Below are 71,054 nucleotides of genomic sequence, written 5' to 3'. Positions count from 1 at the left end.
TGGGTCAGGTTTCGGGTGTGTTATGTAGTTTATGGATTGGGTGACAAGTGGGTTGGGATGGTGAGGGGCGGTGTCAAAATAATGTCGGGAGGCATTTCTTAAAAATTGGTAGACTGTAGGGATTTGGGCTTGATAATGGTTGTCCGTATTCCTGACGTACCAGGGGACGTCAAGGATACGTCTTAGTAGTTTATTCTGTAACGTCTGTAGCGGTTTTAATCTTTGTTCGCCCGTGAAGGTGAACATAGGGCAGGCATAGGAGAAAATCGGTCTAATTACTGTTTTATAAAGGTGAATTTTATTCCTAATGGACAACTTGCTATTTTTGTTGAGCATGGGACCCAATCTACCCGCTACGAATAGGTCCTTTGACTTTACTTTGTTTATATGAGGTCGGAAAGTTAATCTTTGATCCAGTGTGACACCTAGGTATTTATCTTTGTGTCAAAAGGGATTGGTTTATCGTGTAGGGTGACTGGGGCCATGTTGGGTAAGTTGGAAGCGGTGGGGTGAAAGACTATTGCTGCACTCTTCTCCGGATTCACCTCGATCCTCCAGAGCTTGCACCAATCCCCTAGGGAATCGATGGCGCTCTGAAGGTTCTTACGAATTACGGAGAGTGGTATGCGTGTAGAAAATGGCAGTGTCATCTGCGAAGAGGGCTAACTGTACTGGTGGAGTTTTTGGGATATCATTCGTGTAGAGCGAATAGAGAAGTGGAGAGAGGGCTGAGCCCTGAGGAACCCCCGCTCGGATGGGGTGAGGGGCCGATAGCGATTCCTCTATTCGGTAGCGGAATTGGCGCCCCGACAGAAAGTCTCCCACTAGGTGTAGGAGACGGTCCGGCATGCCTAGTCGGTGTAGCTTGTACACCAGGCCAGGGTGCCAGACCCTGTCGAACGCCTTCGCCACGTCAAGAAAAATCGCTCCGGTCCTGAGACCCCCCAACCGAGAAAAACCGTCCAGGACGTGTTCAGTGATCCTGTGGACCTGGTGTACGCAGGAGTGTTTAATCCGGAAACCAAACTGCTCCTGAATGAGGATGTCATTCTCATGGCACCAGGTCCGGATCCGCGTCAGGATGATCTTCTCATAGAGTTTCCCCAGGGTACTCAGAAGGCTTATGGGTCTGTATGAGGATGGTTCTGTTTTCGGCTTCCCCGGTTTGGGTATACCGATCACAGTGGCAAGTTTCCATGCTGAGGGGAAGTGGCTATTAGCTAGTGCCGAGTTGAATATGTTACTTAGTAGGATGACGTGTGGCTCAGGCAGCATTTTGAGTAGTCTGTTAGGGATACCGTCAGGGCCAGGCGCTTTCCTGGGCCTCAGTTGCCTTAAGTAGAAGAGCAAGTCGTCAGGTTCGATATGTCGTATAGGGGGGTCTATTAGGAGTGGGCAGGTTAGCAGTTCGTTCACCATTCCTTCTACGAACTCAATGTGGACTTTGTCTACTAGGTTGGAGTTGGGAGTGCATTGATCGGCTAGGCTTTCTGCTAGGCACTCAGCCTTTTCTTCGTCCCCCCAACGACCCCCCAACCCAGAAAAACCGTCCAGGACGACACACACACGTTTTTTTTTTTAACATAGAAATTAGAGTCGGCCGGACAATTTCCCGACCCTATTGCTCTTTACCCTAATAATTTTTAATTAGCTTCCCTAAAACTTATTATAAACTAATTTGACAGATTACACCTAATTAATTATATATACATTAAAAGAGAACCAAAAACCTTATACTACTCGCTATGTTTACAGATTTGCAAACTTTATCAAACTGCGCAACAGAATGACAACAAATATGACCTTGAGCGTCGCACATGGCGAGCACGTGGCGTAGGTCGCGCCCCATTCGCTATCGCTGTGAGGGACACGCCCATTCCCCGCCCTCGGCACGGCGACATAGACTATTAACAACAGTGTGGCCATATGAATTCATTTTAAAATTTATCCAATGAAAATAAAAATATTTAGTATTTATTACATTATTCATTTGCTATTGGACCACAATTGGACGGAGGCCTGGTGAAGTGGTACACCTGTGAATCGTCTATCACAGGGGGAAGGTATATTCTGCCTTCGTCAAATGACTTATTCTGATGTGCGAGTGATTTTAGTTCCTTGTCACATTCTCTTTCTATATTAAGCGTGATAGTGAATATGTCGTCCTCGTCTAGCAGCACGTGTCTTGGTCTGCGCTTTTGTTGTTTAACATTTGGGCGCGGCTCGTATTTAGCGGCCTTTTCAATAAACGGATTTGAGTTATGCGCCGCTTTATCGAAATATTTTCTGGAAATCCCCTTAAAATGTTTACTTACAGACTGCATGTCCAGGTCAGCATGCAGTCGGATGTTCCTGACATAGAAGGGGGCGTTAGTAGCTCTCCTCAGGAATTTATTTTGCAGGGTTTGTAGGGTTTTAATCTTAGCCCGCGTGGCATGAGCAAATGCCACGCTGGCATAAGAGAATACCGGCCTAATACAAGTTTTATATATAGTCAACTTATTCCTTAAGGAGAGCTTACTTTTAGCCCCCACCAGACATGTCAACCTGGACATGTAGAAAGCGGCTTTATTCTTGGTTTTTTTGAACGTGCTCACCGAAGTTGAGCCTTCTGTCCAGAGTCACTCCCAGGTATTTTGTAGATTCAACCCATGGTATCCTCTGGCCAAAAAGCTCAACGTGGCCATGCTTGCGTACTTGGTCATAATAGTTAAGTCTCCTGCTGAAAAGCATAGCAGCGCTTTTTTCGGGGTTGACCTCTATCCTCCACTTACGGCACCAATACCCGAGGGAATTGAAGGCTCGTTGGAGGAGAGAGGCCAGCCTGCTCGGGCATGTTGATGAAGCAAAGATCGCCGTGTCATCCGCGAAAAGAGCGTAATTGACCTCGGCGATCTTTGGCAGATCATTTACAAACAGCGAGAAAAGTATCGGCGAGAGCACAGAGCCCTGAGAGACTCCGGAATGAATAAGGTGAAGGGGAGACAGGGTCCCCTCCACCCTATACCTAAACCCGGGGGGGAAAGAATGAGATGCCTGTGTCCTGAAGGGACACAGGTCTTTACCTCAGTGGAGGGTGTTAGTCGTTTGTATGTCGGTAAGTTGTTTTAATTGTAGTTGGTAAATTATTAATTTGTCTGTCTGTCTGTTAGTTTGTGACTCTAGGGGAGAGGGGGTGAGCGAGAGTGTGTGGCTCGTTGTAATAGGAGTCATGGACGGCGCGTTAGATGTTATCCTGAGCTGCCGCCCTCGCAGCCATTTCCTGTGATGACGTGACCTGCGGATCAGTAAAGGTTAGGGGTACACCCACTTGCGGATTCGTTTTTTGCTGTTTAGCTAGGTTATTTATACGTTGTATGGCCAGTATGGCGTCCTCGTCTGTCAGGTTAGTCAGGTAGATTTTTACTAAGCAGTCCGGTGGGAAGGTTTCTTTAAGGGGAGGGTAGTCTTTCAGTCTCGTCGTTATTGCGTCATCAGGGTCTGTCAGTACGTGCTTTGGTCTGCGTTTGCCCCTTTTCGGGTCTTGTCTTGGGGTGTATGTTACTGAATTTACTATTAGTGGGTTGATGTGATGAGGAGCACGGTCGAAGTATCTCCTAGAAGCAAATTGAAAAAAGTTTTGGACGGATTGGATATTTAAGTCGTGGTGTAGGTCATCGTTCCTCACATACCAAGGTGCACCTACTGCCCTTCTCAAGAAAGAGTTTTGAAGGATCTGGAATGATTTTAATTTGTATTTAGAAGCGTTTAGAAGGCGAAAACTACACTGGCGTATGATAGAATTGGACGTACACAGGTTTTGTATAGAGTTATTTTCCCTCTGATACTCATGTTACTCTTGCTGTTCAAGAGAGGGTGCAATCGACCCATAATAAACGCGGAGCTTCCCGCGTGTGTATGTTGCATCTCGATACCCTTTTGGGAGGGTGTGAGGGGTCTCGAACGCATTCCTGCTGCGGAGACTGTTTCCATTCGCGCCCCATCTTTGTGGGGCGGTCTTCCATCGTCATTTTGGGGACGACTGTGTAATCTGGTGCAGGCCAGCTTTTTCGCTACCGGCCGTTATCCAACCCCGCGACCCCTAGCCTGGTGATACCGTTTGAGCGGGGCCAGGTTTCGGGGCCGCAGTGAAGGCGACCGGCAGCTTAGGCTGGCGTGTGCTTCGTGCCTGTGTAGGCGTCATCCGAGTGTTGTGTCGTCGACGTCTTCTTCTTCCTCTTCGTCGATGTCTTCGTTATGTAGGAGGGCTCGGGGGAGATGCCGAGCCCCGTGTAGGTCCGGCTGTCGCGTGTAGTGTTTGAGGGAAGTCCACGCAGAGCCACCTTCATCTGCTTGTCCTTATATTATAGCTGGGTTGACTGGGGCTCCGCTGGTGGTGGCGGGGGCCTCGGGGTCGGTAGGGGCTCCTCGGTTTCCAGGACTTGTTGTTGTTGTTTGACCACCCTGGAGGTGGCAGTGTTCAGCGGGGCTTCTGCGACTGCGCGGGGCGGTGGCCCCTCTTCCAGCGGGGGGGGCCGTGGGGCCTGACGTCCAGCCTCCTCGCGACCACTCCTCTGAGCCCGCTCTGCGCCATTATGGTTGATGGCGACGGGGCCCTCCAGGGAGCGCTGAAGGGGGCCGGCTGGGGGCTGGGGCTTCAATTGGGGCTGCGCTTTCCGCTGACCTTGAGCGTCTGCGGCGCAGCCTGGGGTCTCTTGGCGGGGTAATCTTGTTGCAGGGCCTCTTTGTGGGTTCCTGTGATTCTTGGGGGCTCTCTCAGGGCCTTTTGGGGGGCCTGAGTGCTTCAGGGTGGTTCAGCAGGAACTCCAGAAAGTGGGTGTCCTCCGGGTGTAGCTCAGTCTCCCGAGCTGGTGGGACGTGAGTCGTACGTAGGCGGCCATCCACGCCTTCAGGCCCGCTGACCCCAAGTCGGTTTCCATCATATGGGCAACTACAATGGTATCATTTTGTAGCTGATCCATAGGGGTTTCGAACGGGGCAGCGAGCGACACGGGCGAGAAGGGCCGCGTTGTCGGTATCGGGAGTAGCTGGTCCGTTGCTTCCGTGGCTTCTTCGTGTACCGCGGGGCCCGTGGGTGCGGGGGAGGCGATGCGGGGGGCGGGGGCTTCGCCTGCGGTGTTTTCGGCGTCTTCATATTCCTCACTGCCCTCTATGGAACCGGGGGCGAAACCGGGGGGTAGATGGAAAAAATAGTTTTCCCAACTACCCCCCTCCTCCCTCGGCGGCAGCGGTGTTGCTCCCCGCCTCCTTGATGTCGATCTTGAAGTTGGGGGTAGACCGCGAGATCGCGATCTACCCACACGTGGTTCTCTGTCACCCTCCATAGGGGGGGGGGGGCTTTCCGGGATCCTGCGACGTTACGCGTCGCCGGCTGGGGCCAAACCCCGCATTTCCCTAACCCGGGGCTTCCGTTTTAGCGGGACCGGGGTCGGGTAACGCGGTGAGGGCTAAACCGGCGACGGTGCTGCAGTGGTGCGAGGTAATCCCCTCCGGCCTAAGCCGGGTCGCCGTATTCTGCAGATTGTTTCTCACGAAATAATTGTAGAATGTGCGTAGAGCGAGACGTCCAGTTGCAATCCTGAATGAAAATGAAGTGGACTCGTTCTTCTTTCGCACCTCCGTGGAGGGGCGAGTTGCCTTTCCATCCCTTACGTCCTCGGCCGTGGAAACGGGCCCAGTGAGTGGTTTCACTAGGGCTGCCGAGAATGCTGCCCAGTCCGTCTTCCGCCTCCTCTTCCTCCTCGGGCCGGAGCTTGGTGACGTATCCATGGTGAGTAGGATCGGCCGGTGGTCTGATGGGAGGTCGGGGAGAACCTCTTGGGCCATGGTTGCTGTCACATCCTTGTGGACTACAAAGTCGATGATGTCACAGGACGTGTGAGCATCGGGGAAGTGTGTGGGCTCTTCAGGTCCTGATGTATCGAAATTGTAGTCCACTGCTGCACTGTAAATGACCCGTCCAGGCTGGTCATTTTTGGAGGCGTTCCAAGCTGCGTGTTTGGCGTTCCAATCCCCTGCCAGGATCGTCGGAGTTGGGTTTTGGAACAGAGCACGCAGTTCTGCCTTCAGGTGAGTGGTAGCGTTGTTCGGTGGTCGGTAGATCGCATACAGCCGGAGGTCGCCATCTGCCACCCGGATGTCGACGCCGAGTGCCGTGAAGGAGTCACGGGGGACGAAGTCGACGGGCTGGTGGACGATGGTTCTTCGGACCATCACGGCCAGGCCGCGGAACGGGCGTCCCTGCTGGTTTATCTCGTTCCGCTGGTATACGATATAGCCTCACACTTTGATGTCCTGCTTCAGGTGGGTCTCGCTGGCTAGCAAGATATCTACATTCTGCTCGCGGAGGAAGTGGCGGAGCAGAGCTATCTTGCCGGTCAGCGTTCGGGCGTTCCAGTAGACTACCCTCAGCTTACGATTGAACGTCAGGCTTTGGCAGGTACATCTGTGTGAGGGCCCTTGAGACCGCTTCTGGTCCCTGGGTGGCCGCTGCCTGTAACAGGGCGGCTATCATGGCTTTAAGATCGCCTTGGTCCGCTGGAGCTGAAGTTGCGGTGGCTTTGGCTTCTTGGTTGGGAGCCGGGGTTGGGGCGACTGGAGCTGGTGCAGCCTTCCCTTGAGTTTTCTTCTTCTTCTTGTTTTTCTTCTTTGGTCTGGTTTCGGAGACTGGGGGCTGGTCGTTGACGCCCCTTTGTTTGGGGGCGTTGGCCGGCGCCATAAGGGTAGCGGGTGCCGACTCCTCCACTGTGGGCTTTGTGACACTAGCCCTTGTCTCGGGGCCTGGTTTCTTGGGCACGGTATGCGCCTTGGTGCCCGCCTTCCAGTTGCGGGCCTCTCGTATATATACCGCGCATTTCCGGTAGTTGGCTGGGTGAGGGCCGGCGCAGTTAGCGCATGTACAGGGATCCTCTCTCGGCCTGGGGCAATTGGCAGCTGGGTGTGGGCCAGCGCATCGGACGCACTTTTGCGGCCTGTGGCATCCTTTGGAATGGTGCCTGAATCCTTGGCAGTTGTGGCACTGCGGTGGACCAGTCTTTCCTCTCCATGCTTCGACTTTGACAGAGCTGAGGCACAGGAGCTCCTTGACCCCGTAGATTGCTGTGAACTCGCGGGGGGGGCCTTCGAGCTGCACGAAGTACACGCAGCCCGGCTTGCCCCCCCTGGCGTTGATCTGCTTCACATGAGCTACGGGCTACCCCAGCTCTATGCACGCTTTTCTGATTTCTTCTGTTGGTGTGTCTGAGGGAAGTCCACGCAGTGCCACCTTCATCTGCTTGTCCTTGTCAAGCTGGTAAACATGCCACTCAATTGTAGTGCCGAGGTTGTCCAGGTGGTCGTATACCACCCTGTACTCCTCGGCTGTCTCCGGTGTGAAGTGAATCCCCGACCTTGCAGGTTTGGTCGAGGCTGCCCTTCCCAGTTTGGTCTTGATTGACGCCATCTCTGCGAGCCAGTTGGGGAAAACCAGTACCCGGATGTTAGGGTACTTTTCCTTTTTTGGTTGCTGTTGTTGTTTGGCTTGGCCTGTGCCTTGTGAGGGCGCTGCCGCCTTAGCTGCGTATGTCTTCTTCTTCGCCTCCCCCTGGCCTGGCTGTGCAGGGGGGGGGGGGGTGGCTGGGTTGGCTGGGGCTCCGCTGGTGGTGGCGGAGGCCTCGGGATTGGTAGGGGCTCCTCGGTTGGGGGGCCCGGGGCTGCGGCCTTTTCCTTCTTCTTTTCTTTTGGCCTCTGCGGCTTTGGGGTGTCCGCGAAGGGGGCTTCTGGGAGGACCTGGGGCTCCTGTTGCTGTGGGGGCCTCGATGACTGGTCCTGATCCGGGGCGGTGGGGCCTGGGTTTATGCCCTCTTTTGGAGGGGTTTCCAGGCCTTGCTGGTGTTGTTTAACCACCCCGGGGGTGGCAGTGTTCTTCGGGGCTTCTATGACTGTGAGGGGCGGTGGCCCCTCTTCTTGCAAGGGGGCATGGGGCCTGACGTCTAGCCTCCTCGCTACCACTCTCCTGAGCCCGCTTTGCGCCATTATGGTAGATGGCGACGGGGCCCTCCAGGGAGCGATGTAAGGGGGCCGACTGGGGGCTGGGGCTTCACTAGGGGCTACGCTTTCCGCCGACCTGGAGCGTCTGCGGCGTAGTCTGGGATCGCTTGGTGGAGTAATCTTATTACAGGGCCTCTTTGGGGGCTCCTGTGCGTCTTGGGGGCTCTCTCGGGGCCTTTTGAGGGGCCTGAGGGCCTCGGGGTGGTTCCGCAGAAACTCCAGGAAGTGGGCGTCCTCCGGATGCAGCTCTGTCTCAATCCCGAGCTGGTGGGATGTGAGTCTGACGTAGGCGGCCATCCACGCCTTCAGGTCGGATTCCAACATATGGGCAACTACAATTTTGTCATTTTGTAGTTGGCCCATAGGGGTCTGGAACGGGGTGGCGAGCGACACGGGCGAGAAGGGGGGCCGCGTTGTCGGTGTCGGGAGTAGCTGTTCTGCTGCTTCCGAGGCTTCTTCTTGTACCGCGGGGCCCTCAGGTGCGGGGGAGGCGGTACGGGAGGCGGGGGCTTCGCCTGCGGTGTTCTCGGCGTCTTCGAATTCTTCGCTGCCCTCAATGGAATCGGGGGCGAAACCGGGGGGTAGGGGGAAAAAATCATATTCCCAACTACCCTCCTCCGCCCTCGATGGCAGCGGTGTTGTTCCCCGCCTTCTTGATGTCGATCTCGATGTTGAGGGTAGACCGCGAGATCGAGATCGCTATCTACCCACACGTGGCTCTCTGTTTCCCTCCATAAGAGGGCGACTCTCTGGACCTTGCGACGTTATACGTCGCCAGTTGGGGCCAAACCCCGCATTACCCTAACCCGGGGCTTCCGTTTTAGCGGGACCGGGGTCAGGCAACGCGGTGAGGGCTAAACCGGCGACGTTGCTTCTATGGTGCGTGTGATCCCCTCCGGCCTAGGCCGGGCCGCCGTATTCCGCTAATTTTTTCCTTACGAAATAATTGCAGAATGTGCGTTGTGAATATACGTCCGAGCTTGCTTGATCACAGATGCAATCCAAACACCCAAATGAAGTGCTTTTTTTTTTTTTGTTCTGTTCTCTTCAGCATTCTAGCGAATTTAGCTGGGTGTCCTGGCTGTGAATGGGAGGGCTCCTCTTGTGGGCCTCCCGATACACTTATTTTTTTTTTTTTATAATAAGCGCGGGCACTCGCAATGCACGGGCATTACGAGGCGGAGTAGTGGTGTCATAACTTTACCTACCTGTCAAAACTAATTGTGAAGTGTAGTGTCTTGTCCACTACTCGGTGCTTGCGCACCGGGTAGCGACGTGTCGTTGTGAAGTGTCTCTGGTATACGCGGTGGTCGTCCCCGACGGCGGCGCCGGGTCCGATTTTGTATGTCAACTGTCCTGTTGTCAGTCGTCTCTAGGGACGTCCATTCCTCAACAGTCTTTGTAATGTAGTCAGTCGTGTCATTTAAAACTTCTTTTGGTCGGCGGACGTCCCTACCTCTAGGTCGCTTTGGTCTTTTTGGTCTCTCTCTAGCAGCTATTTGGCTCGCGACGGGTGCGGTCACTATATTGTCAGTGTTTTGGGAGGGGGTGGTAGGGCTGTGCGCTACTACCTGGGAGATCAGATCTGGAGGGGGAGATTGGGTGCGGTTCTGTTTTGGGGTGTCTTTGGGTGGGTCAGGTTTTGGGTGCGTTGTGTAATTAACGGATTGGGTGACGAGTGGGTTGGGATGGTGAGGGGCATTGTCAAAGTAGTGTCGGGATGAATTTCTTAGGAATTGATATACTGTCGGTATTTTGGCTTGGTAGTGATTATCTGTGTTCCTGACGTACCAGGGGACGTTTAGGATGCGTCTTAATATTTTGTTTTGTAAAGTCTGTAATGGCTTGAGTCTTTGTTCACCCGTGAAGGTGAAAGAAGGGCATGCATAAGAAAAGATCGGCCTGACGACTGTTTTGTATAAGTGAATTTTATTTTTGATGGATAACTTGCTGTTTTTATTTAGCATGGGACCCAGTCTACCTGCTACAAAGAGGGCCTTAGCTTTGACTTGATTTATGTGAGGTCTAAAGGTTAACCTTTGATCCAGGGTGACACCCAGGTATTTTACCTTGGTGCCAACCGGGATCGGTTTGTCGTGCAGGGTGACTGGGGCCATGTTTGGTAGGTTTGTAGCTGAGGGGTGAAAGACTATTGCTGCACTCTTCTCCGGATTCACCTCGATCCTCCAGAGCTTGCACCAATCCCCTAGGGAATCGATGGCGCTCTGAAGGTTCTTACGAATTACGGAGAGAGTGGTATGCGTGTAGAAAATGGCAGTGTCATCTGCGAAGAGGGCTAACTGTACTGGTGGAGTTTTTGGGATATCATTCGTGTAGAGCGAATAGAGAAGTGGAGAGAGGGCTGAGCCCTGAGGAACCCCCGCTCGGATGGGGTGAGGGGCCCATAGCGATTCCTCTATTCGGTAGCGGAATTGGCGCCCCGACAGAAAGTCTCCCACTAGGTGTAGGAGACGGTCCGGCATGCCTAGTCGGTGTAGCTTGTACACCAGGCCAGGGTGCCAGACCCTGTCGAACGCCTTCGCCACGTCAAGAAAAATCGCTCCGGTCCTGAGACCCCCCAACCGAGAAAAACCGTCCAGGACGTGTTCAGTGATCCTGTGGACCTGGTGTACGCAGGAGTGTTTAGTCCGAAAACCAATCTGCTCCTGGATGAGGATGTCATTCTCATGGCACCAGGTCCGGATCCGCGTCAGGATGATCTTCTCATAGAGTTTCCCCAGGGTACTCAGAAGGCTTATGGGTCTGTATGAGGATGTTTCTGTTTTCGGCTTCCCCGGTTTGGGTATACCGATCACAGTGGCAAGTTTCCATGCTGAGGGGAAGTGGCTATTAGCTAGTGCCGAGTTGAATATGTTACTTAGTAGGATGACGTGTGGCTCAGGCAGCATTTTGAGTAGTCTGTTAGGGATACCGTCAGGGCCAGGCGCTTTCCTGGGCCTCAGTTGCCTTAAGTAGAAGAGCAAGTCGTCAGGTTCGATATGTCGTATAGGGGGGTCTATTAGGAGTGGGCAGGTTAGCAGTTCGTTCACCATTCCTTCTACGAACTCAATGTGGACTTTGTCTACTAGGTTGGAGTTGGGAGTGCATTGATCGGCTAGGCTTTCTGCTAGGCACTCAGCCTTTTCTTCGTCCCCCCAACGACCCCCCAACCAAGAAAAACCGTCCAGGACGACACACACACGTTTTTTTTTTAACATAGAAATTAGAGTCGGCCGGACAATTTCCCGACCCTATTGCTCTTTACCCTAATAATTTTTAATTAGCTTCCCTAAAACTTATTATAAACTAATTTGACAGATTACACCTAATTAATTATATATACATTAAAAGAGAACCAAAAACCTTATACTACTCGCTATGTTTACAGATTTGCAAACTTTATCAAACTGCGCAACAGAATGACAACAAATATGACCTTGAGCGTCGCACATGGCGAGCACGTGGCGTAGGTCGCGCCCCATTCGCTATCGCTGTGAGGGACACGCCCATTCCCCGCCCTCGGCACGGCGACATAGACTATTAACAACAGTGTGGCCATATGAATTCATTTTAAAATTTATCCAATGAAAATAAAAATATTTAGTATTTATTACATTATTCATTTGCTATTGGACCACAATTGGACGGAGGCCTGGTGAAGTGGTACACCTGTGAATCGTCTATCACAGGGGGAAGGTATATTCTGCCTTCGTCAAATGACTTATTCTGATGTGCGAGTGATTTTAGTTCCTTGTCACATTCTCTTTCTATATTAAGCGTGATAGTGAATATGTCGTCCTCGTCTAGCAGCACGTGTCTTGGTCTGCGCTTTTGTTGTTTAACATTTGGGCGCGGCTCGTATTTAGCGGCCTTTTCAATAAACGGATTTGAGTTATGCGCCGCTTTATCGAAATATTTTCTGGAAATCCCCTTAAAATGTTTACTTACAGACTGCATGTCCAGGTCAGCATGCAGTCGGATGTTCCTGACATAGAAGGGGGCGTTAGTAGCTCTTCTCAGGAATTTATTTTGCAGGGTTTGTAGGGTTTTAATCTTAGCCCGCGTGGCATGAGCAAATGCCACGCTGGCATAAGAGAATACCGGCCTAATACAAGTTTTATATATAGTCAACTTATTCCTTAAGGAGAGCTTACTTTTAGCCCCCACCAGACATGTCAACCTGGACATGTAGAAAGCGGCTTTATTCTTGGTTTTTTTGAATGTGCTCACCGAAGTTGAGCCTTCTGTCCAGAGTCACTCCCAGGTATTTGGTAGATTCAACCCATGGTATCCTCTGGCCAAAAAGCTCAACGTGGCCATGCTTGCGTACTTGGTCATAATAGTTAAGTCTCCTGCTGAAAAGCATAGCAGCGCTTTTTTCGGGGTTGACCTCTATCCTCCACTTACGGCACCAATCCCCGAGGGAATTGAAGGCTCGTTGGAGGAGAGAGGCCAGCCTGCTCGGGCATGTTGATGAAGCAAAGATCGCCGTGTCATCCGCGAAAAGAGCGTAATTGACCTCGGCGATCTTTGGCAGATCATTTACAAAAAGCGAGAAAAGTATCGGCGAGAGCACAGAGCCCTGAGAGACTCCGGCATGAATAAGGTGAAGGGGAGACAGGGTCCCCTCCACCCTATACCTAAACCCGGGGGGGAAAGAATGAGATGCCTGTGTCCTGAAGGGACACAGGTCTTTACCTCAGTGGAGGGTGTTAGTCGTTTGTATGTCGGTAAGTTGTTTTAATTGTAGTTGGTAAATTATTAATTTGTCTGTCTGTTAGTTTGTGACTCTAGGGGAGAGGGGGTGAGCGAGAGTGTGTGGCTCGTTGTAATAGGAGTCATGGACGGCGCGTTAGATGTTATCCTGAGCTGCCGCCCTCGCAGCCATTTCCTGTGATGACGTGACCTGCGGATCAGTAAAGGTTAGGGGTACACCCATTTGCGGATTCGTTTTCTGCTGTTTAGCTAGGTTATTTATACGTTGTATGGCCAGTATGGCGTCCTCGTCTGTCAGGTTAGTCAGGTAGATTTTTACTAAGCAGTCCGGTGGAAAGGTTTCTTTAAGGGGAGGGTCGTCTTTCAGTCTCGTCGTTATTGCGTCATCAGGGTCTGTCAGTACGTGCTTTTGGTCTGCGTTTGCCCCTTTTCGGGTCTTGTCTTGGGGTGTATGTTACTGAATTTACTATTAGTGGGTTGATGTGATGAGGAGCACGGTCGAAGTATCTCCTAGAAGCAAATTGAAAAAAGTTTTGGACGGATTGGAGATTTAAGTCGTGGTGTAGGTCATCGTTCCTCACATACCAAGGTGCACCTACTGCCCTTCTCAAGAAAGAGTTTTGAAGGATCTGGAATGATTTTAATTTGTATTTAGAAGCGTTTAGAAGGCGAAAACTACACTGGCGTATGATAGAATTGGACGTACACAGGTTTTGTATAGAGTTATTTTCCCTCTGATACTCATGTTACTCTTGCTGTTCAAGAGAGGGTGCAATCGACCCATAATAAATGCGGAGCTTCCCGCGTGTGTATGTTGCATCTCGGGCAGGTTTCGGGGCCGCAGTGAAGGCGACCGGCAGCTTAGGCTGGCGTGTGCTTCGTGCCTGTGTAGGCGTCATCCGAGTGTTGTGTCGTCGACGTCTTCTTCTTCTTCTTCGTCGATGTCTTCGTTGTGTAGGAGGGCTCGGGGGAGATGCCGAGACCCGTGTAGGTCCGGCGGTCGCGTGTAGTGTGGTGCGATCCCTCGTAGGAGCTTCCCGTGTGTGTATGTTGCATCTCGATACCCTTTTGGGAGGGTGTGACGGGTCTCGACCGCATTCCTGCTGCGGAGACTGTTTCCATTCGCGCCCCATCTTCGTGGGGCGGTCTTCCATCGTCATTTTGGGGACGACTGTGTAATCTGGTGAAGGTCAGCTTTTTCGCTACCGGCCGTTATCCAACCCCGCGACCCCTAGCCTGGTGATACCGTTTGAGCGGGGCCAGGTTTCGGGGCCGCAGTGAAGGCGACCGGCAGCTTAGGCTGGCGTGTGCTTCGTGCCTGTGTAGGCGTCATCCGAGTGTTGTGTCGTCGACGTCTTCTTCTTCTTCCTCTTCGTCGATGTCTTCGTTGTGTAGGAGGGCTCGGGGGAGATGCCGAGTCCCGTGTAGGTCCGGCGGTCGCGTGTAGTGTTTGAGGGAAGTCCACGCAGAGCCACCTTCATCTGCTTGTCCTTATCTAGTTGGTAGACGTGCCATTCTATTGTTGTGCTGAGGTTGTCCAGGTGGTCGTACACCACCCTGTACTCTTCGGCTGACTCAGGTGAGAAGAGAATCCCCGTCCTTGCTGGTTTGGTCGAGGCTGCCCTTCCAAGTTTTGTTTTGATTATCGCCATCTCTTTAAGCCAGTTTGGGAAAACCAGTACCCGGATATTTGGGTACCTTTCCTTTTTCGGTTGCTGCTGCTGCTTGGCTTAGCCTGTGCCTTGGGAAGGCGCTGCCGCCTTTGCTGCGTATGTCTTCTTTACCTCCCCTTAGTCTGGCTGCGCAGGGGGGGGTAGCTGGGTTGACTGGGGCTCCGCTGGTGGTGGCGGGGGCCTCGGGGTCGGTAGGGGCTCCTCGGTTGGGGGGCCCGGGTCTGTGGCCTTTTTCTTCTTCCTTCCTTCTTTCGGCCTCTGCGGCTTTGGGGTCTCTACGGAGGGGGCTTCTGGGGGGACCTGGGGTCCTGTTGCTGTGGGGGCCTCAGTGACTGGTCCTGTTCCGGGGCGGTGGGGCCTAGGTTTGTGTCCTCTTGTGGAGGAGTTTCCAGGACTTGTTGTTGTTGTTTGACCACCCTGGGGGTGGCAGTGTTCAGCGGGGCTTCTGCGACTGCGCGGGGCGGTGGCCCCTCTTCCAGCGGGGGGCCGTGGGGCCTGACGTCCAGCCTCCTCGCGACCACTCCTCTGAGCCCGCTCTGCGCCATTATGGTTGATGGCGACGGGGCCCTCCAGGGAGCGCTGAAGGGGGCCGGCTGGGGGCTGGGGCTTCAATTGGGGCTGCGCATTCCGCTGACCTTGAGCGTCTGCGGCGCAGCCTGGGGTCTCTTGGCGGGGTAATCTTGTTGCAGGGCCTCTTTGTGGGTTCCTGTGATTCTTAGGGGCTCTCTCGGGGCCTTTTGGGGGGCCTGAGTGCTTTAGGGTGGTTCAGCAGGAACTCCAGAAAGTGGGTGTCCTCCGGGTGTAGCTCAGTCTCTATCCCGAGCTGGTGGGACGTGAGTCGTACGTAGGCGGCCATCCACGCCTTCAGGCCCGCTGACCCCAAGTCGGTTTCCATCATATGGGCAACTACAATAGTATCATTTTGTAGCTGATCCATAGGGGTTTCGAACGGGGCAGCGAGCGACACGGGCGAGAAGGGCCGCGTTGTCGGTATCGGGAGTAGCTGGTCCGCTGCTTCCGTGGCTTCTTCGTGTACCGCGGGGCCCGTGGGTGCGGGGGAGGCGGTGCGGGGGGCGGGGGCTTCGCCGCGGTGTTTTCGGCGTCTTCATATTCCTCACTGCCCTCTATGGAACCGGGGGCGAAACCGGGGGGTAGATGGAAAAATTAGTTTTCCCAACTACCCCCCTCCTCCCTCGGCGGCAGCGGTGTTGCTCCCCGCCTCCTTGATGTCGATCTTGAAGTTGGGGGTAGACCGCGAGATCGAGATCGCGATCTACCCACACGTGGTTCTCTGTCACCCTCCATAGGGGGGGGGGGCTTTCCGGGATCCTGCGACGTTACGCGTCGCCGGCTGGGGCCAAACTCCGCATTTCCCTAACCCGGGGCTTCTGTTTTAGCGGGACCGGGGTCGGGTAACGCGGTGAGGGCTAAACCGGCGACGGTGCTGCAGTGGTGCGAGGTAATCCCCTCCGGCCTAGGCCGGGTCGCCGTATTCTGCAGATTGTTTCTCACGAAATAATTGTAGAATGTGCGTAGAGCGAGACGTCCAGTTGCAATCCTGAATGAAAATGAAGTGGACTCGTTCTTCTTTCGCACCTCCGTGGAGGGGCGAGTTGCCTTTCCATCCCTTTGAGGGATTCTCGGCGGTTTCTTGTCGGGTCATTTTCGTGCCTCTTTCTGGGCGTGGCTTCTTAATTGTCCATGGCTGGCCATGATGGCCTGTCATGGCCAGTGTTACTGTTGACATTGGGCTGACATTCTAGGCTGCGTGGGTATGGCGGCTGAGAGCGCCTGGGCCACTGCCGCGAGCTGCGCCACAAGGGCGGCGAGGTCTGGCGTAGCGGGAGGCGCGGTACTAATGTCTTGAGTTGGTGCTGGAGCTGTGTGCGGGGCAGCGGCTGGTAGGGCTGGCGCTGTGCTCGAGGCTGGTTTCTTCTTTTTTTTTTTGGCTTTTTCTTCTTGGTGATCAGACCGGACTCCTTCGCCTGCCGCGGTCTGGTCACCCCCCTTTGGGTGGGGGGGGTTAGCCGGCGCCATCAGAGTTGCTGGCGCCGACTGCCACCGTGGACTTGTTGACCGTGGCATTGGTTGTGGGGTCTGGGCGGCGCGGGACCAGAGCCGAGATGGCAGTTCTCCCGGCTCTGTGGTTCCGCATCTCCCGCTTGAACACCGGGCAGTTGCGGCTGTTCCCAGGATGGTCACCTCTGCAGTTCTTGCAAGTGGCCTTCTGGTCTGCTTGCATTGGCTGGCCCAGTGTGGTTCGGCGCAGCGGACGCAGGCGAGCTCCCTGTGGCATCCGTGTGATGAGTGTCGGAAGCCTTGGCAGCGGTGGCACTGCGCGGGCCCCTTCTTCCCGCGCCATGCCTCCACCTTGACTCCACTCATGTGAAGCAGCTCTGTCACCCCGTAGATGCCCGCGTGGTCCCGAGCGGGCCCCTCTAGCTGCACGAAGTAGATGCAGCCCGGGCGGCCCCCTCTCGCGTTAATTTGCTTCGCATATTCCACGGGGTGTCCCAGCTTCTTCAGGGCGTCCATGATGTCGGTGATCGGTGTCTGCGATGGGAGACCTCTGACGGCCACCTTGAGCCGCTTTTCATCTTCCAACCCGTAGATGTTGTAGAGCGGCACGATGACGTCAGTAGGCTCCCCTTTTGCTTTGGCCTCCTCTATGGCGGCGGTGGCTTCATTTTTCAATTTGTTGAGGTGTCGGATCACGAGGGGTACTCCGCCTCGGAACGGGGCTCGAATATAATTCCTTCCCCCTGTGGCTTGGTGAAGGGGGACTCCCCGAGCTCCTTCGACAGGTCCTCCATTACTTTGGGCCAATTTGGTAGGCGTTCGGCGACAATGGGAGGGTACTTTGGTTTTTTCTTTTCTTTTCTACCCTCCTCATTGCCGGCCTCACCGGACTGCATGTGGCCGTTATTTTTTTCGTCAACTTTTTGTTTTTTTTTAGTTGCTATTTTTTTTTGTTGCAGTTTTGTTCTCGGTGGATGCGGGGCTCGGAGCCGCGGTGCCCGAGGGGAGGGCTGCGGCGTTCACGTAGTTGGGTCCCGGGCCCGCGGCTAAGGGCGTGGGGGGCGGGGGTGGCGGAGCTGGGGGTCCCGGCATGGGGGCCTCGTTGTTGGCGGCTACCCTGGCGGTGGGGACTTGTTTGGGCTGCGGGGCGGCTCCTGGACGAGCGCGGAGTCGCGGGTCGGTCGGTGGCGTAATATTATGACAGACCCTCTTTTGGTCTTGTTTCTCTGGCGGGCTGCTCTCCGGCTTCCTCTTGACTGCCGATGGTTGTAGGACAGCCGGGTGGTCCTCCAGGAACGGGAGGAACGGGACGTCCTCTGGCAGCAGCTCGACGTCGTCGCCCAGGGCGTGCCCCTGGAGCCTGATGTAGGCCGCCATCCATGCCTCCAGGCAGGGAGACATGTAACCGAATTGCCCCAGACGGGCAACCAGGATACGGTCACGATCCAGTTGCTCGTGGGGGGAGAGTCGGTCTTGGGCTTCCCTCGGGAGCGGCGAGAAAGTGCGGCCAGGTGCTGCGTCGGGCGACCGCCAATGCTTGGGAGAGCCTTCGGCGGGGTCCGACACGAGGGCGTCGGTGAACTCAAAGAGTTCGTCATCTTCTTCAGCAGTTTCGGCTTCAGGCTGAAGGTTTGTGGATGCCGGTGGTTGTGAAAACCCACTTTCTAGAATACCCACCTGCCCCGCGGCGGCGGGGGGGTCGGCATCTGTTGGTGTTTTTTCTTGCGGTAGTTGAGAAAACTCGCGTAGCGATCTACCCACCCTATCCGAGGGGACCGGGGGGGGGCGCGAGTTTTGATGTTTGGGCTGCGGGTGGTTGGCGGGCTTCTTTTCCATGAGTACCCGCCCGCCCCGGGGGGGGGGGGGGGGGCTTTTTTCTCTACTTCCATTGCTGGGTCCGTCTCCGACGCATTACTGCCGGTCCAAGGATTTTCTTTTCTCAGCAGTAGACTTCTCTGTGTCGCTGGTGATCCCCTCCGGCGGGCCGGGCGCGATTCGGGTGTTTTTTCCTCAAGAAAAAACGTGGGAAATTGCTGGTGCGAGAGGTAGTAGGGTGCGTCCGTGGAGTTGGCTCCGTTGGCAATCCAAATGAAGTGGACTCGTTCTTCATTCGCGCCTCCGTAAGGAGGGGCGAGATGCCTTACCATCCCTTTAGGGGATTTTTGGCGGTTTCCTGTCGCCGCCCGTTACTCTTTCTGGGCGTGGCTTCTCTCTGGCCGTGATCGGCCATGATGGCCTGTCATGACCAGTGTTTCTGCTTGATGTTGGGCCTGCTTGCAGCTTGAGGCTTGCGGCTCCTCTCTGCTGCTGGGGCCCTCATCCTCCTCAGCTGCTGGCACCAGAGCCCTAGGGAGCTGGCGCTGGCGGCGGCGGTTGTCAGGCGGGCGTGCGTGGAGCGGCGCGATGCCCTGCAGGTGTTGGTGTCGGGAGTGGTCTGCGCGCTCGAACATCCTGCTCGAGAGGTGGCCTATGAAGGCGTCCAGGCTCTGCCATTTTAGTCCTTTGGCGATATCTATGTTTCGCACGTAGCGGGGAGCGTTGACTATTGTGCGTAGGGTCGCATTCTCCTGCGCACGCAGTCTCTTTTTATTGGTCTCAGCCGTCAGCGCGTACCAGGCTGGAGCTGCGTACGTCAGGCGGGACCGCACATACGTCTTATAGATCCCCAGCTTCGTGCGGCGGGGGAGGTTGCTGCGGAGCACTGGACGGAGCAGCAGAAGGCTTCTCAGGAGTCGCAGGTGATCCCCTCCGGCGAGCCGGGCGCGATTCGTGTGTTTTTTCTTCACGAAAAAGACTTGGGAAATTGCTGGTGCGAGTAAGGTGCGTCCGTGGTGGGCTCCGTTGGCAATCCAAATGAAGTGGACTACTACTCGTGTCATCTTACACTCCCCTTATAGGGGTGTGAGGAGGCCATTTCTGGGCTAGGCCTATTTTGGCGGCTTCTGTCGCGGGCTGTCACTACAGCCCGGTCTGTTTGGGCCAGCGTTTAAGTTGCTGGCCTTTCTTCTTCTTCTTGCTAATATATGGCTTCTTGGTGGCCATCATGGCTTTGTGGACATGTTGGCCATCTGCGGCTTTGTGGTGACTAGGGGTCTTGTGGTGGCACGAGCTCACGTGGTTGGGCTCGTGTCCGGCGGGCTTCGGGGGGGCGGGTGTGAAGTGGGGCTATTCCCTGCAGCAGTGGGTGACTGGACGAATCGGCACGCTCGAACATCCTGCGTGCGAGGTGGCCAATGAATTCGTCCAGTTTCGGAATCTTGAGGTCCCTGTAGAGTGTTACGTTCCGCACTCCGCGTGGGGCTCTTACTATTGATCGAAGGCTGAGCGACTCCTAGGCTCTGAGTTTCCGCCTGTTCTTCTCAGCCGTCCTGGCATACCAGGCAGGAGTCGCGTATGTCAGCCTTGATCTTATGTATGTCTTGTAGATCCCCAGCTTTGGGCGGATGGGGAGGCTGCTAGTGAGTACTGGCCGAAGCAGGGTGCGTGCCGTTTTGGCCCGCCTCACCACCTCTTCAGTATGCGTCTTCATAGTGAGGCCCCTATCTATGGTGACCCCCAAGTATTTCGCCGTTCCTTGCCACTGTATCTCCTCGCCCAGGAGTTGGAGTGGCGGCGGATGGTGTTTCGCTCCCGTGAGGAGCGCTTGAGTCTTCGTCACGTTCACCGTGAGTCTCCATTTGGTCAGCCATTCTGGTAGGGCGTCAAGCTGGCGCTGGATCTTTCGTGCGGCGTGGGTTGGTGAGATGGACGACGCGTAGTACGCCGCGTCGTCCGCAAACAGACCCAGCTTGACGTCGCCGACCACCGGGATGTCATCGGTGAACCAGGCGTAGCATGTGGGCGAGAGGCAGCTTCCTTGTGGGACTCCCGCGAGGATTGGGCGTGCTGAAGATGTGGCATCTTCAACTGCCACTTGTAAGCGCCGGTAGGTGAGGAAGGAGCGTATGACGCGGACGACTCGACGTGGGGCCGATGACTTCGACAGTTTAGCTAGCAGGCCCTAGTGCCAGACTCTGTCGAACGCCTTCTCCATGTCGAGGAATACCGAGACGACGTGCTCCTTCCGATTCATTTTCTCCGCCATGTGGGAGAGGACTCTAGTGAGTTGCAGCGTGGTGTAGTGCTCTGACCGGAAGCCGAACTGTTCCTGTCTCGGCACCACGTGTGGCTGCAGTCTTCTGAGCAGGAGCCTCTCGAAGACTTTTGACAGGGTACTGAGCAGTGTGATAGGCCGGTAACTCTCCGGTCTTCTCCTGTCTTTCCCCGGTTTTGGCAGCATTATGACCCGGCCAAGTTTCCAGGTCTCTGGGAAGTGCCCCGAGCGCATGATCCCATTGAAAAAGCGGGTCACCGCCACTATGGTGTGCTGTGGCAGGTGACGGAGCGCCATGTTCGGGATCGAATCGGCGCCCGGGGCCTTCTTCGGGTTTGCTCTTCTGGTTTCACGTCTCACTTGGCCGGGTGAGAAGAAGACCGGGTCCTCCTCTGCTCTCGGCGGTTGCTCAAAGTACCCTGCCAGTTGCTCCTCCACTTCCCTCACGTGGATGGCACTCGCTGCAGGGTTGGGTTGAAACGTTCGCTCCAGGACGTCCGCGAACAGTTCTGCTCTCTCTTCGGCCTTGTAGTGGAGCGATCCCCCTGTGTCCACTAGTGGCCTCACTGCCTCCTTGGTAGTGCCCAGTTGCCTGCACAGGCGATGGATAGAGGGCACGTCATCCCCTATGCTGGCAATGTGGGCTTCCCAGTCAGCTGCTGCATGGTTCCTGAGCTCGGTTTTGACCTTCTCCACGAGGTTGTTGAGCTCTGTCTTCATAGTGGGGCAGCGGGTGTGTTGCCATCTCCTTCTCAGCTGGCGCTTCTGCAGGATTAGTGACGTAATCGCCGCCGGGAGGGGTTTGCACCTCCCGCCAGCAGCGATGTTGTGCGATGATGTTTCGAGCGCCTGCTGAATGTTGAAGGTGATGGCGTTTGCTGCGGCTTCTACTTCCTCGGCGGTGGAGACCGGCCCGACTTGTGGGTTTGTCAACGCCTCTGAGAATGCCCCCCAGTTGGTCTTCCGTCCCGCCTTCCTCCTCGGGACTGAATATGGGGCTGCTTCGATCGTCATTAGTATTGGGCGGTGGTCTGACGGCAGGTCCGGCAGCACTTCCAATGTGAGAGTGGCATTGCAGTCTTTATGTACTGCGAAGTCTATGATGTCACAGGTCCTCTGGTGGTCTGTATAGTGCGTGGGTTCCCCTGGGCCTGTGACATCGTAGTTGGCGTCTGTGATGATGCTGTCAAGCGTCCTGCCGGCAGCGTCGATCTTGGAAGAGTTCCATGTCGTGTGCTTGGCGTTCCAGTCCCCCGCCAGGATGGTCGGCCCTGAGGACTGGAATAGCGCACGCAGGTCTGCTTTTAGGCGGCTGGTGGTGTTCTGAGGGGGTCTGTAGATCGTGTAGAGCCGGAGGTCTCCATTGGCCACCCTAATGTCGACTCCGAGCGCCGTGAAGGAGTCATAGGGCACGAAGTCGACAGGCTGGTGGATGATGGATCTTCTGACCATCACGGCTACTCCGCGGAACGAGCGTCCCTGCTGGTTTACTTCGTTCCGTTGGTACACTACGTAGCCCCCCATCTTCATGCTTCTCTTAGCGAATGTTTCGCTGACCAGCAATATGTCCACGTTCTGCTCGCGGAGGAAGTGGCGGAGCAGGGCTTCCTTGCCGGTCAGCGATTGCGCATTCCAGAATACCACCCTCAATTTACGATTGAATTGAGCGGGGTTTCAGAGTACTCTCAAGCGCGTTCCGGATCGCCTCTGGACCGTGGTTGGCTGCTGCTTCCAAGAATGCTGTTATTATTGCTCTTAGTTCTTCTTCTCCCCCTGCCGCCTGAGTTGGAGCCGCGGTTGGGGGCGAGGCTTTTGTTGTGGCTTCGGTAGTTGGTGAGGGCATCTTCTTCTTCTTTTTCTTCTTTTTACTGGGCTGGGTGGCTGCAGGCTGGCTTGTATCGCCCCTTTGGGTGGGGGCGTTGGCCGGCGCCATGAGTGAGGCAGGCGCCGACTCCTCCACAGTGGGCTTGGTTATGCTGGCCTTCGTCACCGGGCCCGCCTTCCTGGGTGCTGAGTGCGCGTTCGTGCCCGCTTTCCAGTTTCGGGCCTCCCGCACGTATACCGGGCATCTTCTGTAGTTGGCCGGGTGGGGCCCCGCGCAGTTGGCGCACGTGCAGGGTTCCTCCTTTGGCCGAGGGCATTGGGATGCTGGGTGAATGCTAGGCAGCAGTATCATCATCTCGATACCCTCTTTGGGAGGGTGTGAGGGGTCTCTCCAACATTCCTGTTTCGGAGACTGTGTCAATTTTCGCGCCCCATCTTCGTGGGGCGGTCTTCCGCCGTCAGTTTGTGGACGGCTGTGCGATCCGGTGTAGGCCAGCTTTATCGCTACCGGCCGTTATCCAACCCCGCTACCCCTAGCCTGGTGATACCGTTTGAGCGGGGCCAGGTTTCGGGGCCGCAGTGAAGGCGACCGGCAGCTTAGGCTGGCGTGTGCTTCATAGGTGTCATCCGAGTGTGTGTGGTGTTGTTGTGTCGTCGACGACGTCTTCTTCTTCCTCTTCTTCGTTGTTGTCGTCGTCGTCGTCGTGTAGGAGGGCTCGGGGGAGATGCCGAGCCCCGTGTAGGTCCGGTGGTCGTGTGTAGTGTGGCGCGATCCCTCGTAGATGGTCGTGGCTGCAGTTGTCCGCGCGGTCATACATGACCCGCGCGAGACGCTCGATGAACTTGTCCAGGCTGCGCCACTTCAGGTACTCGGCGATGGCTGCGTTGCTGACGAATCGGGTTGCTGCGACGATGGTCCGTAGCGTAGCGTAGTGTCTCCTGGCTCCTCATCTTCTGCTTGTTGGACCTGGAACAGAAAGAATACCAGGCTGGTGTAGCGTAGGTTAGTCGAGAGCGGACGTAAGCTTTGTACAGACCGACTTTGGTCCGTACAGGGAGCTTGCTGCAGAAAACCGGGCGGAGGTTCATTCGAGCGGTTTTCGCTCGTCTGATTGTCTCCGCCGTGTGTTTCTGCATGGTGAGCCGCCTGTCTATGGTCACCCCCAGATATTTCACACAAATGAAGTGGACTGGTCGGGCGGTCCTATTTATACGATCGCGCGACCGCGCCACGCCCACTACGTCACGTGGGTGAGTTGTGCAGAGTGTCATGAACTTTATTTGACCAATAAGCTTACGCTATTACAAAAGTAGGGAATGGGTATATATTTATTATGGGACATTCTTGTAATAACTAATAATAAAATGATCACTTATATCTAAGCACAAACATATAAACATAAACACACGAAATAAAAACATATAAAATTCTCAAACTGATTCAAAATTATAGAAAGTTACACAAAATTAAAGATCATAAAACGTACAATAAAAAACTTCCTAATAGCTATATGCGACAATCTTCCCCGCGTGTGCCAACACCGTCTCCATTCGTGGAGTATATCGGTATTAGTCGGGAAACTGGACGGCGGACTTCACCCGCTCGGGTGCGAACAATGGCTACTCTTACGTGGCCATCAGGGCCGGGAAAGAGTTGTGCGATTTCACCTCTAGGCCATGTTCCTCGTTGCATAGAGCTGTCCGCTACCATGACGATGTCGCCTACATGTAGTTTCTGCACGTTCTGGTGAGCACCGGGCCGAGGGAGGAGGCTGGGTCTGTACTCCTTCTGCCAGCGCCTCCAAAAATGGTCGGCTAGGTTGTGCGCTGTTTTCCATGACGACAGTGACATATCTTTGTCTGTGAAGACGCCCAGCGGTGTCATTGCGCTCGAACGGCCGATGAGAAAATAGTTCGGCGTCAGAGCCTCGAAATCTAGGTCTGGATTCACAGGTGTCAGCGGTCTGGAGTTCACTGTGCTCGGATTCTAGAAGCAGCGTATGTAGAACTTCTTCATGAGGTGCTCTTTCTTTTAGTGTAACTTTTAATGCAGTTTTCACGCTGCCCACGCGCGCGTTCCCAGGCGCCTCCGGCGGAAGGGTTGCCGGGCGGTATCTTCTTCCAGGTAATCGATCGCTCAGTCAGGAATGGCTTTAGACTGTCTGGCAGCGTTTTCTTGGCCTCTGCTATCTCTCGTTCTGCTCCGTAGAAGTTAGTTGCGTTGTCGGAGTAGAGAACGGTAGGCGTGCCGCGCCGAGCTATCATTCTGCGCAGTGAGAGTATCATAGAGGATGCCGAAAGTGAGGCGGCAAGCTCTAGGTGCACAGCTCGGGTAGTGAGGCAAGTGCCCCACGTATGATACGCCCCATCTTTTCTCGCGGCGGCGGCCTATTGTGATATTCTTAGGGCCAAATAAATCTACGGCTGCGGCGGTAAATGGCGGTTGATTCGCCTGGAGCCTCTCTGGTGGTAAGTCGCCTACAGGAACCTTGAGTGTGGTTCCCTTATAGGTCCGACACCATTGGCACTTATTCGTTATATAACGAATGCTACCGCGCAGACCGGTAATGTAGTATCTCTGTTTCAGCTCATTTATCACCGTCGAGTGGTTGCCGTAATTGTAGAGAGCATGAAAATGATGTATTAGCAGCTTGACGAAATCTTTAGCGTGTAGAACGGGTATGTGTACATCTTTATCTATTCTGGCGTACAGCACGATGACTCCATTTTTGTCGAGCTTCACTGCGATTTTATGGAGTGGCGATTTCTTCGGAATCGGCCGTCCAGTTTCCATTAACTTGATTTCCTCTGGAAAGGCTTCATGTTGACTCCGACGTATAAAGCAATACCTCTGCTAAGTTCAAGTGCCCCTTATTTATATCTGTATCTGTTTTCTTGTTAAGCATTGCGGCTTTGAAAACCTCGGCGGCAACCAGTGTCCTAGCGGTGGCGCGGACTAAGCGTACGAACTTTGAGAACCTACATACCTCCGGCAGGTACTCAAACTTATCTTTCGCGACGCCTACCGAGCATACGAGCTTGCTAACCCGTTCTTCGCCCGTATCGGCGACGGGCGCGGGCGTTTTCTCCGTCGGCCAATGCTCCTCACTTTTACGTATGAAATCGGGCCCTATGAACCACCGGTGGTTCGCTCCGAATTGCGTAGGTATGCCTCGCGTCGCGTCGTCAGCCATGTTAGCTGCACTAGGCACCCAGCGCCAGTTGGCGGGAGTGGTAGAGTGTTCTCGATTTCTGCTAACCTATGTGCGACGAACGTTTTGTAGTACCTACGCGGGTCCGACCGTATCCACGTGTGCCGTTTTGGAGTCAGACCAAAAATACTTGTCCTTTATTACGTAGTCTGACTCTTTGACTATGTTCTCCGCTAACCTAGTCGCTAGTACGCATCTCTGCAATTCCATACAGGGAATGCTGTTTTTTTTTTCGGTAATGATTATACTGTTTGGCCTCACCTGGGGCCAGTTACAGCTTGCGGTATGAGTGATCAGCGTCGCGGCCTCATGGGCCGCGACTCTGCCAAGAAAGAAGGAGAGGGAGAGAGAGAAAGTATGGAAGAGTGAAAGATGACAGAGAGATGAATAGAGGAGAGTAGATAACAAAATATGGTAGCAAAAACTAATGACGCTATATAAACTTTGTTTTGGAGAGAAATATTTTACTTAACAATTTAAAATACCCTAAGTCCTAGGGCGGAGGGCCCTGTGTGTCAGTAACTGTTTTACGACGATTTTTCCAAACGGGGCGGGTTGAAAAGTACGAGGATGGTTTTCTTTTTGTTTTAAAAGTATTAGAAGTTTTAACACGCTGCTTTGCTAAAGATTTGTCTATTTCGAGCTCTTTGATTTGAGCCAGCGTTATTTCGTCGTCAGGATCTAACAGTACATTTTTGGCCTACGTACACCTTTCCTGGGAGGAATCTCAGGGGTGTACACCGAGGCATGTCTAATCAGGTCATTTTGATGGTTTGAAGCTTTATCGAAATAACGCTGACTCAGAACTTTGAAGTATTGGGCTACAGTTTGAATGTGAAGGTCCCTGTGTAGGTCTCTATTTTTGACATACCAAGGGGCCCCCACAATTTTTCTTAAAAATTTATTTTGGAGAGTTTGGAGGCTATTAATTGATCTTTTTGCGCTCTGAGCAAAGCGACCGCCGAGTACGAGAACACGCGGAATGCTGACTACCCGGAGAGGAGAAACGCGGGCCTTTCCGATCCGATCGGATCGAATATCGACATCGCACTACTCGTAACCTCGTTTTGTAGGTAATTTCTGACCGTTAAGTACGTCCTCGGGCGTGTTGCGAAAGTTTACGTTGAAACCTAAGGTGTCACGCTTGTGATTCCATTTCAACCCTAAAGTACGTTCGCTCTCGCTGGCGCCTAACAACGACGTTTCCTCTTTACTGTTAACTACGTCAGCAATAACCGCAGGATGGTTCGACGCGAACCCGCGAAGTTCGAATGACGCGCGCATATTTAATTCGTAAACCTCGTTTACTATGCGCCTGGCGTCGTCTTCGGCGTGCGGCTTCGTCGTCGAGCGCGATCAACATGTCGTCCATGTACGTATTTTTTATTGTTTTTTCAGCTGCGATCGGAAATGGGACCAACCACGAAATCGTGAAAAATCTATATATCTATTAATACAGCCCGGAAACTTGAACATGTCATGCTCGCTTAAAAGTCTTTGCTTACGGTGGCGTCGTTGATCGGGTCGCCACTTTCTCGAATGAAGGTTGAGGGAGACGATGGCTGAAATACGCGTCATACTCGTGAACGGGTGCTGTTTGTGGAGACCGGTCTGTTTAAGTTTACACGGGCTTCATTTTACCTATGTAACTTTTGAGTGGCATTAACGTGAGGCACTTCATTCGGTTCTTGTCTGTTTGTCTGATTTAATATCTTGTCTTTTTATTAATTATATAACAATTCAAGTCTTGGAGACCCTTTATATCTCTGGATAATTTGATGATCTTTTTTATTATTATATACATTTTATCTCTGACACCTAGAGACTTTTACATCTCTAAACAATTTTAGTACTTCTGTTGTTTGTATATTTTTTATTAGTTATTTTTTGTGTAATTTGACATTTATATTTATGTAATTGTTTTTTGTAATTTTGGGTTAATTTTATTGTTTGTAAAAATTTACATGTAAAAGTGCCCCTGTGGCCTATTTGCTGAATAAATGTTTGATGTTGTTTGATGTTGATACCCTTCCATAGAAAATGGACCAGCCAAAATGTATGAAACAGCCAACTTTTTTTTTTGCGATTTCGGGGTTGTTCCCATAGTAAACGTTGCTCAGTATAATCCCAAAACCTCCCTGGCAACGGGAATGCACTTATTTTTTAGCCACCGTGTATAAATCAACATCATAATATATTTAAGTCATGCACTCAACCTACACTATTACATACATAATGTTTTAGTTAAATGTTTTTCTTTTCTTTTCGTCATTTGCTTTATATCCCTGTTTAAGAACGTATATTGCTACGTGTATACTATTATTGTTATTAAATTGAGAGCTCAAATGTACCTAGGAGGAATCACTGACTCCCGAGACACAGGCTTGGACCTAGTTCGGGAGGCAGAGACTCAACCCCACTACCTAAATGTGTTACAAACCTGTTACACCTGTTTCATATTGTCAAACTTTATAATGTGAAATGTAATATCCAAGGTTTAAAGCAATAAAGATTTATTATTAATGTACAGTTTATTAATCCATCGCAATAAGGTGAAAAAATGTATACATATTTATGAACTCGACTGTAATAGATTTAAGACTAATTGCTCTGCCCTTCCAGGGTTGGCGTATAACTGCATATTATGTAAAACATGTGTATTTCGAATAAAATTACTTTAATAAAACCCGAATCTTTGCATTTAAATAAATACCTAGTTTGCTACACATTCTTCAAATAAAAGTTTTTTTTATTATCTTTATTTAGAAACAAACTTTTATATTAATAAATAGTTACAATATAGGGTAATTAGAATTTATATTAAATCACATTTACAAACGGGTCTATCGCGAATTTATTTTGTTACCTTTTATTGTCTTTCTTTGTATTATCAAAGATATATGAAGGGTACACGGAAAGAACATGTGAAACATGTCTAGTCACTTTTTCGGAAAATGAGATTTTCATTTCAAAATGTAGAGCTCTTAATGAACTATTAGTTATATCTTTAGCTACCACTGTATAATATATGTAACACAAGTTTTAGTTAAAAAAGCCCTGGTCACGGAATTTCCATACATTTTGACATTGTTCCGAATTTTAAAACCGCTATTACTCAAAATGTTACTAAAGTGACTAGACACGTTCTTTCTGTGTACCCTTCATGTATAGTCTAAAAAAAAAAACGTGAATCCGAAAATCAAGAAAAAGTATGCTCGAAAAGATGGCGCCATACCTTTGGCAGACTCGTGTAGATGGCGACACCGCTTGATATTTAACAATTTTAACACGTCAGCAAAGAGAATTTAGTATTGACGCGTATTGTCAAAGTAAATTTTGTGACTACAGTAAATTTACTGCCATCTCGACACAGGATTAAACTTAGAACGCGATTTGACTTTGATCCTTGTTCTTCCACTAAATATCAAAAGGTATCGCCATCTACACGAGTATACGAAAAGAATGTATGAAAGAATGTCGAAGAAGACACCTTTCTTATACTGTGCTTCAACAGCCTGCACCGCACACACGAGGAAACACATTCAAATCATATGTGGCTTTCCATGAGAGAAGGGTCCTTATGCTTCTCTGCTACTTAAGACATTTTTATGAGATTTTTTTGGGAAGTTGGAATTGAAATTTGAGATGGAAACGTCCATATTGCACTTGAAGCATTAAAGACCCTTCTGTGCTGGAAAGCCACATATGTCATATGTTATACAATTTAAAATAATAAAACAAATAAATTGATTATAAGAAATTTACTTTACAAGAAATCGTGCACATAATATTATTTTCTTACATTTTTACTTTACAATTATACATTTTTTATTGCAAGAATGTGGAGATTAAGGTACAAGGGGGCCATTTCGACTGGTAAGTTATAAAGTGCTACTTTGATTACCGAAAACTACTATTTACAGTACTTTTACTGGCAATTGATTGCTTTCATACTGTAGATTAGTTATCTTGGTTTTACTTTTTCAGACTCACATCCAAAAATGTTGTCTTTATACTTTAAAATGAGCATTTTATATAAAAAGGCAAAAATAGTTATAATTATCCCGCCGAGGGGCAATTATAACTATTGATAATAAGTTTCGTTACAGTGAACTTGCACAGCTAAACCTGAGCTCCTGTGGTTAGTCATGGCGTAAAGGGCTCTCCACACTCATGCTGGAATCGCGGCTAGGCGCCGTGATTCGCGCATGAGTGTGGGGGGCCCTTAAGGGATCTAAATTGAACCCGTTTATTTATGTAGCTACGTTTATTTTTGCAAAAAAAGACAATAGATTTAACCTCTCGAACGCCGGAACGTGGATCGGCGCAGTAGGTATTGAATTCTAATTAATAAATAATTAGAGTTCAATACCTACTAACGTGGATCCGCGTTCCGGCATTCGGGGTAATTTCAACTGGTCTCCATAGTAAGTAGTGATGGGACTCGTGTCTATAAGAATCAATCGATAATGACTACAGTATGGATGGTATAGAAAGGATGCCAATCTCTTATGGCAGAATTGTTGCCAAAGTGACCGCTTTCAGCTTTAAATAATAGTTCCTAATCTTTCCGGTGGCGCTAGTTAGGCTCTGGGACATGAGTGTAACATGTAAGGCAACAAATGACCCGACCAAATTACGTAGGTTGTTTTTGGTAGTATTTCGGTGTATAGTGGTTACTACTTACCGCCTAATTACTGTTTTTTGATGGATACTTTTCATACATAGAGATTTGGCTCCTTTATATAGTCTCCATGGTCTACAGGTCATGAAGCTGTACCCTAAACTGGAGCGAGCTGTCACTTTTTTACCATACTAAATTGAACCTTATCACCGAGCCAGAAAGGTGTTCGTACCAGACTAGAGAAAACGGTCCACATGAGATAGCAAAAGTGGGTCGCGGTGTCCCACTCGCACATGTTGCCAATGTTAAAAAGATACCATTTTGGTAGTATTTATATCAATAACTACTAAAATTAAATACCTTCTTATATTATTTAAGTGCTATATTCAGAGTACGGTTCTGATATCTTTTACATAATTTGTAAATAGTTATAATGTCAATATTATTAACTGATTTAACCAAGCATGTGCACAACAAAAAATACATTAATTTTAATATGGTAGACATTGTAGTAACTTTGAATATTAATTGGTATCCCCAACTTGATGAAGAAATTTTCAAAATACATGAATGGCGGCGCTCAAGATTTATTTGCGAAATAAAGTATAAAATGGGTAAAAGATGTTGTGTGAAAGGTTGCAGGAGTGAAAGTTTTGCTGATTGTGGTTTATCTTTTCACAGATAAACCTCAACTATTCAAGTTTACGATAAATATACAAGACAACATTGTCAAACTCATTAGGGTGACTATGATGTCGGCACGATGTGAATCGGTCTTACAGAATTCTTATTACCTACGTACTTACTTAATGTAAAAATAAGTTTACCTAAATAAGTCAAACATCAGACATAAAAGAAGACTACAAATAAAAAAAACGTGACCATTTTTGAGTTGTGGACGCCAACGGCTGACTTTTATAGTTTGTCAAAGGACTGTCTTATTTCAAACATAGACAGAGAATCATACTATCTTTATCTTACACTAGTACTAGCACCCGAAAGAAAAGGATGAGTATAGTTTTTTTGTTCTTATTTACTGCCAATTTGGTTTGACCAATTATATTTATAATATAGTTGATCAAGCAAATCTTGTCAGTAGAAAAAGGCGCGAAATTCAAATTTTGTTCCCGCGGGATTTTGAAAAAAAACCTATAATTTTTACTAATATAACTAGGAGTAATAGCTTTTTAATTAGGTACTTGGTTCGTATGAATTAGCTCCTAGCAGAAAAGAAAAAGGCCCTTTCTGAATAGGTGAATTCCTTTCTGAATACATTCCAACTTATCCTAATATCCCATGGTTTATTAAATCTACATTCGTGCTACAGGTTTACACATCTTTTTTTTTCATAAATGGCCAGTATTCACGTTTATGAACGTTTCTCTAAAGAGGTTTTTATCAGTTTGCGAACTAATTAAAACCTCGTTTTAACAACGCTTAACTTTAAACTTTAGTATCCTATGTTCTCGAAAATGTATAGTGATGTTTTGTTTTTCGATTTTTTACTTATTATTAGTTAGCTTTTAAAATTTGTATGAAACCTGTTTTTCGCTCCTAACTCTTATAATAAGTGAAAAATCGAAAAAAAAGACAAACTGTCGCGGGCATAGCTATGATTAAAATACATCAAATAGTGTAAAAATATTTTCAATAATTATAATATCCAGAGAGGAAAATGGGGTAAGTATACGTGTCGCATATAGCTTTTAAGATGTTTTTTATTGTACGTTTTGTGATCCTCTAATTTTGTGTATTTTTGTGTATTTTCAATCATTGTGTGTTTATGTTTTTATTTCTATATTTTGTGCTAAAGTCAATCAATGTTTATTATTAATGTCCCACAATAAATATTACCTATTCCCTAACTCTGTAAAATAGCGTAAGCTGATTGGCCAATAAATGGAAACTGACTCTGCAGATATCACCCACGTGACACAGTGGGCGGGGCACGGTCGCGCTCTGATATAAATATGACTGCCCAACCGAGCCTCGTCAGTCGGATTGCCAACGGAGCCTTACCACGGACGCACCTTACTCGCACCAGCAATTTCCTAAGTCTTTTTCGTGAAGAAAAAAACACACGAATCGCGCCCGGCTCGCCGGAGGGGATCACCTGCGACTCCTGAGAAGCCTTCTGCTGCGAGCCCCTGCTGCGAATCCAGCCCCGGCCCCCGGAAGAGGACCCGCAGTTTGGACCGGCAGAAATGCGTCGGTAAAGGACCCAGCGAATTCCAGAAATGGAAGACGACAAAAAAGGCCCCCCCGCCCCTTCGGGGCGGGCGGGTACCCACGGAAAGGAAGCCCGCCAACCACCCGTAGCCCAAACACCAAAACTCGCGGCCCCCCCGGTCCCCTCGGATAGGGTGGGTAGATCACAACATGAGTTTTCACAACTACCCGCAGAAAAAACACCGACAGATGCCGACCAACCCGCCGCCGCGGGGTAGGTGGGTACTCTGGAAAGTGCGTTTTCTTCACCACCGGCATCCACTGAAGAAGATGAAGAACTATTCGAGTTCACTGACGCCCTTGCGTCGGACCCCGCCGAAGGCTCTCCCAAGCTTTGGCGGTCGCCCGAGCCTGGCCGCACCTTTTCGCCGCTCCCGAGGGAAGCCCAGGACCGACTCTCCCCCCACGAGCAACTGGAACGTGACCGTTTCCTGGTTCTCCGTCTGGGGCAAGTCGGCTACATATCTCCTTGCATGGATGCATGGATGGCGGCCTACATCAGGCTCCAGGGGCACGCCCTGGGCGACGACGTCGCCAGAAAAACAAGACCCCAAGAGGGTCTGTCACAACATCTCACCGCCGACTGACCTGCGACTCCGCGCTCGCCCAGGAGCCGCCCCGCAGCCCAAACAAGCCCCCCCCCGCCGCCAGGGAAGCCGCCAGCAACGAGGCCCCCATGCCGGGACCCCCAGCTCCGCCACCCCCGCCCCCCGCGTCCTTAGCCGCGGGCCTGGGACCCAGCTACGCCAACGCCGCAGCCCTCCCTTCGGGCTCTGCCGAGGCGTGCGACGAGACCAACGGCAGCAAGGCTGCTAAAAAAAAAAGAGAACTCAACAAACAGCACACAAAAAATAATAAAAATAGTATCAAAAAGAGCAGTGATACAACGCAGCCTTGCGGTGACGATGAAGAGGGTAGAAAAAAAATGAAACATCCAAATACCCTCCCATCGTCGCCGAAATTTTACCGAACTGGCCGAAGGTCTTGGACGACATCGCGGCGGAGCTCGGAGAGTCGCCCTCTACCAGGCCGAGGGGAGAGGGCATTCAATTCGAACCGCGCACCGAGGCGGAGCACCGCCTCGTGATACGTCACCTGGCAAGACTGGAGGCTGAAGCGGTTGCGGCCATCGACGAAGCTAAGAAAAAGGGGGAGGCCACCGACGTCGTTAAGCCGCTCTACAACGTCTATGGGCTGGACGATGAAAAGCGGTTTAAAGTGGCCATCAGAGGCCTCCCCGAGAAAACCCCGATTCCCAGCATCATGAACGCCCTGGAGAAGATTGGCCACCCCGCGGAGTATATCAAGCAGATAAACGCGAGAGCGGGACGCCCGGGCTGCTTATACTTCGTGCAGCTCGTGGGGACCACTCGGGACCACGCGGAACTCTACGAGGTGAAGGAGCTTCTCCACGTGCGAGGAGTAAAAGTGGAGGCGTGGCGGGGAAAGAAGGGCCCCCCGCAATGCCACAACTGCCAAGGCTTTGGACACTCCTCGCATGGCTGCCACCGGGAACTTGCCTGCGTCCGCTGTGCGGAGCCTCACCTGGCCAAGCAGTGCACCAGGCCCCTCAACCAAAAGGCCACCTGCAAAAACTGCAGGGGCGAACATCCGGGCAACCATCGCAACTGTCCAGCCTACAAAAAGGCCTATCACCTTTGGAAAGCCGGGAAGACTGCCCTCCTGGCCCCGCTTCGCCCTGGACCCACAACCAACGCTTCAGTCGCCAAGCCCACGGTGGAAGAGTCGGTGCCAGCAAAGCTGATGGCGCCGGTAAACCCCCCCACCCATAGGGGGGAAAGCAGACTGCAGCAGGCCACGGGACCGGGACCACAAGCGGCGAAAAAGAAGGCCAAAAAGAAAAAGAAGAAGCCAGCAACAACGGCAGCGACAGCCCAACCCCTCGCTGCCCCATCCACATCGCAAACGCCAGCACCGGACACCAGCACCGCGCCCCCAGCTACACACGACCTCGCCGCTCTAGTGGCGCAGCTCGCTGCAGTAGCTCAGGCGCTCACAGAAACCCTAAACACGCGGCCTAAAATTCAATAGGCTGCGTGTCGTATACTGGAATGCGCAGGGGCTACGATCGAAGATCAGGCAGCTGCGACAGTTCCTGAAGGCGCAGGATGTGGACGTGATGTTGGTGTCTGAAACACTCCTGCGCGCCGACTCCACTCTCAAACTTCCTGGCTATGTGGTGTACCGAAAAGAAGAGGTCCTACCAAACGGCACTGCATACTGGGGCCTCGCTGTCATTATCCGGAGGTCCATTATTCACCAACCGGTGGATTACCAGCCCCTCGACTCCTTCTACGCACTAGGAGTCGACATCAGAGTCTCGGGCCACGACCTCAGGATCTTCTCCATCTACCGGCCGGTCGGACCCGCCGGAACACTCGTACGCGACCTGCTGAAGATTCTCAGTGGACCATAACTTCGAGGTGTCTGGCCCCGAAGAGCCGACACACTACGACGATCGGTACGGGACCGCCGACACCATCGACTTCGTGGTCCACAAAAACATTGACGCAGCCTTCCACCAAGAGACCCTTCCCGACCTGCCGTCGGATCACCGCCCAGTTCTCCTGGCCCTGGAAGACCTGCCCATTAAGGCCATCTTTTCCAAAATAAGACGCCGCACCTGCTGGGAAACGTACGCACAAGCCATGGAGGGGAAACCCCAGACCCTGGCGGTCTCCACAGCAGAAGAAGTGGAGATAGCAGCCTCCGCCATCACCTCCAACATCGATTCGCCCTCTCAAAGACGCGACCGGACAGCCCAAGTACAAGGCGGAGGACAGGGCGGAGATCTTCGCCGAATGCCTGGGCAACCAATTCCGGCCCAACCCTGTCGGAAACGATGAACACCAACATGAAGTCGAACAACACCTGGAGAGATACTTCGAGCAACCGCTGGGGACAGAGGAAGATCCGGTCTTCTTCACACCCGGCCAAGTGCAGCGAACTCTCCGTCGCTGCAAACCAAGGAAAGCCCCGGGCCCAGACTCGATCCCGAACGCGGCTCTGAGTCACCTGCCACTGCGCTCCATAGTGGCGGTGACTCGCCTGTTCAACGGGATCATGCGCTCGGGCCACTACCCGTCATCGTGAAAACTTGGCCGGGTGATAATGCTGCCTAAACCCGGAAAAGACAGAGGGAGACCGGAGAGTTATCGTCCGATCACCCTGCTCAGCACCCTCTCCAAGGTGTTCGAACGGCTCTTGCTGAGCCGTCTCCAACCCTTCATCGAGCCGAGACCGGAGCAGTTCGGCTTCCGAGATGGCCACTCGACGACCCTGCAGCTTACCAGAGTGCTCCATTTCATGACGGCAGCCATGAATAGGAGGGAGCACACAGCTACCGTCTGCCTTGACATGGAGAAGGCCTTCGACAGAGTGTGGCACGAGGGGCTGATCTACAAGCTGTCGAAGACCGAAGCACCCAGACGCACCATCAAGGTGGTGGCCTCATTTCTGGCCGACCGCCGCTTCAGAGTGGCAGTAGAAAATGCTGTCTCGGAGGAGCACCCGATCCACGCGGGCGTCCCTCAGGGCAGTGTCCTTTCGCCGGCCCTCTACGCCCTCTACACCGACGACCTCCCGGTCTTCGGGGACGTCAAGCTGGGCCTCTACGCTGACGACGCGGCACTCTTCGCTGCGTCTATCAACCACAAGCACGCTGCCAGAAAACTCCAGAGGTCCCTTGACGTCCTCCCTGACTGGCTCTCCAGGTGGAGGCTGTCGGTGAACGTGGGAAAGACACAGGCCCTGCTCACCGGAAACACCAACCAACTCCCGCCGCCCCTCCGTCTACACGGCGAAGAGATCACCTGGATGCCGCAGATCAAGTACCTGGGCGTGACACTTGATCGGCGGCTTACCATGAAGCCACACGTGGACGAGGTGGTCAGGCGCGTCAAATGCGCTCGCACCCTGCTCCGTCCAGTGCTCCGCAGCAACCTCCCTCGCCGCACGAAGCTGGGGATCTATAAGACTTATGTGCGGTCCCGCCTGACGTACGCAGCTCCAGCCTGGTACGCGCTGACGGCTGAGTCCAACAAAAAGAGACTGCGTGCGCAGGAGAATGCGACCCTACGGACAATAGGCAACGCTCCCCGCTACGTGCGAAACATAGATATCGCCAAAGGACTGAAATGGCAGAGCCTGGACGCCTTCATAGGCCACCTCTCGAGCAGGATGTTCGAGCGCGAAGACCACTCCCGACACCATCACCTGCAGGGCATCGCGCCGCTCCACGCACGCCCGCCTGACAACCGCCGCCGCCAGCGCCAGCTTCTAGGGCTCTGGTGCCAGCAGCTGAGGAGGATGAGGGCCCCAGCAGCTGAGAGGAGCCGCAAGCCTCAAGCTGCAAGCAGGCCCAACATCAAACAGAAACACTGGCCATGACATGCCATCATGGCCAATCACGGCCAGAGAGAAGCCACGCCCAGAATAAGGCAAAAAGGGATGGTAAGGCATCTCGCCCCTCCTTACGGAGGTGCGAATGAAGAAACGAGTCGGCCTCGTCAGTCCATCAACGACTAGCGAAGCAGCAACTAGTCCATCAACACTCTACACTAACTTATTGACCTTAAATATGAGCTATTATTACTAACCCTCACACTAACCCGGTAACATGGTGGTGGTACTTCGAGGTAATTAGCAGCGGCAGCTTCACTTCGGCCAGCGCGTTCCAGTCTTCGGCGTACGAGCTTCATCGGAAAAATAGTCTACGCTCAACAATTATGGTCCTTCGAACCGGATAAAGAACAAAGAAACAAGTACGCGCTGAGTGTCGAGATTTTTCTCCACTCAGATAGAAAAAAGAAGCTTGAAAAACGAACGCGCTGAGCCTTGAAGTACGCTTCGGCTCAGACCCTTACCTAATTACCCCTCCATACCCCACCAAACCGGCTTGCCGGTCGGACCGTGCTGTGTTGTAGGTTTTCCTCCACTCACGCGTCCTGGCAACTTTCGTTGCATGTGTCACATGGTGATGCCATCACACTGCTTTCGAACGCTCTAGGCATTGCACTTTGTCATTGCGGGAGATTCAGTGCACCGAGGGATTTACGCTTAGGGGCACTGACGTTGCGCTCGGTAGCGTCAGGGCATAGGCGTTAGGCAGGCAAATTTGTATATAGTTAGGGACCCCCCGCGTGTGTTTCAAGAAAGAAGAAGATGTCTACGAAGAGTACGAGAAATCTTCGACCGCGCACTAAGGGCCCGCCTGCCCCCGCGCTCACCGATACCCCTACCCCCTCGTCCGGCAAGACCACGTCTACCGAGACACATACATGGAGCAAAGGCTCCACCGGCAACCAAGTGAATAGCGGTGGAGAAATGGACAACAATTCGGTACACTCGGACGCATTCAAAGATACGGTAGTAGAACGCAGTAGGTCGAATACGCTAGTAAATAAAGACCCCGTGGTCGCGCCGCCGCCTTAATGGGGGCGGCTATAAATCAGAGGTCGCGGTGATCTCGATCTCGCGGTCTACCCCCAACATCGAGATCGACATTAAGAAGGCGGGGAACAACACGCTGCCATCGAGGGCGGAGGAGGGTAGTTGGGAAAATGATTTTTTCCCCCTACTCCCCGGTTTCGCCCCCGATTCCATTGAGGGCAGCGAGGAGAACGAAGACGCTGAGAACACCGCAGGCGAAGCCCCCGCCTCCCGTACCGCCTCCCCCGCACCTGCGGGCCCCGCGGTACAAGAAGAAGACTCGGAAGCAGCAGAGCAGCTACTCTCGACACCGACAACGCGGCCCTTCTCGCCCGTGTCGCCCGCCACCCCGTTCGAGACCCCTATGGGCCAACTACAAAATGACACCATTGTAGTTGCCCATATGATGGAATCCGACTTGGGGTCAGCGAGCCTGAAGGCGTGGATGGCCGCGTACATCCGACTCACATCCCACCAGCTCGGGATAGAGACCGAGCTGCATCCAGAGGACACCCATTTCCTGGAGTTCCTGCGAAATCACCCCGAGGCACTCAGGCCCCCCAAAAGGCCCCCAGAGAGCCCCCAAGACCCACAGGAGACCACGAAGAGGCCCTGTAATAAGATCACCCCACCAAGTGATCCCAGGCTACGCCCAAGACGCTCAAGGTCAGCGGAAAGCGTAGCCCCCGGCGAACCCCCAGCCCCCAGCCGGCCCCCTTACATCGCTCCCTGGAGGGCCCCGTCGCCATCTACCATAATGGCGCAAAGCGGGCTCAGGGGAGTGGTAGCGAGGAGGCTAGACGTCAGGCCCCATGCCCCCTTGCTAAAAGAGAGGCCACCGCCCCCCGCTCCACCGGCCCCTGAACCCGCAGGGGCCCAAACACAAACAGAAGCACTCGCCCCAGAGGAGCCACCACAGCTACAGGAAGCCCCCCCCCCCCTCACAGGAGGAGCCCCAACCCCAACGCCCCAAGAAGAAGAAGAAGGGGCAAAAGAAGCCCCCCAAACTTCAGGAGCCTGCAACTACCCCTGCTGCCACTACAGACTCACAACATAGAGAGAAGGCACAGGGCCTCACGCAAGAGAGGCCCTCCCTCCCCTCCTCACAACAGGCAGCCAATGAAGAGACGACCACAACGACACAGGGCCCCATTCCCGAGCCCCTACCATCATCTTCAACAACTACAGAAAAGAAGACACCTACCTACGCAGCAACGGCATCGCAGCCCACCCAAAAGAAGCCCGAGGATGCCCCCGCTGCGCAGCAACAAACCCAGCAACCGCCGCCCGTTCCTTCGATAGAGACGATTTAAGTTTAAGTGTGTGAATAGTGTGTATTTGAAGATGGATGTAAAACTTCAAGGTAAGATTAGGGCCAAGTTGGCTGCTCAAGGAGTAGACTAGGATAAGATCTGGACGGAGGCCCAAAGTGAGGTGGAAAACAATGGAAAATCCGCCCCAAATACTCAGGCTCGGGAAGTGATAGTCGTCACTACAAAAAGCGGGAAGGTGTTCCAAGACCCTCCCAGCACTCCGGCGCATGCGCCGTCGTATCAGGTAAAGTAAATCTGCCTACGTCAAATGCTTTTAGTACCCTCCCCGAGGAGGAAGAGGTTAATTCGGAAATGGATATTGAGGTAAGGTCAAACTCCTCTAGTGCTAGTGATTTGTCGTCGTCGTCTAGTAGCGATGTGCAAGGTAAAGATGATGAAGCCGCCCGGGATTATAAGACCAGACGGCGCAACAGGAAAAATAAACGTAAGGCAAACAGTAGTGGTGCCCCGTCGGATAACTCAGATAAGTCTCAAAATGTAGATAGTAAGAATAAAAATGTTATTAGGGATAGGTCCCCGATGCGGGCGAGGAGATCCCCCTTCCCCCCGGCGGCCCCTACTCTCTCTTCCCCCCCGGATACCCAGCCCCTCCCTCTGGGACAGGCGAATTTTTCCCTCTACCCCCCGGTTTCGCCCCCGATTCCATAGAGGGCAGCGAGGAATACGAAGATGCAGGAAACACCGCAGGCGAAGCCCCCGCCTCCCGTACCGCCTCCCCCGCACCTGCGGGCCCCGCGGTACTCGAAGAAGCCTCGGAAGCAGCGGACCAGCTACTCCCGACACCGACAACGCGGCCCTTCTCGCCCGTGTCGCCCGCTGCCCCGTTCGAGACCCCTATGGACCAGCTACAAAATGATACCATTGTAGTTGCCCATATGATGGAAACCGACTTGGGGTCAGCGGGCCTGAAGGCGTGGATGGCCGCCTACGTCCGACTCACGTCCCACCAGCTCGGGATAGAGACTGAGCTGCACCCGGAGGACGCCCATTTTTTGGAGTTCCTGCGGAACCACCCCGAGGCACTCAGGCCCCCCAAAAGGCCCCGAGAGAGCCCCCAAGACTCACAGGAGCCCACAAAGAGGCCCTGCAATAAGATCACCCCACCCAGAGATCCCAGGCTACGCCGCAGACGCTCAAGGTCAGCGGAAAGCGCAGCCCCAAACGAAGCCCCAGCCCCCAGCCGGCCCCCTTACATCGCTCCCTGGAGGGCCCCATCGCCATCAACCATAATGGCGCTAAGCGGGCTCTGGTAGCGAGGAGGCTAGACGTCAGGCCCCATGACCCCCTGCTAGAAGAGGGGCCACCGCCCCCCGCTCCACCGGCCCCTGCACCCGCAGGGGCCCAAACGCAAACAGAAACACTCGCCTTAGAGGAGCCACCGCAGCAACAGGAAGCCCCCCCTCACAGGAGGAGCCCCAACCACAACGCCCCAAGAAGAAGAGGCAGAAGCAGCCCCCCAAACTTCAGGAGCCGACAACTACCCCTGCCACTACAGAGTCACAACCGAGAGAGAAGGCGCAGGGCCTCACGCAAGAGAAGCCCTCCCTCCCCTCCTCACAACAGGCCGCCAGTGAAGAGACGGCCACAATGATACAGGACTCCACTCCCGAGCCCCCACCATCATCTTCAACAGAAAAGAAGACACCCACTTACGCAGCAACGGCATCACAGCCCACCCAAAGGAAGCCCGAGGATGCCCCCGCTGCGCAGCAACAAACTCAGCAAACGCCGCCCAAGAAGAAAAACAAATACCCCAGCATCGTGGCGCCGGTGCTGCCAAACTGGGCGGCGATGACGAGAAAGATAGCCACTAAACTGGGCCAAGCCGTCAACGCCAAGCCGGTGGGGCGCGGGCTACGATTCGAGCCCAGATCAGAGGAAGAATACAAGGCGGTCTACGACCACCTCGACCAGCTAGAAAACGACGACGTCGAATGGCACGTCTCGAGCTGGATGGGGACAAGAAAATGAAAGTGGCACTTCGAGGCCTCCCAGCAGACACGCCAGTAGACGAAATCAAGGAAGCATGCGTGAAGCTCGGTTTCCCTGTGGAATACATAAGACAGATAAACGCCAGGGGGGGGCAAGCCAGGCTGCGTCTATTTCCTGCAGCTGGCAGGGCCCCCGCGAGACCACACCGCCATCTACAGGGTCAGCGAGCTCCTATATTTGAACTGCGTCAGGATAGAAGCGTGGAGAGGAAAGTCTGGCCCCCCGCAATGCCACAGATGCCAGGGGTTCAGACACCACTCCAAGGGGTGCCATAGGCCGCAGAAATGCGTCCGATGCGCAGGATCCCAATGCCCCCGGCCAAAGGAGGAACCCTGCACGTGCGCCAACTGCGCGGGGCCCCACTCGGCCAACTATAGAAGATGCCCAGTATACGTGCGGGAGGCCCGAAATTGGAAGGCGGGCACAAACGCGCATACAATACCCAAGAAGGCGGGCCCGGTGACAAAGGCCAGCATAGTCAAGCCCACTGTGGAGGAGTCGGCGCCTGCCTCACTTATGGCGCCGGCCAACGCCCCCACCCAAAGGGGTACAAGCCAGCCTACAGTCGCCAAGCCAACCAAAAAGAAGAAGAAGAAGAAGACGCCCATCCCAACCACCGACGCCACAGCAAAAGCCCCACCCCCAACCGCGGCCCCAACTCAGGCGACAGGGGGAGAAGAACTGGCAGCAATGATAGTTGCCTTGTTTGAAGCAGCAGTCAACCACGGTCCTGAGGCGATCCGGTACGCGCTAAAGAGTACACTAAAACCCCGCCAAGTTCAATCATAAGTTGAGGGTGGTGTTTTGGAACGCGCAATCGCTGACCGGCAAGGAAGCCCTGCTCCGCCACTTCCTCCGCGAGCAGAACGTGGACATATTGCTGGTCAGCGAAACATTCGCCAAAAGAGACTTGAAGATGGGGGGCTAAGTAGTATACCAACGGAACGAAGTAAACCAGCAGGGACGCCCGTTCCGCGGAGTAGCCGTGATGGTCAGAAGATCCATCATCCACCAGCCTGTCGACTTCGTGCCCTACGACTCCTTCACGGCGCTCGGAGTCGACATTAGGGTGGCCAATGGAGACCTCCGGCTCTACACGATCTACAGACCCCCTCAAAACTCTACCAGCCGCCTAAGAGCAGACCTGCGTGCACTCTTCCAGTCCTCGGGGAAGACCATCCTGGCGGGGGACTGGAACGCCAAGCACACTGCATGGAACGCATCCAAGATTGACGCTGCTGGCAGGACACTAAACAGCGCGATCACAGACGCCAACTACGATGTCACAGGCCCAGGTGAACCCACACACTATACAGACCACCAGAGGACCTGCGACATCATAGACTTCGCAGTCCACAACGACTGCAACGCCACGCTTACACTGGAAGTACTGCCGGACCTGCCGTCAGACCATCGCTCAGTACTCATGACCATCGAAGCAGCCCCATATTCCGTCCCGAGGAGGAAGTCGGGACGGAAGACCAACTGGGGGGCATTCACTGAAGCGCTACAAAACCCACAAGTCGGGCCGGTCTCCACCGCCGAGGAAGTCGAAGCCGCAGCAAACGCCATCACCTTCAATATTCAGCAGGCGCTTGAAACATCATCGCGCACCATCACTGCTGGTGGGAGGTGCAAACCCCTCCCAGCGGCGATTACGTCACTTATCCAGCAGAAGTGCCAACTGAGAAGGAGATGGCAACACACTCGCTGCCACTCCATGAAAACCGAGCTCAACAACCTCGTGGAGAAGGTGAAGACCGAGCTCAGAAACCACGCAGCAGCTGACTGGGAGGCCCACATTGCCAGCATAGGGGATGACGTGCCCTCCATCCATCGTCTGTGCAGGCAACTGGGCACCACCAAGGAGGCAGTAAGGCCGCTAGTGGACACAAGGGGATCGCTCCACTACAAGGCCGAAGAAAGAGCAGAACTGTTCGCGGACGTCCTGGAGCGAACATTCCAGCCAAACCCTGCAACAAATGCCATCCACGAGAGGGAAGTGGAGGAGCAAATGGCGAGTACTTCGAGCAACCGCCGAGAGCAGAGGAGGACCCGGTCTTCTTCTCACCCGGCCAAGTGAGACGCGAAACTAGGAGAGCAAACCCGAAGAAGGCCCCGGGCGCCGATTCGATCCCGAATATGGCGCTCCGTCACCTGCCACAGCACACCATAGTGGCGGTGACCCGCTTGTTCAATGGGATCATGCGCTCGGGGCACTTCCCAGAGACCTGGAAACTCGGCCGGGTCATAATGCTGCCAAAACCGGGGAAAGACAGGAGAAGACCGGAGAGTTACCGGCCTATCACACTGCTCAGTACCCTGTCCAAAATCTTCGAGAGGCTCCTGCTCAGAAGACTGCAGCCGCACGTAGTGCCGAGACAGGAACAGTTTGGCTTCCGGTCAGAGCACTCCACTACGCTACAACTCACCAGAGTCCTCTCCCACATGGCGGAGCACGTCGTCGCGGTATTCCTCGACATGGAGAAGGCGTTCGACAGAGTCTGGCACGAGGGCCTGCTAGCCAGAGATGGGCAAAATGTAATCGACTAACGATTAACGATTAAGATTACAAGAATTAATTGCGACTGACGATTGAAAACGACGATTGATCAATCTTAGTTGCATAGAGTGCAACTAATTTAGTTGCAACTAAATTAGTTGCCGATTGATTTCGGACAACTAAATTTTGTAATCGACTAATTAGTTAGACTATTTTCTCGCGACTAATGTTAGAAGCAAATTGAATAGAATACCTCGGTATGACTATGTTGACAGACTGATTAGGACATGTTAACGGATGTTTAAAAATAAAATAGTCATGTATTATGAAATAAAACTATGAAAACGGATTATATCGCGTATATTGAATTTATAATACATCCCGACGTTTCGAACCCTTTACAGCGTTCGTGGTACCCACATACTAAAATAATGAACAATCATAGACTATAAACTTTAAGGCTGGTTGTACATGCAAAACCAGCCTTAAAGTTTATAGTCTATGATTGTTCATTATTTTAGTATGTGGGTATTTTTGCACTTTGTAATTTTTCCTCAGTCACCCGTTGACCACGAACGCTGTAAAGGGTTCGAAACGTCGGGATGTATTATAAATTCAATATACGCGATATAATCCGTTTTCATAGTTTTATTTCATGAGTAACTATCGCGGTAACCAAAGACAATATTAGTCATGTATTACTTACGATATTTTGAACGTTTCTAAGGAGTGAGATCTGTTCTCACTATTATTTTGCTACTAAAGTAAGTAAGTTTAATGTCCACACGTTGAAAACAAAATAGACCGCGTAGATAATAAACAACATGCAGATGTGTCATTCAATAGAACGTGTTATTTTTAGAAGATGCGTCGGCACTTGCACCAAAATGCAACAAACAACTTCCAGTTCCAGGTAAGTAGGATTATCCCATTGTTTTGTCACCGCGTGACACTAAAAAGAGTTTTACTATTGTCAGAGACAGCAAAATATTGATAGTTTCTATGTCTAAGATTTACTCAGTATCGTATAATTCAAAGTATTAATAATGCACCAACCTACTTTATTGTTTGCGATTTGTAAACAATGCAGTTTTTCGCTATTTGTCGTTATTACCAATATATCGTTATAATAATATTATGGCATTATTTGCATTGTCATTCAAGCATTTCAAATTAAACGTGTATACATAATTTTAGGTCAATCGGATGAAGACATCTGCTTCAAATAAGTCGCAAAATTCTACCCAAACTAACATAGTTACAACATACGAGTACCTCCGTATGTTACATACATACGTACTTGTAGTTACATATTGCAAGATAAAAAATGCAAAAACGGGCGACTACGTAGTTTGAATATAGATTTAATCGTGAAATTTAGTCGATTGAAACTAAAACTAATTTAGTTGTTAGTCGAACATTCTCACAACTAATTTAATCGCAACTAAATTAATCGCGATTAAAAAATGACGATTGATATTTTTAATCGATTGATTAGTTAACTAAAAGATTAATCGATTAATGCCCATCTCTGCTGCTAGCTAAACTGTCGAAGTCATCGGCCCCACGTCGAGTCATCCGAGTCGTACGCTCCTTCCTCACCGACCGGCGCTTCCAAGTGGCAGTTGAAGATGCCACATCTTCAGCACGCCCAATCCTTGCGGGAGTCCCACAAGGAAGCTGCCTCTCGCCCGCATGCTACGCCTGGTTCACCGATGACATCCCGGTGGTCGGCGACGTCAAGCTGGGTCTGTTTGCGGACGACGCGGCGTACTACGCGTCGTCCATCTCACCAACCCACGCCGCACGAAAGATCCAGCGCCAGCTTGACGCCCTACCAGAATGACTGACCAAATGGAGGCTCACGGTGAACGTGACGAAGACACAAGCACTCCTCACGGGAGCAAAACACCATCCGCCGCCACTCCGACTCCTGGGCGAGGAGATACAGTGGCAAGGAACGGCAAAATACTTGGGGGTCACTATAGATAGGGTCCTCACGATGAAGACGCACACAGAAGCGTTGGTGAGGCGGGCCAAATCGGCTCGCACCCTGCTTCGTCCAGTACTCAACAGCAGCCTTCCCATCCGCACCACGCTGGGGATCTACAAAACATACGTGAGATCAAGGCTGACATACGCGGCTCCTGCCTGCAATGCCAGGACGGCTGAGAGGAACAGGCGGAAACTCAGAGCGCAGGAGACGCTCAGCCTTCGATCAGTAGTAAGAGCCCCACGCGGAGTGCGGAACGAGACACTACAGGGATCTCAAGATACCGAAACTGGACGAATTCATTGGTCACCTCGCACGTAGGATGTTCGAGCGTGCCGATTCGTCCCATCACCCACTGCTGCAGAGAATAGCCCCTCTTCACACCCGCCCCCCCGATGCCCGCCGGACACGAGCCCAACCACGCGAGCTCGTGCCACCACAAGACCCCTAATCTCCACAAAGCCGCAGATTGGCCAACATGTCCGCAAAGCCATGATGGCCATCAAAAAGCCAAATAAAAGAAGAAAAAAGAAAGGCCAGCAATTTAAACGCTGGCCCAAAAAGACCGGGCTGTAGTGACAGCCCGCGACTGAAGTCGCCAAAATGGGCCTAGCCCAGAAATGGCCTCCTCACACCCCTAATGGGGAGTGTAAGACGACAAGAGTAGCGGTGCGCCGGCCGTAGGAAACCATTATAAAGGCATGTATAAAGGCAAAATTGTTCTCCACGCCATTGTATTAGTTTTAAGAACTAGCTTTAAAAACTATTTTTAAGAATATATGTGCTATACCCTGTCAGGGTCCATGTGAAACTTTATCACCTGTAACAACATATGTACCATGGTTTGCAATAAACATTTATGAACATTTATGAACATTACGAATCGAGCAGCCGAGCAAGCAACACCTCTCCAAACAAGAAAAAGAAGACCTCTCCGACCTCGACCCTCCTGCATCTGATTGAAGAAGAGCTCCAGTTGTTTTACTCCATACTTGCCGCCTATGCCACACCCTATACAGTCCACACCCCTACGATAGATCTCAAGATAAAAGATTAGGGCCTAACATTCACACTATCGAAGGAACTAAAATACCAAAACTTAGTCACTATCTCCACGGCACTCCATTTTCGTTTCCAATAGTTTCGTTTTACAACACTGAGAGCACTAACGGCCTTTACAACAACCTGGCGGGCGCATGCGCGAAGACGGGCGCATGCGCGGAGGGCGTTCCCTTTGAGGGAGGAGCACAACAAACAAGATGGCGGCGGACACGTCTACACTGCGCGGCGGTCGGAACAATAATCGAATACTAGCTCGGAATCGCAAGGCATTGTAAGCTCGCTGAGTATATCTAACCCACAGACTTGACGTGTACAGTGATGTACAGTAAGCTTTGAAGAGTGTGATTTTGACTTCATCTGTACACCGAGCAAATCTGCGGGCTAGCATGTTCGCTCTAACTGACAATGCCCTGCGCTCCCTCTCCATATCTAAATCGCCCTTCAGGTCATCGGTCAGCAAATGTCCCAGGTATCTGAAATGTGTCACTCTTTCGAGTGGAAGACTTTTAAGGGTGATAGGTGGTACAAAGAAAGGACATTTACTTCCCGCCTTAAAGACCATGATCTTTGTTTTACTTACAATATAAGTCAAACCATGCGCTGTTGCGTACGCCTCACGCCTCACACACCTCGATCAGCTGACGCAATGCACTGACTGAGGGGGCCAGCACCACCATGTCATCTGCGTAACTCAGGTTATTGACGCAAACACCGTCCACAAAACAACCGACATGAGTGCTACTGAGCTCCTCAATCAGTGCATTCATGTATAAACTGAAGAGCTAAGGCGAGCTCAACCCCCCTTGCCTTACCCCGCAGTCCAGCCCACATGGGTCCGACTCACTCGATTTTCCTGGTGTAAGTACCAATACTTAAATAACGAAATTAACTCCGGTGGTAGCCCTATTCCTTCCAGTTTACGCCAAAGTATATTATATGAAATCGTGTCGAATGCTTTGGAAAGATCCATAAAACAAGCATAAATTGGCGTATCCCGGTCGGTGTAATACCTGACAGTGTGCTTCAAACTAAGAATAGCAGCTTCCGTAGATAGCCCCGGTACGAAACTGAACTGAGCATCGTTTAGCTTCACATACCTTTTTAAATGCGAGTTGAGCACACTGTCAAGTACCTTTGCTATTATCGTGGCCAAGGAGATAGGTCTGTAGTTAGACTTATCCGATACATCTCCCGACTTGGACTTGATAATAGGCACCACCAAAGTTTTGATCATGTCCGAGGGCAAGTAACGCAGTTGCTCGATGGAGAGGCCATCATGGCCTGGTGACTTGCCTTTTGGCGAGAATCAAGGTTGTTGCTTTCCGATGTCCTCCTTATCGAGCAACCTGCAGAGGGGTCCTAAGGAAGACTTAACTTAACTTTTTGAGGTGCCTATAAGTTTCTGAACCTATTGCAAATAAACCTAAACTTAATTAAACCTAGTTTTCCATTGTTTCAATAACGTACTAAAAAATCATGGAGAATGGAAAATATTTAGACCTGAAAAACATTTTCTTTTTTTGTATGGACGAGTGAGTACTTAGTATTCTTCCCTCTTAATATTAATGATGATGAAGTGAATGTGGATTGTGGAACAACTTTGTCACCTGAATATAAAATACTCTGTATACCTGCGTTCCTGTCGGTGGCATGAATATATTTAAAAAATTGAGTTATTATATTTAACACTTTTACGAAACAACAAGGTTATGGTATCCTGGATTTATGTGTTTCAATATGTTTGACTAAACTTATTTCATCGAAGAAAATTGTTTCACAAATTTCGCATTCGTGTGATTGTTCATTGGTATGAATCTTTTTATGTCTTTCTAACTCAGATTCTAATGTAAACTTGTTCTTACATTCTTCACAAGTATACGGCTTCTCTCCGATGTGATTCATTTTATGTGTATCTGAAATATATTTTTGACTTAGATGCTGGTTTAGTTCATTACAGCTGGATAGTTGTCCTTCGACGTGTCTTTCATAAGCAACAAAGTCATCTTTGAATTGTATGTTGTCTATTATATTGCCGTGTTTAATTTTTACATGATCATTTAAACTACTTTTTTGTGTAAATGCCACGTTACATTCTTCACATCTATATGTTTTTTCTGCGGTGTGAAGTCTTTCATGATTTACTAAATATAGTTTTTTTGTGAATCCCATGTCACATTCTTTACACTTGTATGGTTTCACTTCATGCGTTTTTTCATGTCTAATTAAAGTTGCTTTTTGTGTGAATTCTTTGTTACATTGTCTGACTTTACTATGGATTCGTTCATGTTGATCTAATTGATATTTAAGTGCAAACTGCTTGTTGCACACCTTACATCCAAATAATCTCCGCCGAGTATGTGTCATTATATAATGTCTATCTAAATGATCTTTACGTTTATACGCCTTGGTACACTCTTGACACGCGTATAGTTTTTCTGGAGCGTGAACTACTCTTATATGTCTACCTAAGTAACATTTATGTCTGAATTGCTTATTACAGTGGTCACAGATATATATCCCTTCATGACGAATTCTCCAGTGCATTTGTAAATTCGCTCGACGAGCGTGATTATTTTTTATATGTTCATTAAATCTAGATTTATCTGCATATTTCGTGTTGCATTCTATACATTCATATGGTTTCGCTCCACTGTGAATTCTATTATGTCTAATTAAACTCTCTTTTCGTCCGAATTGCCTGTTACATTCTTTACATATGTATGGTTTCTCTCCAGTGTGGATTTTTCTATGTATATACAAATAGGTTTTTGCTGCAAATCGCTTATTGCATTCTCCACAAACGTACGGTCTCTCTGCTGAGTGCAATCTTAAATGCTTATGCAGCAATACGCTATTTAGAAATGCTATATTACAAACTCCGCATGTATGTTCTCCACTATGGATTCTTTCATGGCTAACTAAAGTACTTTTATGTGTGAATTCTTTGTTACATTCTTTACATTTGTATGGTTTCATTCCACTATGGATTCTTTCATGGATAACTAAAGAATATTTATATTTGAATTCTTTGTTACATTCTTTACATTTGTATGGTTTCATTCCACTATGGACTCTTTCATGGTTAACTAAATATTGTTTATGTGTGAATTCTTTGTTACATTCTTTACATTTGTATGATTTCATACCACTATGGATACTTTCATGGATAACTAAAGAATATTTATATGTGAATTTTTTGTTACATTCTTTACATTTGTATGGTTTCATTCCACTATGGATTCTTTCATGGATAACTAAAGAATATTTTGTTGTGAATTCTTTGCTACATTCTTTACATTTGTATGGTTTAACGTCACTATGGACTCTTTTGTGGATCTCTAAATGATCTTTTCTTGAAAATTGCTTGTTACATTCTGTACATTTGTATGGTTTCATTCCAGTATGGGTTCTTTCATGGCTAACTACGTGATTTTTTTGTGTGAATTCTTTGTTATATTCTTTACATGAGTGAAATCTTAAATGCTTATTCAGTAATAAGATATTTAGGAATGCTTCATTACAAACTCCGCATGTATGTTCCGGGTGTGTATGTGTTCTGATATGTCGGATTAAAGTAAGTTTTGACGTAAATTGCTGACTGCACATGTCGCAACAGTAATTCTTCTTATTCGTTTGTGGTGCGATATGTTCCTGTTTGTGTGTGATTAAACTAGAGTTGTGTGGGATGTTTGTGGGGCGAGTGTCGTGTGTATGTGAGTGGGGTGTTTGTGCTTGTTCCTCGGCGGGTGTGTGAGCGGGCGCGTCCTGCACACTGCTGGCGGGGCTCGGCTCGCGGTGTGACGTCACGGGACAAGGCTGGCTCGGCTCGCAGTGTGACGGTACGGGACACGGCTGGCTCGGCTCGCGTTGTGACGGTACGGGACACGGCTGGCTCGGCTCGCGGTGTGTCGTCACGGGACATTGCTGGCTCGGCTCGCGGTGTGACGTCACGGGACGCGGCTGGCTCGGCTCGCGGTGTGACGTCACGGGACGCGGCTGGCTCGGCTCGCGGTGTGACGTCACGGGACACGGCTGGCTCGGCTCGGGGTGTGACGTCACGGGACACGGCTGGCTCGCGCGCAGGGAGTCGCGGAGGCGCTCGAGCCTCACGGAGCACGCCAGCGCGAGCTGCTGCCGACAGCGCAGGGACAGAGGCGACGTTCTCACTCCGTACTTGCTGGCTGAACACACTGAAACAAAAAAATCACCTGAAACATCACATTAGCAGGCCTATGGAACTCTCCGCGCGAGCTCCGAATTATACCTACGAATCGCCTCCCGTTCACGGTAGATAAGCTAGCCAGTTGGTTGCCACACGCGCTCACGGACGCACGTCACCGCGCGCCGCACTAGCAATTTTTACGATAGTTACAAGCTACGTGGGTACTTACTATTGAATTTATTTAATTAAACATGTAGTGTATATTATTATTACGACAAATTTATAGTTATCTACCTTTATTCATGGGTTCTCTATTATTTTTCTTTATTGTGTAACATTAATCTCTATCTGGTTTAAAATTACACGAAGTTTTAAAACTAATTATTGCTGGGTTCATTGCGCGGTTAATAAAACAGCAAACAACCCTGCGGTTACTGCAGGGACATATGACCTTTTAAAATGAGTATTTCGCAAACTCTAACGCATAAACGGAATATTATAATTATTGGAACTTAAAATGCTTATATGTAGCTATTTTACGATATGCTGTTACCTATACTGTACCTTATTAGTTTAAATGTTAGTTTGATTAATTGCATTAAAGAGGACCGGTATTCACACGAATTAAAATTTATACTTGTACCTAAGTAGTTAGGTATCTTCTATAAAATCTATAATCGCAATACCTACTGTCGCAAAAGACACATTCAAATTACCTGAAACCTACACTAAAACCAGCCACAGTCAAATTTTATACAGATCATGAGATCACTTAGAGGAGGAAAAAAAATCATAGGTAGGTACATTATATAAAAGTAAAACAGTTGTAAATGAATGATTAAAATACATAATTTTAAATTTAGATTCAATTTTATTTCACTCAGCTGTTAGAAATGATAAAATACCTACTGGTATTTATCATTTCTAAGCGTCGGCAACCCTAGCGTTGTGCCGGTGCGCGCGGTGCGGGGAGCGGCGCGCTGAAGGTCACTCCATTGTATTTTTGTGTAGGTATCAAAACGGTAGGCATTTGCGTTTTCTTTGAGATAAGTATCTGTTCGTAAGAACTATTATATAATCTATGACATTAGGGGGACGTCTCTCCCTAAATTAACCTTTAGTTGTTAAGGGAAAGAATTGTGCACTTCATATATATCTCATTCTACACTCATGTAACATGTTCCAGAGCGAGTATTTTTCGCGCGGGATGCGCACGAACCATAACGTAACGTTTGATTTTACTCTCCATACATTTTTCGTACCCATGGCTAGTATGAAAATCGATTCTTAAGGAGTAAACTCCAAATAAAATTAAATTAAATGTCTTTATTTTCAGGCAATATGGCCCAATAGATACATACATACCGTACAAACTAACATACATACAGTAATGAAAATCTAAAAATCATTTTGGCGACGCATTTTTCTGTTGCGTCACCCACCGAACTGCCGAAATATCACACCCTTCGGCCAGAAGTCCGCGCTCGCGATGATTGGTGGTGGCCAAAAATTACCAAAATCATGTGATGGTCGAGCGCGTTAGATATTGGTAATGTCTACGAGTATGTTTCTGATAATGATGATGATGATCCTTCCGGCCGATTTCGACCATGGCGACCACTTCGACTCCTAGTAACTAGGTGCTAACTGTTACAGTTAGCACGGCGCTCGTGCGCCCGAATATGGCTGATGTAGCCGATCTTCGAGGCGAACCCCCGTGCACATTGAGAGCACGTGAGAACACCAGCCACATAATGGTAATGAATGGAAGCAGGCTGGCGTGCTTTCAGCTCGTCGCGTTTAGCATCGAGATCAACTATGCGTTGCTCCTCGAAATCGCGGACTTTGTCCAGCACCAGCCTGCGCCACTCAGGACGCTGTGCTGCCAAACCTTCCCACTGAGAGGGCTCGATGTTGCATCTTTTCATGCTTCGTTTCTGAACATCTTTGTATCGGAGGAGTTGTCCGCCAGGTTTCCGCTTACCCTCCTCTAGTTCAGAAAAAAAGATGCGCTTCGCCACTCTCTCCTCCGCCATACGTGATACGTGACCGCACCACCGAAGCTGTCGACGCATCAGGTAAGCCTCTATTCCACCGACCTTGGCTCGTCGCAGAACTTCGGTATTTCGCACTCGGTCAGACCATCTGATGTTCATGATCTTACGTAAGATACTAAGTTCTGATAATAAGGGTATATCGAAGATAGATATAACTCCGTAATAGGCGGAGCCGGGCGGGCCGTTTGCTTGATTGCCACCGACGTGGTATAAAAAAATAAAATAGATGGATACAGTCTAAGGAAAAAACGTGCCTCGAAAATCAAGAAAATTTGATTCTCGAACAGATGGCGCAACTACATTTGGCCTACTCTCGAATAGATGGCGTTGACAGTTACGTTTGTTATTTTACAATTTTAACGCATATCAGTGAAAGAACATGGGTCAAAATCATAATTAATGCAAATAAAAAAAAACATTTATCCATACCTATGTAATAGCTATTTTTAATACAGTTGCTCAAAAAATGCTACTTTTCGTGGCTGTTTAGCGTGCGGAAAGTTGGTTTTCGCAAACTAGTGCTTTTTACTTTTCCAATTTTTTTTAATTTTTACTTGTTCCAATTCATGACTACTTATTGATGAGTGTTAATATTAGTTTCCTTTAAACGTCGTAATCAACATAAAAACCTACTGTTAATGTAAGAATACGAAAAATATGCATATTTCATATTTTATTACTTACCTCTTTATCATTATACGTATTATAACACGTTTATTTTTTAATGTTGAAAAACCGTTCTTAATAAGTTGTCTGAATGGAACGGAACGCCTGTCAAAGAGGCGTATTTTCTTACTGCAAGAATGTTTTAAGTTTCCAAAGGCAACATTCGATATTGTTTTTATAAATATACGATTCACAAATAATCATAAATAACGATATTTAGGTAATAATAGTACAATGTTTTAATATTTACAATTGTTTCTGTCTTATAGAACATGCATTTGAAAAAAAAACTTTAATTGAAGTGGGTTCAATAATAATAACAAAATCTATTCTAGTCGAATAAAAGCTAGAAAAACACTTCTTCATAATGTCAATGTCAATGATGTCACAGAATTAATAATATAAAAGTTTCGAATTCCGTTCCTTACTTGTTGCTTTTCTTATTTTTTCGCAACTGTATTAAAAAACGTCGTTCGATACACGTGCGGAAATGTACTATTATGCAACAAGTGCGGAAATCATCTTTACGCACGTGTATCATACAATGTTTTACTATGCATTGTGCGAGTAAATAAAAAAACATCATGGCAAATAAGTTTAATTATTAAAAGGAGTGTTTTAAATCGACACGAGTTGCGAATTACTCTCTGAGACATGGCTCAAGCCTGGAGCTCTTCTTAGAGTTACGGGATATTCATGTCTCAGAGAGGACCGTCCTGGCGGATGGGGCGGAGTAGCTCTACTCGTCAGGAATTCCATATCATTTTCACCTTTTCATCTTTCATCCCATAGCGATGATTTTTCAATTGTTGCTGCTATTGTAAATAACATCTGTATCATTTCTGTATATATTCCTCATCCATCGTCATCCATTTTTGTTGAGCTTGAACAAATAATTTCTTCTCTTCCTAGGCCCGTTTTAATTTTAGGAGATTTTAATTCACATCACCAGGTTTGGGGTAGTTCATCGTCTAATTATAATGGAGATCGCCTCATACATATCTTAGATGAACACAATCTTTGTATTTTAAACAATGACTCTCCAACTCGCCGAACAGCTCCAACAGAGTCAATTAGCGCTATTGATTTATCAATTTCGTCAGTCGATCTTGCGTCATCTCTCACTTGGCATACTCTGGAGTCAACATATGGGAGTGATCACTACCCTATCATTATTACATTTCCATCTTCTATTCCGCCATCTCCAAAACCTAGCCCTAGGCTTAAGTATAATTTAAGTAATGTTGATTGGAAACTTTTCAAAGCCCGTGTAGAGGAGAAATTGTTATGTTTACAAGCCATAGATTATAGTAATGTAGTTACTTGCTCTGTTGCTTTAGCCGAGACAATGACTGAAGCAGCTGATGAAATTTTCCTGATAAAAAACAGTGCATCGGGTAAAATACCTTCTCCGCCTTGGTGGGATGATAATTGCTCTCAAGCAATCAGAAACCGCAAGGAGGCTGCTGTTTGCTAAAATCTCTTTGCCAAAACCTGCAACTAGTATGTTAATTCGAATGAGATTGGGTCACGTTTGTACACCGGAACACCTGAAACGACTAAATCGCGTGGCCAGTTCTGCATGTACATGTGGAGCTGATCCCGCTGATCTTAATCATATATTCTTTGCATGTAACCTATATGACCGTTCTATATTATTAAGACAGCTTTCAGATTTGAAAGTTCCGTTTCCCACATCTATTATTACAACACTCCTGTATATTATTGATTCTTCTCCATATATATTTAAATCATTATATTTATTTATCTCACGTCATAACATTAAACTTTAACTTACTATAATTTACCTTTTCCTGATCCTTTTCCAAAATTCCGAATTACCCGTTATCCCTTATTGTATGTAATCCTTTAATTCCGTTTCCCCGTTTTACTCGTTTGGCTGAATGCGCCAGGAGCGCGATGCCATAAAAAAAAAACAAAAGCTGTCACTCGGACGCCACGTCACCGAAGTGTCAAAAGTGAAATTGAACTTTATGCACATGCACGTAGGTTTATGTTGCTCTGTGATTTGTGACGGATTAATCCGTCTTTGGCGTCGGACCTGCGGTGCTGATATATCCGTCATTGACGTCCAAAAAGTTAAACCTAGAATATATTATGCTGAAGCGATCGACAACAAAACCAAAGTGATTTTTTAAGATTGGAATCAATCCATCAATCCATTTTTATTTAGTCATCATAGGTGCAATTACATTAGTACAGGTGATAGGGATGTTTTACATGAAGCTGCTATGTACCTTTCCGGCGTACGATACTTAAAATATAGCTAACTAATACAATTATTAACAATTAGAATATAAGTTACAAGCTGAAAATATATAAAATAAAAATGACAACCAACCTTGAACATAATTTATACCCAAACTAGTTATAAGAAAACGTTTCCTCCCGAAATGGAAATGGTATGAATAAAGTGCCTATCGTCAATAGCTATTCTTCCCTCTCAACATCCTCTTTGAATATCTGACGCGCTCGAATATATTTTTTCTTAGTTTTCTACCCTTCCGTAAGTTCCGTATGACCACTCCGACCATGTAAACCGGCAGATTAATATACCCATAGAGTAACTTATACTAGAGCGGTACTGTCATAGTAAATTTTGTAACCCCAGTAAATTCACTGCCATCTGTCGACACACTTTAAAACTAAAAATTAAGATTTATAAAAATACGATAGAATGTATTTAAATATAGATAAATGATTTTTTTTATTTGCATTATTTAATTTTTATGATTTTGACCCATGTTCTTTCACTGATATGCGTTAAAATTGTTAAATAACAAACGAAACCGTCAACGCCATCTATACGACTGTAGGTCAAAACTAGTAGCGCCCTCTGAACGAGAATCAAATTTTCTTGATTTTCGAGGCACGTTTTTTCCTTAGACTGTATCCATCTATTACGGAGTTATATCTATCTTTGATATACCCAAAGAGGTTATAATAGGATAGAGCGGTACTGTCATAGTAAATTTTGTAGTCACAGTCAATTCACTGCCATCTATCGACACACGATTAAAACTAAAAATGTACTATTATGCAACAAGTGCGGAAATCATCTTTACGCACGTGTATCATACAATGTTTTACTATGCATTGTGCGAGTAAATAAAAAAACATATCATGGCAAATAAGTTTAATTATTAAAAGGAGTGTTTTAAATCGACACGAGTTGCGAATTACCTATTCGCACGTGTATCGTACAACGTTTTACAGTACATATGGCCCTTTAAACTTTCGACATATGCACGAAAAGAGCTCTTTTCCGCACTCGTGCGAGAAAGTAGCACCATATGTACTGTAAAAAAAATTGAAAACAAAAAGCACTAGTGCGGAAAAGTAGTAGTTTCCGTACGATATAGCTCCGTAGGAAACGCACTTTTCGAGCACATGCATTGTAAATACATTTTATGGTATTTTTATACATCTTCATTTTTAGTTTTAATCGTGTGTCGATAGATGGCAGTGAATTGACTGTGACTACAAAATTTACTATGACAGTACCGCTCTATCCTATTATAACCTCTTTGGGTATATTAATCTGCCAGTTTACATGGTCGGAGTGGTCATACGGAACTTACGGAAGGGTAGAAAACTAAGAAAAAATATATTCGAGCGCGTCAGATATTCAAAGAGGATGTTGAGAGGGAAGAATAGCTATTGACGATAGGCACTTTATTCATACCATTTCCATTTCGGGAGGAAACGTTTTCTTATAACTAGTTTGGGTATAAATTATGTTCAAGGTTGGTTGTCATTTTTATTTTATATATTTTCAGCTTGTAACTTATATTCTAATTGTTAATAATTGTATTAGTTAGCTATATTTTAAGTATCGTACGCCGGAAAGGTACATAGCAGCTTCATGTAAAACATCCCTATCACCTGTACTAATGTAATTGCACCTATGATGACTAAATAAAAATGGATTGATGGATTGATTCCAATCTTAAAAAATCACTTTGGTTTTGTTGTCGATCGCTTCAGCATAATATATTCTAGGTTTAACTTTTTGGACGTCAATGACGGATATATCAGCACCGCAGGTCCAACGCCAAAGACGGATTAATCCGTCACAAATCACAGAGCAACATAAACCTACGTGCATGTGCATAAAGTTCAATTTCACTTTTGACACTTCGGTGACGTGGCGTCCGAGTGACAGCTTTTGTTTTTTTTTTTTTTATGGCATCGCGCTCCTGGCGCATTCAGCCAAACGAGTAAAACGGGGAAACGGAATTAAAGGATTACATACAATAAGGGATAACGGGTAATTCGGAATTTTGGAAAAGGATCAGGAAAAGGTAAATTATAGTAAGTTAAAGTTTAATGTTATGACGTGAGATAAATAAATATAATGATTTAAATATATATGGAGAAGAATCAATAATATACAGGAGTGTTGTAATAGATGTGGGAAACGGAACTTTTAAATCTGAAAGCTGTCTTAATAATATAGAACGGTCATATAGGTTACATGCAAAGAATATATGATTAAGAGCAGCGGGATCAGCTCCACATGTACATGCAGAACTGGCCACGCGATTTAGTCGTTTCAGGTGTTCCGGTGTACAAACGTGACCCAATCTCATTCGAATTAACATACTAGTTGCAGGTTTTGGCAAAGAGATTTTAGCAAACAGCAGCCTCCTTGCGGTTTCTGATTGCTTGAGAGCAATCATCATCCCACCAAGGCGGAGAAGGTATTTTACCCGATGCACTGTTTTTTATCAGGAAAATTTCATCAGCTGCTTCAGTCATTGTCTCGGCTAAAGCAACAGAGCAAGTAACTACATTACTATAATCTATGGCTTGTAAACATAACAATTTCTCCTCTACACGGGCTTTGAAAAGTTTCCAATCAACATTACTTAAATTATACTTAAGCCTAGGGCTAGGTTTTGGAGATGGCGGAATAGAAGATGGAAATGTAATAATGATAGGGTAGTGATCACTCCCATATGTTGACTCCAGAGTATGCCAAGTGAGAGATGACGCAAGATCGACTGACGAAATTGATAAATCAATAGCGCTAATTGACTCTGTTGGAGCTGTTCGGCGAGTTGGAGAGTCATTGTTTAAAATACAAAGATTGTGTTCATCTAAGATATGTATGAGGCGATCTCCATTATAATTAGACGATGAACTACCCCAAACCTGGTGATGTGAATTAAAATCTCCTAAAATTAAAACGGGCCTAGGAAGAGAAGAAATTATTTGTTCAAGCTCAACAAAAATGGATGACGATGGATGAGGAATATATACAGAAATGATACAGATGTTATTTACAATAGCAGCAACAATTGAAAAATCATCGCTATGGGATGAAAGATGAAAAGGTGAAAATGATATGGAATTCCTGACGAGTAGAGCTACTCCGCCCCATCCGCCAGGACGGTCCTCTCTGAGACATGAATATCCCGTAACTCTAAGAAGAGCTCCAGGCTTGAGCCATGTCTCAGAGAGGGCAAAAACAAAGGGTTGAAATTTGTTTAATAAATGAATTAGATCTTGTTTTTTATTAATTATACTTCTGCAGTTCCACTGCTCAATTTTGGCCATTATTTTTAATAGTTGAAACAAGTTCTTCAAGCATGGGGGCAACGTAGGACGGTATTCTTACATTAGACTGAGATAAATGATTAATTAATGCTTGTATTTCCTCAGCTACTGATACATTATCTTTAAGAGACTCTTGCTGTAGTGCACAGCCGTTTTGAGGAGATGGAATGATATAATCTTTAATTAAAGCATTGTGAGCAGCTACATCGTACCCTGTTGTGTGTTTTCTAACTGTACGTGGTTTCAAAAAAACTGTCTTTTTATAACTATGCGACTGCGTGGTTGTACCCGGGGCTGGATTATGGACACTACGGTGTAAATTTGGCTGAAACTGACTGTGGCGGTGATTGTGTCAGAAGGACATCGGCAAATGATTTTAAAACAGCTGGATGTAATTTAACAGCTTCACCATACGAAATACAATTATTAGCCATAGTTATTTTAATATCCTTCTGTCTCTTGTGCTCTGGGCAAGCCCTTTTTGTGGCGAAATGAAAACCATTGCATAAGCAGCAAATGGCATCTTCCTCCTCCACAGAACAGGTATGACCGGCATGTAATTGACCACACTTAAAGCACTTGGGTCTTGATCTACAATTAGTCTTTGTATGTCCAAATTTAGTGCAGTTGAAACACTGAATTGTGGGAAAAATATACAGTTCAACAGGCAGTGCGTTGTAGCAAGAGAATACCCGCTTTGGTAAAACTTGGCCATCAAAAGTAAGGACAACTGTTTCAGAGGGTTGCCATGAAACGGAACCATTAACTGTAACTCTATGGTTCAAACGCCTAACTTTAAGTACTTTTCCACACCCAGTGGGCACGGAAATGTTCGACACTATTTCCTCCTCCGACCATTGTGATGGAATACCACGGACTAGGCCCATGCGCGTAACTGAAAATGATGGTATGTACGCTGTTAAATTTTCTTTGTCAAGTTGAGGATTGGTCACAAACAAATTAGCATCGATATGATTTGCAAAAGCCATAGAAATTCTAGTCCTGCCAATACGTTTCACACTCCCATTTATAATATTTTTGAAGGCGTTTTTTACTAATAACCTACCAAAAGACACCGGGTGCAGGGACGAGTTAGGATCTGTAATATGTTTTAATTGAACGTGCACCGTAAACGGTGCAACATCAGATGTTGAAAATAAATTTCTGCCTACTTTTGTTGTTTGATTATCAGAAACTACTTTATTTGTGTCCGCATTTGTATTAGAATGAGCTTGGGTCTTTTGTACAATTTCACACTCACAAACATATTCTCCACCAGCATTTCGCTTTCTCTTTTTGTTACAATCTTTACACCTCTTATTTTTATATACTTTTCTTTTCCAATCGTTTTTATTGTTTACAGATGTATCTGTGTCCATGCTGGATTCGATTTCAACATTAATAGCCACCTGGAGGTTTTCCCCTCCAGGGTCGGGAGGATCATCCTCCCCCATTGTAAAGAATTACAAAAGACTTACCTAATATGAATGAATGTTACAATATATACAAGAAACAACAATATTTACATGTAATACTATCTAAAATATATACAAATTACCAATTCAATGATCTTAAGCTTATTTTAAATTTAATTAAATGTACGAGAAACCAAAACACAACCGCCACGTTTCACGTTTCCCGCGATTTTTTCAGCTTTTGTGTTTGTCACAGCGTCGAAAAGGTAAAGGTAGACGTCCAGAGTGCCGCATCGCACGCTTAGTATTCTTTGTATAGAAAGTCACACAAGTGCGTCCACTGTCCACTGATCCGTTGCGTGCAATGCGTCCGATGCGTGCGATGCGGCCTTGTGGACTACCTTTATAGATTTCGCTTTAAAAAAATTGTGTTGCAAATTTTGAAACAAGGAAAACCTATTAAACCTAGTTTTTCATTGTGTCAATAACATACTAAAAAATCATGTAGAATGGAAAATGTTTAGAGGTAGAAAAACGTTTTTAGGGTTCAGTACCCAAAGTGTAAAAACGGGACCCTATTACTAAGACTCCGCTGTCTGTCCGTCTGTCACCAAGCTGTATCTCACGAACCGTGATAGCTAGACAGTTGAAATTTTCACAGATGATGTATTTCTGTTGCCACTATAACAACAAATACTAAAAACAGAATAAAATAAATATTTAAGTGGGGCTCCTATACAACAAATGCGATTTTTTGTCGTTTTTTGCGTAATGGTACGGAACCCTTCGTGCGCGAGTCCAACTCGCACCTGTTTCTTTTTGTATGGACGAGTACGAGCTATATTTCCCCTTTTAAGTGGACCCTACAAATGCTTCCATTCAAAAAAATTACGATTCGGAAGCAAGCGTGAATTTTTGAACATGCAAATAAAAACCGCCATTATGAAATACTCAAGCGTTACATTATTAATTATTATAAAAAAGGTTCAGATTGATATCCCAATCGTTTTATAACTAAATCTGACGATAATATGGAACAGTATCTTTATTCTGAAAGTTTGTATTTTTTTTAGCTAATCATTTCCAAAATTCTTGTCGAATGCTTTTTTTAATTTAAATACTGTTTTGTGTAAATCTGCTTTACGTTAATCGGACGCGCTCGAGTAACTACAAAAATCCCCTATTGGGCTCCCCTACCATGATCATAATAAAATTGGAAGTGTGTACTTACGTAACAAATGTTCGTCTCGCGGCCCTTCACACGGCGGGACCGGGGACTCCTCGTCTGAAGCTGAACACGTAATAATAGAGTGTAAATTTATCCTTAGACCGTCAAAGACGGTGTGTTATATACACCGTGTTTTGTTAGGGTTCCGTACCCAAAGGGTAAAAACGGGACCCTATTACTAAGACACCTCTGTCCGTCTGTCTGTCACCAGACTGTATCTTATGAACCGTGATAGCTAGACAGTGGAAATTTTCATAGATGACGTATTTCTGTTGCCGCTATAACAACAAATTCTAAAAACAGAATAAAATAAATATTTAAAATAAAATAAAATAAATAAAGTTTAATTTCAGGCAAAACCTACTACAGTAAATAGTACACCCATATCAGACTAAATACATATAAACACTTAAAACTAAAATAAAAGTAAAAACAAGTAAAATAGTTTAAGTGAGGCTCCCATACAACAAACGTGATTTTTTTGCCGTTATTTGCGTAATGGCACGGAACTCTTCATGCGCGAGTCCGACTCGCACTTGGCCGGTTTTTTTAATTTCCGTTAATCTACTAAGTAGTTTCTTTTAATACCAAATTCTAAATACCGCTTCAGATACTTACATAAAGAAGGCTCGCAGCACGAGCTATCTTCAGGTGGCTGGTCTAGGTCCCAGCACTCCTCGTCTAAAATATAACACATAGGAAGGTTTTAAACAAATATGTAATATAAACATCAACAACCGGCCAATAATATATTACCTTTGAGTGTTTTTGTATGAGCTTGTATAGAGAAAATATGGGTACCTAATGATTCTCCGAATAATTTCTAGCAGATTATCGATTCGCAGACAACGATTCGCCGAACATCGGTTCGCAGAGTGATTTATTTGCAGATGTAACTTTTGGTCGACTAACGTTACGCACTCTTGGTTCGCATACAGTTCAGTTCGCTTCTGTGTAAATTAGCAGAACTATTATTGGACGATTTTCATTTGGCAGAGTAATCTTTTCGTTTAAGCAATGTTTAGTCGAATAACGTTTCACATTTTATACATCGTTATTTTCGAAATGAAAACTTCTTACAAAAAAACCGTCTTCAAAAAGGATGAAATAAAATATAATCCTTTTTTAAGTATATGCGTTAAGTATATGTATAAAAAGTAAGTTACGAAGACGTTAGCGAATATGTTGTGCCAAACTCGTGGTAAGGCTACAGTTGCACTACATCAAATTGGTGGTTTTCGGGAGGAAATGCTTTAGTTACTTTAGAAAACAACGAAATCACTATACAGGTGCCTTTAAAATTTGAAAGTTCCCTCAATTCCTCAAGGTTCCCATCATCAGATCAGAACCAGATTAATATGGCACCACCTTGAAGGTACCTCCTTTTAAACAGAACAAACAAAAAAAACAAATCGAACCACGGTTCTCGGAGTAATCGGTGAACATCAAAAATAGATATAACTCCGTAATAGATGGATACAGTCTAAGGAAAAAACGTGCCTCGAAAATCAAGAAAATTTGATTCTCGTTCAGAGGGCGCTACTAGTTTTGGCCTACAGTCGTATAGATGGCGTTGACGGTTTCGTTTGTTATTTAACAATTTTAACGCATATCAGTAAAAGAACATGCGTCAAAATCATCAAAATGATTAATGCAAAAAAAAAACATTTATCTATATTTAAATACATTTTATCGTATTTTTACAAATCTTCAACTTTAGTTTTAAAGTGTGTCGATAGATGGCAGTGAATTTACTGGGGTTACAAAATTGACTATGACAGTACCGCTCTAGTATAAGTTACTCTATGGTGAACATATAGCCTGACCAGTAATATATGATCATTGTCAAGAGGGCGTTGTTCATTCTCATGTATAGGGTGACAGTTCAGTATAGTATGAAAAAATTAGTTCCAGTGAAATTCCGCAACATGGCGCGTGATCGTATATTCCTGGTCAGGCTTTACTTAAAAACCAGACAAGTGCCCACCGAGGGTTCCGTACTTTTTAGTATTTCTTGTTATAGCGGCAACAGAAATACATCATCTGTGAAAATTTCAACTGTCTAGCTATCACGGTTGATAAGATACAGCCCGGTGACAGACAGACAGACAGACGGACAGAGGAGTCTTAGTAATAGGGTCCCGTTTTTACCCTTTGGGTACGGAACCCTAAAAAATAACATAGCCACAACCGAATTTTTAACCTAACTATGAACAAAAGCATAGTGTAGGTATAGGTTACACTAAAACCTATACAATATAGGTTTTAATTTTATAGTAACTTCTGTTAGTGAACATAAGTAGACAATTAAATGTATCAAAACCATTTTTATCAGACTCAAACTAAAAGTTATTGTATAGGTTAGTCATGTCCTAGTCTAGCCATAAATAAGAGAGAAGTTCTGCTAGTCAATATTAATGCCAAATGAATATTCGACATATTGTGTTTCGACGTTTCGACCAATGGTTTCTCGGGTAATTATGACAGTTTCCAAATGATTATTCTATTTACGAATAGTAAATATGCGTATCAATTGCTCTGCTTATTTACTACTCTTGCAAACGACTATAATGCGTAATGAGATTCTGCCAATCGTTACTCGGCCAAAAAACCCGTCGGCGAACCGTTGTCCGCGAAACAAAACTCGGCGAATTTTTTTTCGGCATATCAATAGGGCACCAGAAAATATACCTTAGTTTGTAGATTGCATATTTTCCTAGACATTTTATACAAAATTATGATGAATATTGCAATGAAGTACTGTGAATTACAATAGGATACCCAGCATATTATGACTAAAAAACCTCTAGTAAAAAAATGAAGTTAACAATACATTAAAAAAAAAACCTCTGTGAAAAAACCATTACATGAGACCAATTTTTCTCATCACCCGTACATAGGAATACCACTAGACTACTTAAAGCAGTGAGTTGGAAGTCACTCACAAATATAAAAAAATGTTATACCGTAAAAAACATGGAGGTGATATATTATTGGCCGGTACTACATGGTGGTACTTGCCCAAATATTCGTGTTGAACCTCTTTCTTTGACATGGGAAAGTAATGTAACCATACACCATGACATCTGACAAAGTGAGTTAGTTTTTTTTTTTTTACTAGCCTATTATGGTCTCTCTCCTTTTTTTTCACGACTCCCGAATCTCCCGATATAGTGCCTCCTAAACTACGACATGCTTTGCAGGATACTTTCAGCTTCTTTTTGATCAATATCATGTAGCCATTTCCTCAGCCTAGTTTTTGCGTTTCAAACACTTATTTCATTCATTTCGCACTTTTTTACGGCCGCATTGTATGGCTGGGCTGTGCAAAGTCGGCGAAACGGTGTGCGTACACACAGTACGCACTTTAGCTACTGGGTTTTTAAAGGTTCCTGCATTCAACATGTTGTTGTATACTCCTCGGACACTAGGACTTGTTTATGTACTTTACAAATGGTTTCCAAGATGTAAAGCTTATAAGGTCCACCAATGTACATTGTACAGTTACAAGTATTGCTGTTTGTACACCAAGCATGATATAAAAACTTAATTTACCTTTGATATTCAGTCCACTCTCCAACCTCTCCTGCAGCTCGGCCTGGCAGTGCTGCACCTGCATCTTGAAGTGGCATGCCTCCCGCAGGCGCTCCAGACACACCTCGCAGATACCACTCTTGCCATTGTTACTTGGTGCCAGCTGCAACACATAGTTATATCAGCATTTCCCAAACTATGGCACAGAATAAGTAATAGTATTATCATACAGAACGGCCACGCACCGCCCTACAGTCCCTTGAAGCTGTAAAAAAATCAGAAATATACACAAGTATAAAACAACAAAGAAATATCCAAAATAAACAATAATATCCAAAATAATGTAGCCTATATATATCTTGATCCACAAATTATAAATGTATAATAGACCTAGCGCTTTCATTATGAAAGTAATTAAGTTTAGTTTTGTATAATTATGTTTAAGCTAGTTATAAGAAAAATTGCTACACCCCACCGGGGTCCATGTGAAACTTTACATAATTTGTAACATCTATGTACATACCATGGTTTGCAATAAAGATTTACTTTACTTACTTACTTACTTAAACAATAATAATAATTAATAAATCAGACTTCTAGGTTAACGTAAAAAAAGGTTACGGCCGTTTTTGCCGCAAAAACCTTAAATTTCGACACTGAAAGGAATCTAAATGTATAGGGTTTAGGGTACTTTACTTCCCATTGACCTAGAACTAAGAAATTTGGCAAGTAATATTGAATTAAATTGAATATCGTCTTACACTACAAATACAGCGAAAAATCAGAAAACTATAAATTTGTAAAATGTAAAATCTAATTATTCTAAATTTAACCTGCATACATATGTATATATATATCTGAGGGCACGGCCGTGCCCCCGCCAAGACGAGACAAAGGGCAAAAGGCAGTGCATATCTTTTCCCGGCACGTTTCGCCGTATTTTCGATATATATATATATATCTGTAAAAATAATATCCCGCGCACATATCAATGTGTTTCAGTAAGGGGGCGGACTGAAAATCAGCGCTGTGTGGTCACTTCCTGGTGAAGTGGCTGGCGCAGCATATGCTGAGCCCGCTCCTTTTGTTGCGCATGCCAATTTTTTATGTTATTCGTTTCCTGTAATTTCTCTTGTGTTTTCTTATTCTTATTCTTATAAAAAGTAAAAAAACAAAAAATAGTTAAATTTGTACGGAACCCTTGATGGGCGAGTCCACTTGTCCGGTTTTGTTATATGGATTGGAGCCCAGTCAACTTTGGTAACCACTGAGTTATATCATTCACTGACTACTCCATGGTATACAATACACACAAGACTCATGCATGCACATGTAACACCCCTAGAGTAGCAGCTAATGGACGGCCACAGCTTAGGATGTATTATGGTGAGTTAACGGACTGATTACAGGCTTAGCTGTGTCAAGCTGATTTGTACTATGTTAAGTAAGTAAAAATTTTATATCTACTTAAAATATTTTATTCCTATATCTCATTCACCTTCTACTAAAAATCAACATGCAATTTTTTTTAGAGACTGGCTGAGATAAGTAGTAAATCTAGATTTTCTTAAATTCAAAATTCTTTATTTGCATAAAATATGGTACAACAAGGTGATATTGGAAAGATTTTCCCGTACAGTGACATATTTTGGTGGTTAAGCATGCAAATGTTGTCTTAAAGCTATACATAGGTGGTCTTAATCTATTACATTGTTTACTTAAAACTATAAAAAGACTATATACTTAGACACATAGAATGTGTGTGAAAACAATGAAAATACTTATTTACAATTACAATCTTAGTTCAGGTATCAACATTGTAAGGTGTCCGATTTTTTTAATAAGTGACGGCGAAAATCTATGTGATAGCAAAAATCAAAGGCGGACCATTACAACCATTGACGTATATCTGTGAACGGGCATTAAGGGCACTAAGAATGGTGCTAGTTCAGCGGTGTGTCTCACGAATTCGAGCCAATTGTTCTGTCTAACGCGCGCAGCGCGTGCTAGTTGCGACCAATCGCGCGCGTGATGCGAACTCATCAACCAATCGCATTGTAGTGATGGCACACCTCTGTATTGGCCCCATTCTTATTGCCCATGATTGCCCATAAGGCCTATCCTTAGATATAATATGTCAATGATTACAACAGATTTTTGTTATTATGAGATGAAGGTCCTTCATTGAAGCAGAGACACAATCTGGTAATTTCTACAAAAGAGGAACAAGTGAACTAACAATATGAACAAACCTAAAACTGTAAGTAATTTTAGCTTAGAACTTGATATTTAGATAATTTATAAGTTTTTGGAATAAGTTATCAACTGAATCTTGTTTATTGAAGTGTTTTTTTCACAACAATATTATGATAAATAAGTCTTGATAATTTTTTAGAGGTTATTTTAGTTTTTCGTAAATTGAACCTAAATAAGAAATAACAATAGTACACAAGTAGCAGCAAGAGTCTGTACTCTGAAATATATTGATTACAACACATTTCAGAGGCAGAGGCAACATAGGGCTTCGCAAAGTACCATATTAAGATATTACCCCGACAACATAATTAATCAAACTTAAACTATCGTGAGACATATTTGAAAATATTAAGATCAGTACGGTTTTTACTCACTATTATTTTTAGTCGCTTTTGGCGACATGTTTCGGATTCTTTGGGAAGGGAATCCTTCCTCAGGCACGAGCGTCTAAAAATAATAGTGAGTAAAAACCGTACTTATATATATATATATTTAACATAATTAATATTGTGTATCATTAGGTACTTACTTTGATTACAAAGCATTCTTCTATCATAATCGAATATATTTCCGTTATGCCGAGGCGAGTGAACGGTGTCCTCAAATCTTTCGCCGAAGGCCGCTGCAGGCAGCAGTGGCACTGGTTTATAGATTCCATCGCATCAGTTGCGTCAGTACGTTCTTCAACCATTTTATATTGAAATACGAGTAAAGCAGCTGTTCTTAACTCAATTAAGACGACGCCAGACAACGCGCAATTTTCACGTGTTTGCGGTATTTGTATGCGCAGTCAACAATGACAACCAATTACCAAAGAGTATATAACCACTACGTTTTAAGAGACGGGACTTGCTTACTGGCCAATGGAATCAATTTACTATATATCTAGTGCATAGACCTAGCATTACATAGATGCGGCTTACCGCGTGCGCCCGTAAGGGATAGACATAGATGACGTCATAAACGTGGGGATACCATATTGGTAAAAATTACCCCAATATTTGATATCACGTTGGGGCGATTACCCTGGAGGCAAAGTTTGACGGTATTAAAAATTCTTGAATAAAATGTCAATGGGCCGTTCTTTTTAGGCGTATGAACAATGAAATACCTCCTATAATTCGCGCAGGTGGTACAAAACTTAACATGTTTAGTAAATAAAACGTAAAATAAAATGTATTATGAGTTTTAATTTTATGAAATCACAAATCATAATCACATTATTCACACCAATTAATGTACACCACATTTAATCTTCACAACATTTGTTTATTTTATTTTTTGGAATTAGAAATACGAAAAAACTTCGAGGTCAAAATTACCCATAAAATTATGATATTTTCATCTGGTATCCCTAACATGATTGTTATGCAGCTAAATTAAGAAGAAGATTAAAAACGGCTGACCTCAGACTCGCCTGAGTAGCTGACATATTACCACAAACAACCTACCATACGTAATTTGGGCAGATAATTTTACAAATAATGTTTTGTTAATTTGCGTAAATAATTGTGATATTTTTATTGAAATCGTTTGATTCTACGTTGCTTTGAGTGTAACGTAATTTTACGATGTTATTCTCACATATTGCGTTAAGAGGAAGGTGTAAAATACCGTACTTACGTGTGAAAGGTTATGTTCCATTGGCCAGTAAGGAAGACACGTCTCTTAAAACGTAGTGGTTATATACTCTTTGACTGAAGCTATCGATTTGACATTTGGAATAGGACTTCCGGTTCGAGCGCCATCTTGATAGTTAGCATCGTAATTAATTACTTTGTTTTTTGCTCATTAATATTGTTTAAAGTGTAATATCGATAGCTTATTATACAGTAAACTAATGTGGTAGTGTGCAGTGAATGGAGAATTAATTTTGAAGCGCGTTTAACCACCATCTTGGAGTCAACGGCCGGTAGTCCACGTGCTTCTTGTAAAGTCTAGCTATCGATTTACAAGAGCTAACAAATCACCGTACACTGTCTTGTACAACCGTACAATTTTTGTCGTTTGTAAACCTCTCAATACCTTGATACTGGCGAAATAGTCCCACTGGGCTGAAGCCATAATTTTAAAAGAAGAAGAAGAAAGAAGACATTTGGAATAGGTATGAACAGCGCTAACTTTAACACATTGGAAGCGTAATTATTATTATTATTATTTATTATGAAAAGTTACCAATATAAAGAGGGGGCAAAAAGTCAAAGTCTAGTTACTAGGTCGAGTGGGATATCATTTGAAAGAGCTCGAATTGAACATGTTATATTTGAAATGTCTATGAAATTACACTAAAAATACCTTCTTCAAAATAAAACATAAATTGTTGAAATCGGTTAACATGATAAAGAATTAAGTATCCTTGAAAAACCAACATATGGTCTGGTCAAGTCTTTCTTGATTTTATTTACATGAGAAAATTTAAAGTTTGTACGGAACCCTCGGTGCGCGAGATAAACGAACTCTCACTTGACCGGTTTTTTTATATCTATTGGTAGTTTGTTATAAATCTTAATGCACATTATATATGGACTAGAGCTATGGATACTTAAATTTGAAAATGGAACCGTAATTGTATTTCTAGGACGTAAATTTGAGGTAGTCGGATCTTTTGTTACTGGGTACTTGAAAGAAGTAATTATATTTTCTATTTTAACTACATGCCTGCTAGTAGAATTTCAACTCGGACCTAACCTAACCACCAGGAACCTTGGAACCAATGTTTTAATTTTTGTAGGGTATTATGGGTAGCTTGGAACTAACAGATTTCTAGTCACACAATGTGTTTGCATGTCAAATTTGAGAAGTACTTTATTTTCATGTGGCTGAATAGTGAATATTAAGATACCAATCTATAAAATCTACAGTATGATAGTTAGAGTTAGCCCAATATACATATATCTAACTCCGTATAAGTAGTCTAAGGAAAAAACGTGCCTCGGAAATCAAGAAAGGCTTCAATATCGAGATCTTGCAATATTTCCCGAGATGCAGTCCACAGTTGGAAGAGTACAGTTTGTGTCTTTATAGGCAGCAGCATTATCCAAAATGTTCTTATTAAAAGCTGAGGTATAACTCTATCAGATTTAACAGCCATGTCATTTAACAATTTAAACAAAGGATATGGCGTTAACATTGTAACGCGAAAGACAAAGCTGTAGACTTCATCATTTTTGATAACATCAAATGTTTTTATAATTCGTTCCTTCAAGTTGGCATACTTGTTATTTCGGGGCTGGTTTGGCAAATCAGTTAAAAACAAGGCTGCAGTCAGAAGCTCCTCAGACTGCAGCATATCCATAGTATATTCAAACTTGAGTTGATCATCTCTGACACCATTTGCAGAAAAGGCTTCATCCAACGAATAAAACCAAAGCTCTGGGTCATTAGCTATAAAACCAGGTAA

General features: G+C 47.2%; 4 protein-coding genes across 4 annotated transcripts; 2 read left to right on the top strand and 2 right to left on the bottom strand.

Moving 5' to 3' along the window:
• Positions 1-17,369: 17,369 nt before the first annotated feature.
• LOC134752492 (protein enabled-like) lies at positions 17,370-18,272 on the bottom strand. The gene has a single exon (XM_063688186.1). The coding sequence runs from the start codon at positions 18,270-18,272 to the stop codon at positions 17,370-17,372; it is 903 nt and encodes a 300-aa protein (XP_063544256.1).
• Positions 18,273-37,602: 19,330 nt separating this feature from the next.
• On the top strand, positions 37,603-39,182 carry LOC134752491 (proteoglycan 4-like). The gene is made up of 3 exons (XM_063688185.1): positions 37,603-37,779; positions 37,847-38,671; positions 38,775-39,182. The coding sequence occupies exons 1-3, from the start codon at positions 37,603-37,605 to the stop codon at positions 39,180-39,182; spliced, it is 1,410 nt and encodes a 469-aa protein (XP_063544255.1).
• Positions 39,183-39,494: 312 nt separating this feature from the next.
• LOC134752490 (proteoglycan 4-like) lies at positions 39,495-41,984 on the top strand. Its single transcript, XM_063688184.1, has 4 exons — positions 39,495-39,506; positions 39,716-40,341; positions 40,574-41,140; positions 41,387-41,984. The coding sequence occupies exons 1-4, from the start codon at positions 39,495-39,497 to the stop codon at positions 41,982-41,984; spliced, it is 1,803 nt and encodes a 600-aa protein (XP_063544254.1).
• Positions 41,985-47,019: 5,035 nt separating this feature from the next.
• LOC134751980 (zinc finger protein 678-like) lies at positions 47,020-68,420 on the bottom strand. The gene is made up of 6 exons (XM_063687506.1): positions 68,184-68,420; positions 65,420-65,561; positions 62,483-62,545; positions 61,868-61,927; positions 50,218-50,943; positions 47,020-49,569 (listed from the first exon to the last, which is right to left on the bottom strand). Exons 1-6 carry the CDS (start codon positions 68,343-68,345, stop codon positions 48,461-48,463), a joined length of 2,262 nt encoding a protein of 753 aa, XP_063543576.1. The 5' UTR covers positions 68,346-68,420; the 3' UTR covers positions 47,020-48,460.
• Between the last annotated feature and the right edge of the window lie 2,634 nt (positions 68,421-71,054).

The sequence above is a fragment of the Cydia strobilella genome, chromosome 24 (assembly GCF_947568885.1).
Source record: "Cydia strobilella chromosome 24, ilCydStro3.1, whole genome shotgun sequence".
NCBI classification, from domain to species: Eukaryota; Metazoa; Arthropoda; class Insecta; order Lepidoptera; family Tortricidae; genus Cydia; species Cydia strobilella.
This window is presented reverse-complemented; position numbering and strand designations above follow the sequence as displayed.

What these genes read in the sequence shown, in the direction of transcription:
- LOC134752492 (XM_063688186.1), bottom strand. Translation starts at nt 18,272, where the DNA reads ATGGAAAAGAAGCCCGCCAACCACCCGCAGCCCAAACATCAAAACTCG.
- LOC134752491 (XM_063688185.1), top strand. Translation starts at nt 37,603, where the DNA reads ATGTCTACGAAGAGTACGAGAAATCTTCGACCGCGCACTAAGGGCCCG. An exon ending in GAGAAATGGACAACAATTCG is followed by an intron (nt 37,780 to 37,846) that starts GTACACTCGGAC and finishes TAGTAAATAAAG; the next exon opens with ACCCCGTGGTCGCGCCGCCG. An exon ending in TGGTAGCGAGGAGGCTAGAC is followed by an intron (nt 38,672 to 38,774) that starts GTCAGGCCCCAT and finishes CACTCGCCCCAG; the next exon opens with AGGAGCCACCACAGCTACAG.
- LOC134752490 (XM_063688184.1), top strand. An exon ending in CTACGCCGCAGACGCTCAAG is followed by an intron (nt 40,342 to 40,573) that starts GTCAGCGGAAAG and finishes CACTCGCCTTAG; the next exon opens with AGGAGCCACCGCAGCAACAG. An exon ending in GAAAACGACGACGTCGAATG is followed by an intron (nt 41,141 to 41,386) that starts GCACGTCTCGAG and finishes GAACTGCGTCAG; the next exon opens with GATAGAAGCGTGGAGAGGAA.
- LOC134751980 (XM_063687506.1), bottom strand. Translation starts at nt 68,345, where the DNA reads ATGGTTGAAGAACGTACTGACGCAACTGATGCGATGGAATCTATAAAC. An exon ending in GAGTGGACTGAATATCAAAG is followed by an intron (nt 62,546 to 65,419) that starts GTAAATTAAGTT and finishes GTTATATTTTAG; the next exon opens with ACGAGGAGTGCTGGGACCTA. An exon ending in GCATTTAAGATTTCACTCAT is followed by an intron (nt 49,570 to 50,217) that starts GTAAAGAATATA and finishes GATTGCACTCAG; the next exon opens with CAGAGAGACCGTACGTTTGT.